The 58,453-nt window shown below is 35.9% G+C and overlaps 2 protein-coding genes, 1 long non-coding RNA gene and 2 other non-coding genes across 5 annotated transcripts; 3 read left to right on the top strand and 2 right to left on the bottom strand.

Annotated features, from left to right (window-relative positions):
* Positions 1-3,763: 3,763 nt before the first annotated feature.
* On the bottom strand, positions 3,764-30,093 carry LOC133283626 (uncharacterized). Its single transcript, XM_061480509.1, has 7 exons — positions 29,971-30,093; positions 17,460-17,776; positions 16,607-17,372; positions 15,525-16,309; positions 8,951-9,250; positions 8,263-8,560; positions 3,764-3,937 (listed from the first exon to the last, which is right to left on the bottom strand). The coding sequence occupies exons 1-7, from the start codon at positions 30,091-30,093 to the stop codon at positions 3,764-3,766; spliced, it is 2,763 nt and encodes a 920-aa protein (XP_061336493.1).
* Positions 12,002-12,106, top strand: LOC133283629 (small nucleolar RNA R71). Its single transcript, XR_009747824.1, has one exon. It is a non-coding gene; the product is annotated as a small nucleolar RNA R71 (small nucleolar RNA).
* LOC133283628 (small nucleolar RNA R71) lies at positions 20,328-20,434 on the top strand. The gene has a single exon (XR_009747823.1). It is a non-coding gene; the product is annotated as a small nucleolar RNA R71 (small nucleolar RNA).
* A 1,608-nt stretch (positions 30,094-31,701) lies between the features above and the next one.
* On the top strand, positions 31,702-34,520 carry LOC133283627 (uncharacterized). The gene is made up of 3 exons (XR_009747822.1): positions 31,702-32,086; positions 33,503-33,597; positions 34,180-34,520. It is a non-coding gene; the product is annotated as an uncharacterized LOC133283627 (long non-coding RNA).
* A 17,866-nt stretch (positions 34,521-52,386) lies between these two features.
* Positions 52,387-53,508, bottom strand: LOC133283625 (uncharacterized). Its single transcript, XM_061480508.1, has 2 exons — positions 53,151-53,508; positions 52,387-53,021 (listed from the first exon to the last, which is right to left on the bottom strand). Exons 1-2 carry the CDS (start codon positions 53,506-53,508, stop codon positions 52,387-52,389), a joined length of 993 nt encoding a protein of 330 aa, XP_061336492.1.
* Between the last annotated feature and the right edge of the window lie 4,945 nt (positions 53,509-58,453).

The following is a 58,453-nucleotide window of genomic DNA, read 5'->3' as shown; positions in this document are numbered from 1 at the left end:
ATCCATGAAAATTTCTACTACTTCTCCTACCAAATCAGTAAACAAAGCAAACATGCATCTTTGAAAAGTTGCAGGGGCATTACATAGCCCAAAAGGCATTCTTCTGAATGCAAACGTCCCAAAGGGGCACGTAAAAGTGGTTGTATCCCGAATACCCATCTAAGAAACAAAAGAATTCTTTCCCAGCTAGATGATCCAGCATTTGGTCAATAAAAGGAAGGGGGAAATGATCCTTTCGGGTAGCATTATTTAATTTCCTGTAGTCTTGACAAATCCTCCACCCAGTTATTTTTTTGGTGGCTATTAACTCTTATTTGTCATTTTCAACTACAGTAATGCCACCCTTTTTTGGAACGCATTGCACAGGAGCAACCCATTTACTATATGAGATGGGATAGATTATACCTGCATCAAGCCATTTGATGATTTCTTTTCTTACCAGCTCCTTCGTATTGGGATTCAGCCTCCTTTGATGCTCCACAGATGAGCTGTCAGGGTCTTGGAGCAAAATCTTGTGCATGCTAATTGTTGGGCTAATTCCTTTTATGTCAGCATGGTCCAGCCGATTGCTCCTTTGTAATCTTTGAGCTTTTGTGTGAGTTGAAGTTCCTGTTCATGGGTTAGCAAAGAAGAAATAATCACAGGGAGAGTGTTGTCTTTACCCAAATAAGTGTATTTCAGGTGTTCAGGTAAGGGTTTTAACTCCAAGGTAGGTGGTTGCTCTACTGAAGGCAATTTCGGTCTTTGCTCCTGCTCTGATCGGTTTAAGGATTCAAAGACCCTTTCTTTCCTTCCCTGGGGTTGGTGGAAACTGATGGATGCAAGGTATTCTTCCAGCTCTTCAAAGTCCTTCATGCCTATCTCTGGCTGCAAATGCTCCTGCTGTTCTTCTCTTATGACCGAGTCAAGGATCAAAATGCTAGAGCATTCCTCAGTGTTATCTTCATCAAACTTTATTGCTTTCATGACATTAAACTTCACTTCTTCTCCGTTTACACTCTTATGATAGCATCACTGGTAGCCAGGAATGGTCTGCCCAGAATTATTGGAACTTCTTGATCTGCTTCAAAATCTAAGATGATGAAGTCAGCTGGTAGAATGAACTTGTCTACTTGGACAAAGACATTCTCAATTTTTCCTTCTGGCTTGGCTATAGATCGGTCTGCAAGTTGAAGAGTGACTGTGGTTGGTCTTGCTGCTCCTATGTCAAGCTGCTTGAAGATGGAAGCTGGCATTAGATTTACACTTGAGCCCAGATCACAAAGTGCCCGACCAAGATAGTTCTTCCCAACTGTACACGGGATGGTGAATATACCAGGATCCTTTAGTTTGGGAGGAATTTTAGTCAGGTACTTGCACGATTGTTGAGTGAGGGCTACGGTCTCAAACTCTTCGATCTTTCTTCTTTTTGACAAAATGTTCTTCATAAATTTTGCATACGAAGGCATTTGCTCCAGAGCTTCTACTAGAGTAATGTTTATGTGAAGTTGTTTCATCAAGTCAAGAAACTGGCTAAACTGCTTATCCTCGTGTTGCTTTTTCAACCTCTGTGGAAAAGGAGGCTCAATCGGTTCACTCCTTCTCTTGCATGGGGGAACATAAGTTGGAACTGAAACTGGTTCACTGACTTTTGTTGCTCCAAGGTCTGCTACAGTTCATTCCCAGATTTAAACGTTGATGTCCCCATCAATGTACAAGACTCAATCCAGGAAACAATCAATTATTCCAACACAATATCACACAGACAATCAAGAGATCACTATGCTAAGCATGACTGAATCAATGCAAGGAACTCCTAACAATGCCTTATATTCTCATGAACATGTCAGAATCTAGCTTGGACACCCCTCACCAAGATAATCATATAACGCTCAACACTCAAGTGTTTAAGGGAGTAACAATCACTCAATCCATCACAACAATAACATTACCATAAGCTTGATCATATTCTCAAGTTCCTAAAGATGAGGAACATTAACACATGCATAATTGATCAAAAGGACTTCACAGGTTGTAACTTGGCCGAGTTTAATGGGTAGGAATATATGGAAAGTAGCTCAAACAACACTGAGATTGAAAACTGATATTATTTAATTTTTAACACCTTCAACTCAATGATTTTTGCTCCACTAACATTCCCACAGAATTTCGGGAATTAATTCCTTTCAACCACCTTTTCTTTACATTCACCCTTTTTTTTTCTTTTTCAAAACTTTTTGTTTTAAGGGTACAGATGAAATTTTACCTCCCCTAATTATTTGACCTCTGTGGAGCTTACCTCAATTTATTTGTTTTCTTTTCAACATTTCAGTAATTCAATCTCAATCAAGGTAAGTCATATGGATATAGGCTAAGCCATCAATCAGGCCATAGGTCATTTAACAACAAATAAGTTCAGGCTCAAGGGGCTAACAATGGAAAAATTCATACAGGTGGGTTATTTTTGGCCAATAGCTAACAAGAACAAAATGCCTTTATCATATCAATCAATACATGCATAACAGAGAAACAGAGCAAGTTCTAGAATGCTATCACAGTGAGGTCTCGCAGAATAAAATAAGTGTTTAAGCAAAAAACCTCACCAGCTATGATGTTAAGCTAGACCTCTAAAAGAACATCAGGCATCATTAATCATTCAAGCACAAAATTCAGACAAACGAGCAATCATGAAATCTACTCATGCCAATACAATATTATGCCAGAAGTACATACCAAACATGATTCCTAGGATGAATCAGGAAAATTAACTAGGAAAAGCATATCTAAACCTGGGACTTGCTCAGAAAATAATATTTTTTTTAAACATATATAGCACACAAAATACTATAAAAATAACTAAGAAAATTAAAAGAGTTAGAATATCTCCCCTGATAGAAGCATTGCAGCAGTTCTAAGGTGCAAGCCTACCATTCCCAGATTTAGAGAATTGTTGTCCTCAGCAATAATTAAACCACAAGAAGAAGAAAAACCAGCACAATAGAACAAACAGTGGCATATAGAAGAAACTATAATGCGCACATTAAAACATCAGAGAAAGATATACTAACACAAAGTAACTAAAAAGAAAAATGATAAACAGAAAAATAAACTAATATACAAGATCTCCATCAGCAAGGAGATAAACTCAACCCTCCATGTCATCCCCCTCAGCAGCGTGGGATGACTCAGCAAATGGAAGGTCCGGTGGTACTGGTTGCCTTGGTGTATGAGACCACCATTCCCAGATTTGCTCCAAACCATGGAGCCATGTTAAGAACTCTTTGAAATTTTGATTTTTCCGAGAGATAGAGTCTCGGTGTCTGTAACACCCTTAATGAGGCCATCAAAGGTGTAACATTGCTTGACATTCAATGCGCGGAATCCATGTACTTAAGCGTGGTTAACTTAAAATTTACTAATGGGAATTAATTTCGTTCATTCCCCTAACTTATCTATTCCTCTAGTCATGAGTTTCTCTTTTTCTTTGTCTACGGTCTACTTACAAATTAATCTCTACTTGGTTACCCTACTTATACTTATGCGCGATTTTAGGAGCTCACTTACATGATCATAATTTTAGTGTTGACTACTACCCAGTGGGTAGTTACTTAAGTGTCTTATGCGGATAGTGGCTTATGTTACTTAATCTTTCCTACTAAATTCATAAGTCCATAAAAACATAAACATCCCAAAATATCGTACTTCAAAGGCATATAAGATGTTCAAAATAATCTAAGTGGCATAGTCTATTACAGTCATCCCAAATTAGAACTTAGGTACACCCTTAGGAAGGTGCCTCTTCAAGCCACATGGGCCCAGCTAGAGCAGATATAAGATAGTCTGCCTCCAAGAGCTTTGCTTCGGCTAGTAAGTTCCTAAATATCTCCGTTAGTTTGGAGTCATTATCAACTGCACGTGGTTGCGCAGGTTCCTCTTCAACTCGTACCAGCCTCTTTCCCTGTCTTACCCATTTAGTCATTTTTTTCCTGAAAGTGGGTTTCCCCAAAGAGGGGTGAGATTGGGGGTCTCAGTAAGGACTCACAGTTGGAGCAACCTCCAAACCATGATGCTTACTCCTGCAATAGTCACATAATAACATGTACAATAATAGAATGGCAAAACATTGGAAACATAGTTTGGAAAATAATCATGCTTTTATATCATCATACCAATCCTGCCATGGCAATTACTCTCCATGGTCTTATGGACGAATACCCAGGGTCCTCGTCAGGTTGCCTCTGTGGTATTAGTGCACATGCCATCTTACAAAACTTGCATGAATAAACATTAGTTCCAAACAACCAAACATATCATGTAATGCATCATATAACATATTGCAGTCAAACCTCACTTTAACATAAAGGGGGTGGCAACCATAGGGTAGCCGCTTCAACAACCATAAATCACTTACCCTTTTTCGCTTTGTAAATTCTTCCCAGAGGTGATGGATTCGGCCAAATGAAGGCCCTAGTATCTTGGATCTCTTTTCAAGCTTTGGTTTGTCCTAGTCACATATTCAACCTTAGTACATGGTTCTAAAATTAAAAGATCTAAACTTTAATATTCTTCATGTCATAGGTCCGGCTCTCTAAAAATGCCTAGGAGATAATTTTTACTAATTGTTTTCATGCATAAGTCATATTCTATGGCATACATTTCGGCCACACATCATGGTATTAAGAAAACCTTCACATATTTCCCTTTTAGGCTTATTAGGGTTCGGCCACTTAGAGGGTGCATGCCTAGAGATAATTTTGACAACATGTTCATGGGTCTAATACTCATCAAGTTCGGCCATTTAGGGTTAATGTCATTTAGGTGGTGATTCTTCAAGTAATGCTTTTCTACATGTTGTTTAAAACCTCTACTTCAACACTTTTCATATTACCTTAAAGAACATATTCAATATCTAGTCGGGTACATATAGATTCGGCCATTTAGGGTTAGGTTGCTTAGTAAATATTGTGAATATTTAGAGGGTGCATGCATACCATTGAGGTTCGGCCACTTAGAGATGATATACCTAAGAGGTGATTTTAAAGATGAAAGATGCATGCATGGCTTTATTCGTCCAAGATCTAGTCATATAAACTAGTTAGAGTTTATTCTACTTACTTGAAGGGATGAAGGGCTCATGAAATCTTACCTCAAAGATGATGTCTAAAGTATAACTCCAACTTGATCTTCAAGTAGTCTTCTAGGATTGAGAGTTGCTTCCAACCACTTCTTAATCTCTCTTTACGTAAGTCTAAGAGGAGAGGAGAGGTGTTGGTTCACTTGTTTCTTGTTTATGAGTGGGTGGCCGACGCTAGAAGTGAGGGAGTGTGTCCTTGCTTTGGTTCTTTAGGTAGTGTACGGCTAGGAAGGGGAGAGATCTTTGTTTGTACACCTTTTTATTCAAGTCTCCCTAATCATCATGCCTAGGATAGGATAGGCTAGGTCCTGGTTGAATGTGGGGTAAGCAAGTCTCCTCACATTGTTCAAGGTTGTCATAAGCATGGGGGGGGTAATGAGAGTGTGTAGAGTGTAGGACACTCAAGGTGTCATATAAGTCACTTATTCTCCTTGGTCCTTTAGGGAGGTGTGCGCATGGGGAGGAGAGGTAGTCATGCATGAGTGTTCTATACTCTATCTCCTTTTCATGAAGTCTTTCACGTGGATCTAGGGGAGGAAGGGATTTTGAGTGTTTCCTTCTTGCATCTCACGCCTAGGGTAGAGAAAGCAAGGTTCAACTTTGATTCACCAATAAGATCATTGGTTAGCGTGTGTCATGGTTGTGTAGGGTACTCAATGTGTGGTGTGTAAAACAAGCAAGCTCCATGTCATGCACCAAGTGATGAGGGGTTCACATAAAGAGGGAGGGTGGGAGCTTAAGGTGTCATGGTGTTCTTCCCAATGCAGGGAGGTTGAATAAGGTAGCTTTGAGTGTGCAACACTCAATATAGAGTGTGTAAGACAAGTCATGCTCTTGACTCCTTTCATGATGACAATTTCGCCTAGGGGGAGGGGAAAAGTGGATCTACTTTTTAATCATGAATAAGGAAAGTATTGGGTTCATGAGTCTTTGATTTGTCATGCATGGCTTGGAGTGTGGGAGAAGAAAGTTTCCCTTTTCCTTGTCATGAGTGCGCCCTCCAAGGTGTGTAAGGAGAAAAGGTGAGTTGCTTTTTGGAGAAGATCATCACATGCATGGTTAAGGCTTGGAGTGTGGAAGAAGCAATCTTCCTTTCTCCATCATTTTGCGTCATCCAAGGTGGGTATGGAAAGTAGAGTTGCTTTTGGAGGAAGGAAATCACATGCATGGTTAAGGCTTGGAGTGTGTCTTACTCAAGCTCTTACTTGTCCATTCTTTCCTTAAGTTGCGCCTAGGGAGTGTGGAAATCAACACCACTCCCTTTTCTTCTTGTCATGGCCGAGTTTGCTATTCCAAGGGAGGTGGAGCTCATTCAAATTCCTCCAATCATTTGATGACACCTCATCTAGGGTTGTTCCTTTGAATTGGGTTGGGCTTGGTGAGTGTCTAGGCCCATTAGGTTAATAAGTGTTGGACCCTTTGTAATTGGGTCAAGGCTAGGTGGTGTGGGCTTGGATCTTGGTCTAGATGCTAATTGGGCCATTTCTTATAAAATGGGCTTGCATTGCTTTGGGCTTGAATCCTTTAACTTAGTTATATTCTTAAGTAGGTTGGGCTTTAACTTTATTTGGGCTTTAAACCACATTGGGCTAAGTTATTAATTATCTTATTTAAAGTGGGTTCTAACTTAGGACTAATGCTGCTTATTCAAAGCTACTAGTTCACTGAATATGGACTTGATCCCTTTTCATTTCATTTCATTAGGCTAATTTCGAGTACAAGATTTTTGGGTTATTACAGTGTCTCTTGTCAAAATTCAGCTCTTGATGTCTCTTCCAACTTGTATCAAAGAGTTTCACCACCTTATTTCTTAATACCTTCTTCATTATAGGATGACGCCTCCGTTTGGATTTCCTCCCATGTTTGTCATCATCCTCATTGGGGATTTTGCTGGTATGGGAAGAGGGATCTTTATTTTTCAATTCAGTTTCCTCTTCCTTCAATGCTTCAATCACCGCCTCCTTATTAATCAAGAAGACATTTTTCTGAGGTTGAGGAAGCTCCTCCAATTCCACCTTTATGACACCATCTTCCTTGGCATCATCCGCTGCACTTTGTTTTTCTTTTACTTCAAGGCTAAAACAATCATCTTTGTGAGAAGACTGTTTTAGAGAATCAAAGACATTGATGGTAACGGTTTCATCATTCATTCTTAGCTCAAGCTTCCTCTTTTCAACATCAATTAATGCCCGAGCAGTGGCCAAGAAAGGTCTACCCAACAAAAGAGGCATGTCAACTACCCCTTCCATATCCAACACTACAAAATCAGCAGGAAAGATGAACTTGTCCACCTTCACAAGAACATCTTCAATAATACCACTAGGCTTCCTCAAAGACTTATCAGCAAGTTCAAGAGATGCTAAAGTAGGCTTCAACTCGGTGATCCCCAAGGAATTACAAATAGAAAGGGGCATCAAATTAATGCTAGCCCCTAGATCACATAATGCTCTGCCAATTTTTGTGTTACCAATTTCAACAGAAATATTGAAGCTCCCTAGATCATGACGCTTAGGCGGGAACTTCTTTGTAATAATAGCACTACACTCCTCAGTGAGTGTCACCGTTTGGCATTCTTGGAACTTGTGCTTTCTTGACAACAAATCCTTCATGAACTTGGCATAATTTGGCATGCTAGCCAAGGCTTCAGCAAAAGGGATATTGATATGCAATTTCTTGAATATATCAAGAAACCTTCCATAATGTTGCTTCTGATCCTCCTTCTTGAATCTGTCAGGATAAGGTGCCATGGCTCTCACATATTCAGGACTCAATTCAAACTTCTTCTTTTCAATTGGCTTCTCCACTTCAGCAGGTTTTTTAATTTCTTTTTCTGGCTCCTTAACCTCTTTTAGCTTCTTTTCAGCTTCCATATTTATTCTCGGCTTTCCTGGAGCTGCTACCACTTTTCCACTTCTAGTTGTGATAAACATACAATCCTCCTTGGGATTTGTAACTGTGTTACTAGGAAAAGTACCTGGAATTCTTTCTGAAACTTGCTTTGCCAATTGGCCTATCTGATTCTCCAGGTTTTTTATGGAAGCATTTGTATTTTTGTAGTTGGCTCTAGTCTCCTCTATAAAGGTATTAGTGGTCTGAGCCATCTCATTAGAAGTCTTGGCCATTTGTGCAAAGGCTTTTTCCCACTCAACAGGTTCTCGTTGTTGACTCTGTGAAGGCTGAGTATAATTATTAGAATTGAAATCCATGCCAACTCCCTGAGCTCTCCGCTGAAAATTGTTACCACCACCACCAGAAAAATTCTGATTTCTCTGAAGATTTGGCTGTTGAGGGCGTTGGTCATACCATATACCATTCACCTGCATTTGTTGAGGTGAATCAGAAGAAGCAAGAGATGGACATTCATTAGGAGCATGACTGTCCGTACAATAGTCACAGACAAAGGTAACAGATTGAGCTTGAACTCCCGCGATCTGCATCTTGTCAAGCCTGGAAGTCAAACTAGCCATTTATTGAGCTAGCAATTTATTTTCAGCCAGAACTGACTCATTACCTTCTAGATGAAGGCTACCTTTCTTAGACTTTGAAGATACCCCTTGATTTTCATTCCTGGCCATCCTCTCTATCAGCTCCAGAGTTTCATTCGCCCTCATGGTTTTAATAGTACCACCAGCTGCACCATTCAAAACCATTCTATCTTCAGGTGTGATGCCATTGAAAAATATTCTGACTTGATTACCAGCAGTCAAATTATAATGAGGGCACCTCCTCATCAAGTCCTTGAACCTGTTCCAGGCTGCACACAATGTTTCACCCTCAGTTTGAGTGAAGTTGGTGATATCATTCACCATTTGATTGTATCTCTCCATGGAAAAGAACTCTGCAAAGAACTTTGTAGACAAATCCTCCCATGTAGCAATGCTTCGTGCAGGCTGCCTTTCCAGCCAGCTAAGTGCTTCTCCCTTTACAGCAAAAAGGAATAATCTCAACCGGATAGCATCATCAGACACCCGAGGGTGCTTGGTTGAGTCACATATCATTAAGAACCGGTCTATGAACCTGTGAGGATCCTCATGCTCATCTCCTCGAAATTGAACTCTCTCCACCAACTGAATTATGGAAGACTTCAACTCCCAATTATTGTCAGCAATATTCGGTTGGACAATACTTGAATTAGGCCTGTTGAAGGATGGAGTGAGGATGGTATCCATAAGTGGATTTTCAGCTTCATTATTCGCTGCCATGGTTGGGATTTCAGGTGCTTCTTCAGATTGAGCACTTGGCACTTTTGATTTCTTCTGAGCAAGTCTTCTGTTTCTCCTTTCAAACCTTGTAATTTCAGGATCAAATAACAATTTTGTAGGATCAACCTTGCCTCGCATAAAACTTCAAGAGAAGATTAGTAGCAATGTTCAAAACAAATTAAAACAAGAATAGAAGAAAATAAAATAAAATAATCACAAAAAGAAAGAAAAATCTGGAAATTCAAGATTATAAGATATAAGAAATCACAATCCCCGGCAACGGCGCCAATTGCTTGATACAGTCCGGCAAGTGTACCGATCGTTCAAGTAATAAAGTGATAAGTAAGTTATCGTCTCCACAGGGATTGTGAGCGAATATCTTATAAACGTCCTTTCAAGATATAAAACCCAAGTGATTTGAAGAACAATAGAAATTAAAGACAAAGACGTATTTTTGGATTTTAAAAAATAAGAGAATGATGCAAAATGATTTGGATAAAAATATGAGAGATATTGCAGGTAAGTACACTCGCCCTATGATCCCCTCTTTTCACTACGGATTGATTCACATTGCTCAATTAAAATAAACAAATAAACAATTTATCATCCAAACAATTATTAGCTAAACCCCAATTCCTTGCAAATTTAGCCCTTTAATCACAATTAAAACCCCAATTCCTTGCAATGTTTCAATTGAGATCAAGCATTACACAGATAAATTAAACGTTTGTAATCAAGAATGCGTCTATTCCTAGCACGCATGTTAATTATTATCCTACCCCCTTTCTGGACCAAAACCCCAATATTCCTATCTAGGGTTCTAACCCTCAGATTATCATTCACTACTAAACTGATCAGATTTAATATAAACAATAAGCAATACGCACAGAGTAGGCATAAATCAATTAAATTAAAGAGCGAAAAGTAAACCAATCCATAACTAAACAAAAGGTTCACATAGGGTTTGTGACCTTACCCACAATAAAAGAAAACTAGCCAAACATAATCATGGCTAAAACTAATCCAATATTCAAAAGCATAAAATTACAGAGAAAAGAGAAGAAGAAGAACTATAGAAGAATCCTCCTGAGCTCTTCCGTCGGTCTCCTTCTGAAGAAATAGGTCTGAATCCCTAATTCTGTCAAAAGGATCCTATTTATAGGACTCTTTTCCTTCTTCCAAAAATACCCTCATAGCATCACGGTACAATTTCCCGCAACCCGACGCCAGTAGGCGCCGGTGTGGCGCTACTTTGCGCGGAGTTGCTGCCTCGAATACCAAAAGTCGGACCTGATTGCGTGGACCGGCGCCAGTCCTTCACATTGGGGCGCCAATTGGCGCCATCCTCCCTTGACTTTGGGCGCCTAGTGGCACCAAGAATCCTTCTTGTTGGGCGCCTAGTGGCGCCATGTAATAGTAATGCATGTTGCGCCAATTGGCGCCACTTTGGTGACATGATGCGCCGCTGGAAATTCTCCGCTGTAGTTTCCGTGATCTGACGCGGGTCTGCGCCATTTTGGTGCCAACTTGCACCAAGTTTCTGTCTTTTGTACTGTGTAACCTTTCCAATCCGGCGCTGGTTTGTGTCAACAGGCTTTTATAATTTTTACTTCTTTTACCTGTAAAAACACAACCAAAAGGTAAATATTATTGATATAGAAAGAATCAATATAATTAGCAAATATGCATTTAAATTGCTCTCTTATGACCCAATTCTTATCAATTTTAACATGGAAAAACCACGCTTGCGAGAGGCACATCAACAGGTGTTGCGTCATCCAGTTTGATTTCAGCAGACTCATTGTTCTGGACCTTCTCTTTTGGTCCTGTCTGAGCTTCAAGGTGTGAAGGGTCAGTGGCTTCTTCAACTTCCTTTCCTATGGGCTGTTTTGCTGGTTCGCGCTTTCGAGGTCGTGCCACTAAATCTGGCGGTGGTAAAGTCTTTCCATCTCGTAGGCTTATAGCATTACAATGCTCCTAGTTATCCTAAGACGGCTTTTCTGTGTCACTAGGGAGTGTCCCTGGTTGCCTCTGTTTGAGTGCTCCAGCCAGCTGACCAATTTGGGTTTCTAGGTTTCGCATGGCTGCGCTGTTCTGATTCATGTACTCCTTGACAGAAGTCTCAAAGGATTGGGACTTCCCTTCACCCTTATCCCAGTTTTGTTGGTTCTGCTTGGGATACGGGGGTCGGTTCTGGTAGTTTCCTCCACTACCTCCAGCATTATTCTGATTCCTCTAGCCTCGGTTATTGTTCCCTTGATAGTTGTCATTGCTCCTGTTGTTGTTGTCATACCCTCCTGCATAGCATACAACAGCTAGATTTTTACAGTCCTCGTATTCATGAGGACCTCCACAAGTGGGGCAAGTCTGACTTGATTGAGTCAAGAGAAGTTGCTCAGTTGGTTTTTTCTGTTCCATAGGCTTCCAGTTTTTTATAGTGTTCTGGAGCGAAGCCATTTGTGCTGAAAGAGCATCAGCTGAGCTTAGCTCAAGAACTCCTGCTTTCTTAGGAGCACTGTGTCGTGTGGAAGGCCATGAAATATGTTTTTTTGAAAGTTTTTCCAACAACTGGTAGGTTTCTGGATAAGTAAAATCCAAAAGATCTCCCCCTGCAGCTGCATCAACAGTTGCTTTCAATGGTGGGGTTAAGCCATGATAAAACGTGTGAATGATGCCCCAATCAGAAACTCCATGATTCGGGCAAATTCGTATCAACTCTTTAAAGCGTTCCCACGCTTCATACAGACTTTCTCCATCATACATTTGAAAGGAAGCTATATCAGCCCTCACTTGGGCTTGTTTTGCTTGGGAGAAAAATCGGGTAACAAACTGTTCCGCCAATTGCTCCCAACTGGTGATGGAGTTTGGGGGCAATGTTCTCCTCCATTCTTTGGCTTTTCCAGCTAAGGAAAATGGAAAAAGCCGCATCCGCATGTTTTCTTCCGAAATACCATGAACTTTGAAATTATCAACTATCTCAGTGAAATTGTCCAAATGACTGTGAGGGTCTTCCATGGGTAGTCCATGGAACTGACCAGCGTTCATAATCATTTGGAACATTGCAGGTTTCATTTCAAAGTTCGGGATATTCAAAGGAGGGGGAACATAGCCTCGTTCTGGACCATTTCTGAAGGGAGCAGCCATATCATTCAATGATGGCCCTCTTCCTTCATTCGGTCCTTGTTCAGGCTCATGATTATGATTTCCATTGTTATCATTGTTTACAACCTCCGCCATTGTAATGTTTCTCAACCTTTGAACTCTTCTTCTATTTCTGAAGGTTCTCTCGGGTTCTGGATCAAAAAGTACTATTTCCAGTCCAAGTTCTGTAGGTTCTGTGCTCATACAAATGGAGGAGGTCTATCAAAACAAAAAGACTGCAATTAAACAACAAAAATGTTTCCTTAAAAACGCCCTTTCTTGCCAAATGATCCCCGGCAACGGCGCCAATTGCTTGGTCGAACCGAGAGCTGCTCGGGAATATCTTTTCAGAGAGCAAGAGTGCAGAGTAATAATCAGGATTGCCAACAGGAGCAATCTACTCTGACTAAGAGCAACCCTCTTCAACTATACGCAAGCGTACGTGTCAAGCAATATAGGGTATTGTAGCCCCAGAATTATCGTCCTCAGGGAGCAGTTGTGAAGTAAGAAGCGCTAAAGGAAACTTAATTTGTAAAATGGAGCAATAAAAGAAAGTACTATTCTCAGCTAAGCTTCACAAAGAGCAATCTCTGGGCAGCTAGTTAAACAATGTTAACCATTCTGAACCAGATGAGAGCAGTGAATGACTTAGCACGGTCATCGAATAAAAAGGCATCAATTTAAGTAACTTCAAGAGCAGTCAACGAAATGAAAGTAAGAGCATCAGCTGGTAAAACACAGTTCAGTTATCGTGAGGAAAAGGTTGTGATAGAAGTTTGAGTTAAGATTAATTTCAGAAAAAGTCAAGTAGGTGTTACGGGTTCCATGTTTTCATCCCTTTGGTTAACCCTGCTTGGTAGCATATTTTACAAGTGGATTTTGCTCCTTCCCTTGTTTTGCTATAGGTAAGCAGAGGGTAAGGCCTTACTCTCCACGTTACTCCATAGTACTTGGAGTTATATGCAAGGAAACCATGCTGCCTTCTCAAAAGAGCATGGATTCACATGGCAGTGCTCCCCATTCCAGGTGTTTCTCCCTCCTTTCTTCAGGCTAAACTACCCCAGGATCTTGAGAATGCTCCACACGCCCTTGTCAGTGTTTCATCAACCGAGTGGTCCCGGGATGAGGTTGCCAGCCCAAAGGGTTTCACAAAATCAATAAATTAAACCAAAGAGCAACTCAAAATTCATTTATAAAATATGTGTTCCTTACAAAGTTATCCTGAGACAAAAGGGATTACTTCTATGGAACCCTCACCTACTTAGAGGAAGTTAGCTCCTAGTGAGCATTTTTACAAAAAGAAAACAAAGAGATGACGAGTCCTAGGATGGGCGCTGATGATCTTCTTTATGAGGATTGCTTGTTCCTTTTATAGGGTTCTTCATTTGATCTTCATTGTTCCTTTCATCAAGGGTCGTGCTTTGTTTAAATCCTCTCCAATGGTAGCTTTGCTTCTTGCCAGCTCAGCTCCGAATAGAAATCCTCTCCAATGGTAGCCTTGCTTTTTGCCAGCTTGGCCTTAAATGGAAGTGGTCCCCCTTGCTTTTGGCTCCCTTTGTGAGTGGGAGTATCGGATTCAGGGAGGCACCTCCACTCCTTCTGCTGCAGCTGACGTGGCGGCTTTTGATTGCTCAGCTTCTTTGCTTTCGTACTGTAGCAGAGGTAGCACCTCCACCTTCTCTGTTGTGGCTGACGTGGCGGCTTCCCATTGCTTCCTTTGACTGCTGTTGTACTACAGCAGGCTTTTTTTTTTTTTTTTTTGCGCAACACTCCTTCTTCTCTCTTCATTTTGTGGTTCCTTCTGATGGGCCTTAGGTGTCCTGAACAAAGCAAACTAACCCAATAGTCATATGTGAAAAAGATAATGTTAAATTTGCTCCAGGTCTACCTTAACTCCCACTTTCGGTATTGCTCTGGTCCACTATTCAAAACAGTTGCTCTATATGGAAAGAAGAAGGTTGAAGGGAGTGATTTATAACCAAAACATGGGTTTTGTGGAACAATTTACACTTAATGGGCCTCAACTCTTGAGGACCATCAGTCACACTGAGCGTTTTAGCGTCCTGGCCTTAAACGTGTGTAAAAACTGGACGGGCGCTAAAACGTTGAAACCAAACGTTTTAGCGCCAGGCCAATTTTTGGGTCAGTCATTTCCACGAACACCTTGTGTGTGTGTGCGCTGGGTATGTTGTGTAAAACAATTTGGAGAACTCTCTCATCCCCAAAATATCAGACAAAGGCAATAGAACCAGTAGAATAATACAAATAAAACTAATATCAACATGCAATCCTAAGAATGATGCAGGAAATCAACATGTGAAATACCCTAGAAAATGCCCCAATAAGTTCTATGATTCAGATATGATATATGATGGAGAGAAAAGAGATGAGAGACATACCGTGATGTTGATGAGAGGATGTGGAGGAAACTATGAAGAATGATGATACCAATGTGAGAGCATAAACCAGTTGTGGAAAATAGAGGGAAGGAAGAATGTAAAAGAAAAAGAGAGGAGAAACCGTGTTATGTCGAATTAGTGACAGGGCGCTAAAACGTTGGCTGACCAGCGCTTTAGCGTCCTTGTCCAGAGAAAAATGCACACTTTGTGCAGCACAGCGCTAAAACGGTCAGAATTAGCGCTTTAGCGCGGTTGGCCAGAGTGCCTGTATTGGTGTTGTTGGTGAACGCTAAAACGCTCATAGTGAACGTCTTAGCGCGCACAACCAGAGAGTTTCATAATGATGCAACTCTAGGGACGCTAAAACGGTCAGGATTAACGTTTTAGCGCCCAGCACGTAGCAAAAAAAATTTCTTTGATTTTTTTCAAAATTTTTCCCCCTTTACTTCTTCATCTTATGGATATGGTATGAACATGGAATTACATACCTAGTACAGTGGGTTGCCTCCCACTCAGCGCGTGTTTAACGTCGCGAGCCTGACGGGTATGATCTATTTTACCTCTAATAGAGCAACTGTCAGTAGTTGCCTATCCACAGCACTTCCAACATATAACTTCAATCGTTGACCATTGACTGTAAAACTTCTGTCCGAATCCAAAGAACTGATTTCTACAGCCCCATATGGTTTCATGTCTTTTACCACAAACGGTCCAGACCATCTAGACTTTAACTTCCCTGGAAACAGCTTCAACCTGGAATTGAACAGAAGTACTTGATCCCCCACCTTGAAGTCTCTAGGTGTGATCTTCCTATCATGCCATAGCTTTGTCTTTTCCTTATACAAACTGGCACTTTCATAAGCAGACAAACGAAACTCATCCAATTCATCCAGCTGTAATAATCTTTTCTGTCCCGCTGCTTTGGAATCAAAATTCAGATACCTCACAGCCCACAAAGCCTTGTGCTCCAATCCAACTGGCAAATGGCATGCTTTTCCAAACAGCAACTGAAATGGAGACATCCCAATAGGAGTTTTGAAAGCGGTCCTATACGCCCATAAAGTGTCATCAAGTTTCTTGGACCACTGGGTCCTAGCATTCCCAACAGTCTTCTCCAATATTCTCTTCAATTCCCTGTTGGAAATCTCAACCTGACCACAAGTCTGTGGGTGGTATGGAGTGCTTATTTTGTGCCTCACCCCATACTTAGCCAAGGCATACTCCACCATCCTATTATCAAAATGAGTGCCCCCATCACTAATGATAGCTCTAGGGACTCCAAATCTTGAAAATATATGCTTCCTCAGAAAAGCAATCACAACTCTGGAATCATTGGTTGTTGTAGCTATGGCCTCAACCCATTTGGAAACATAGTCAACTGCCACCAATATGTACTTGTTAGAGTAGGAAGAAGGGAAAGGTCCCATAAAATCCATACCCCAAACATCAAAGATCTCCACTTCCTGGATATTGTTCAACGGCATCTCATGTCGCCTAGAAATATTCCCAGTTCTCTGACAGTTGTCACATGCCTCCACAAACTTCTTTGCATCCTTGTATAAGGTGGGCCAGTAGAAGCCACTCAACAATACTTTTGCTGCAGTTCTCTCACCTGCAAAATGTCCACCATATGCAGAACCATGACAATGCCACAACACATCCTTATGTTCTTCCTCTGGAATACACCGTCTGATCACACTATCTGAACATCTATAGAAAAGATATGGCTCATCCCAAATGTATCTCTTAACATCATGCAGAAATTTCTTCCTCTGTTGCCATGTGAAATCCTTAGGCATCAATCCAACAGCTTTATAGTTGGCGAAATCAGCAAACCATGGTGGGGTACTGATAGATAAGACTTTATCCCTAACCATCTCTGTGACAGCACATATTGCCAAAACATGTTCATCAGGAAACTCTTCTCTGATCACTACTTCTGGTCCTTCTTGAAGCTCTTTTTCTGTAATCCTGGATAAGTGATCAGCCACCAAGTTTTCAACTCCCTTTTTGTCCTTGATCTCTACCTCAAACTCTTGCAACAGTAACATCCAGCGGAGCAACCTGGGTTTAGCATCCTGCTTGCTTAACAAATACTTTAAAGCTGCATGGTCAGTGTAAACAATAACTTTTGATCCTAACAGATATGGCCTGAATTTGTCAAATGCATACACAATTGCCAGTAATTCTTTTTCTGTAGTAGCATAATTCTTTTGTGCATCATTTAAGATCTTACTGGCATAGTAAATGACATGCAACAATTTATTCACTCTTTGGCCTAGTACCACTCCTACAGCATAGTCACTGGCATCACACATTAATTCAAATGGTAATGAGAAATCAGGTGCCATCATGATAGGTGCAGTGGTCAACTTTTCTTTCAAAACATGAAATGCATGCAGACATTCATCATCAAACAGGAACTCTTGGTCCTTGACCAATAACTTGCATAAGGGCTTGGCAATTTTTGAAAAATCTTTTATGAACCGCCTATAAAATCCTGCATGACCAAGAAAACTCCTCACACCCTTAACATTAACAGGTGGAGGGAGTTTCTCAATCACAGAAATTTTTGCCCTATCCACTTCTATTCCTGTTCTAGACACCTTGTGTCCAAGAACGATACCTTCTGTCACCATGAAGTGACATTTCTCCCAGTTCAAAACCAAATTACAGTCCCGGCATCTTTTTAAGACAGAATCTAAGTTTTTCAGACATACATTAAAATCAGACCCAAATACAGAAAAATCATCCATAAATATTTCTATACATTCCTCTACCATATCAGAGAAAATGGAAAGCATGCACCTTTGGAAAGTGGCAGGAGCATTGCATAGACCAAAAGGCATCCTCCGATATGCGAAAATTCCATATGGACATGTAAATGCGGTCTTCTCCTGGTCCTCTGGTGCCACAGCTATCTGATTGTACCCTGAATAACCATCCAAGAAACAATAGAAAGCATGTCCTGCCAACCTCTCTAGCATCTGATCCAAGAAAGGAAGTGGAAAATGATCCTTCCTGGTTGCCTTGTTCAACCTCCGATAGTCAATACACATTCTCCAACCAGTGATTGTCCTTGTGGGAATCAGTTCATTATTCTCATTTTTCACCACAGTCATCCCCCCTTTCTTGGGCACTGTCTGCACAGGACTCACCCAAGCACTGTCTGAAATAGGGTAAATCATCCCAGCATCAAGCAACTTCACAACCTCCTTCCTCACTACCTCCTTCATAGTGGGGTTGAGTCTCCTCTGTGGTTGCCTTACTGGTTTGACCTCTTCTTCCATCAATATTTTATGGGTGCAGAAGGAAGGATTGATACCCTTGAGATCAGAAAATTGCCAACCAATTGCCAGCTTATTCTTCTTAAGTACTTCAATCAACTTTCCTTCTTCCTCATCAGACAACATTGCATTAATGATTGCTGGATATGTTTGATCATCCCCAAGGAACACATACTTCAAATGTGAAGGTAATTCTTTAAGTTCTACCTTAGGTTCTCCTTTTGGAATGTCATCAATCTTCTTCTCAAGCTCTTCCACTTCTGGCTCTTCTTGGTAATCTTCTGTACCTGTCTCTTCTTCTGATCTTTCTTCCTCAACTGGGAATTCTTCTTCTTTATTCACTTCTTCCACAACCTCCTGTATCACATCCAATCTAAAACAATCCCCCACATCAACAGGGTGCTTGATAGTTTCAAATACATCAATTGTGATTGTTTCCTCATCCACCCTTAGCAACAACTTTCCTTGTTCAACATCTATCAAAGATCTTGCAGTTGCTAAAAAGGGTCTTCCTAACAATAGAGGACTTTCTGTATCCTCTTCCTCCATGTCAAGAATCACAAAATCCACTGGAAAGATAAACTTGTCTACCTTGACCAAGACATCTTCAACCACACCTTCAGGCCTCTTGATAGATCTATCTGCAAGATGCAGAATAAGATTGGTCTCCTTCAAAGTGTTGATTCCCAAAGCTCTACATACTGTCAATGGCATCAAGTTTATACTGGCTCCCAAATCGCACAATGCCTTTCCCACCTCCACATCTCCTATAGCAATAGAGATACTGAAGCTTCCAGGATCTTTCATTTTTGTTGGAAGCTTCTTCTGGATTAGGGCACTACACTCTGCTGTTAGGGCCACTGTCTCACCATCAGTTAATTTCCTCTTCTTAGTAAGAAGATCCTTCATGAACTTTGCATAGTGAGGCATATTTTCCAGTGCTTCAGAAAATGGTATGTTAATTTGTAAATTTTTGAAGATATCCAGAAATCTTGCATAGTGCTGTTTCTGAATCTCTTGCTTCAACCTTTGAGGGTAGGGAACTCTAGCATAGGGAGATAAAATAACTGGCTGTTCTTTCTTGTCAGCCATCTTCTTCTTTTCCCACTTCATCATCTTTTGTGGGGAAGCATTTTTACCAACTTCTACCTCTCCTTCATTCTTATTGTCCTTCCCTTCCTCTTCTTTCTCAATTCCAACTATAACATCTCTAACAACTACTTCCTTCTCACTTTTCTCATTTCTCATCTTCTCTACTTCATCATCAGAGACTACATCTTCAACCACAACCTCTTCTTCATTCTTTTTATTTTCCACATTCTTTTTCACTGGTTGAAGTACCAACCCACTTCTTGTCATAATTGCTTTACAGTGCTCCTTAAGATTCACTAATGTATCACCTGGAAATTTCCCTTGTGGTCTCTCTGATATCTGTCTTGATAATTGACCAATCTGGGTCTCCAAATTTCTGATTGATGCTTCCTGATTTCTGAAAGAAGTTCTGGTCTCCTGCATGAATGCAGTTGTCTCTTCCCTGAATGAATTAGACCCCTGGATATAATCCTGAGTTGTCTTAGATAACTGAGCAAAAGCTTTCTCCCATGCAGCAGGATCACTTGACTGCTCCTTCATATGTGGTGGTGTAGGATGTTTTGGTGGGTTCAATTGATGGTTGGAACTATAGCTGAATCCTGGGTGTTGATTCTTGTTCTTCCATGGTGGCACATAAACATTCCTTCCCTGATTGTTGTAGTTCCTTTGATTATTCTGATCATACCACACTCCATTCACCTCTGCTTGTTCTGGTGATCCCCCATAATCACACTCCTCTGTCACGTGGCCTTTGCCACAGATAGCACATACACTCTTGGTTTCCACATAAGCTACCTTTTGTGAAGAAAGTTGCTTAATAAGGGTATCCAACTGCTGCTGCTGTTGTCCCTGTGTCTGCATCAGTTGATCATTTCTTGCCAACAGAGCATCATACCCATCCAACCTGATGATTCCTGTCCTTCTGTCAGCCACAGGGGCATTATCAAATTCCTGAGATGCCAATGACTCAAAGATATCCAAGGCTTCTTAAGGAGTCTTGGTAGTCAATGATCCACCAGCAGTGGCATGCACCAAGGTTCTAGTGTTAGTGGTCATTCCTTGCAGGAAGATTGCTACTTGTTGCCATGCCTCAATTCCATGCTGTGGACATTTCCTCAACAAAGTCTTGAATCTCTCCCAAGCCTCATAAATGGATTCTGACTCTTTCTGCTTAAAGCTTGTAATCTCATCCTTCAATTTGGCCCTCTTGGATGCTGAGAAAAACCTCTGCAAGAACTTGGTTTGCAGATCATCCCAAGTTGTTATACTTCCTTGTGGCAATGATTGCAGCCATCTCCTTGCATCATCCGTCAGTGAATGAGTGAATAGTCTCAACAAAATTGCATCTCTTGTGACACCATTTATCTTCACAGTATCACTCAACAACAGAAAGTTCTCTATGTGCAAGGGTCCTCTGCACTGGTTCCAGCAAACTGATCCTTCTGCACCAAATGTATCAAAGCAGGCTTCAATTCAAAGTTGTTGGGCTCCACTGTTGGGCGCACAACACTCCCAATTGGAGGAATCACTGCAGGAGTCATGTACTCTCCCAGTGTCCTCTGTGGTGGTGGTGGTCTGTGATTCTCTGCCATTATCTCTTCCTGATTAACCGTACTGGATTCACCAATTTCTTGCAACTATCTCCTTTGCCTGGCTGCCCTTTTGTGCTTCCTCAATGTCCTTTCTAATTCTGGATCATACAACAACAAATTTGGATCAAGTGTACCTCGCATATACCAGAATCAAAATTGACCAAAAACTTAACATAAACTAAAATACTGAAAATAAAAGGATTCAATCTCAGAATTCTATGGTATCAGTTAGCGTTGAAAAACAAATTCCCCGGCAACGTGTGTGACCCATTAGGTCCAACTTAGCCACTGACATAAATGGGCTTGGGCTCAATAAGCCCACAACCCATCTAATGACAACACAGAGCACTAGCAATGCTTTGTTGCCCTAGAACTAGTTAGATTAATGATTTGATCATCCTATTAAACATATTTGGTTGCCGTATGTTTGTCCCTTCGTCTCAGTTACCTTCCCATAAAACCTAGGGTAAGGAAACGCATCAACCCTTGCGGTTTAGGGTTAGCTTTATATGAAATAAGGAGTCTTCAATTTACTGACTCTAAAGGCGGATCATCTTATGATCTCTTTTACTATGCATAGATTCCCGAGTCACTGTAAATGTCATCCTGATTTCTCCGATTTAAGGATAACCTAATCTCTCACAGAGATTTGACGAATTCCTTCAGCTTATCACCCTAGCCCTCTGCCCTATCAGGACAAGCCCAAGAGCATACCTAGGAGTCTCCATGTTTCAGGCAGACGAGGTATACAGTCAAAGCATGCCTTCTAGAACACAGTCTAAGTGATAACTTTTGGTCTAAGGAAAGACATACCCAAATATGAAGAGACTACTCTAATGATACTATCTGTGAGATTTCCTCATAGAGTCTCTTTGTGGGTCCGTTCAGTGCGAGCTATACCCTTATAGGTCCACCCACGACTTTAGCTAAGACATCTCCATATCTGTAGCACATGAGGTCTATACCTTGTATCCATATACAAGTAGATAAGTCGTGCTAGTCTTACCCGAGATTACTGACCCCATTCTCAGTATCTCTAGACTAGGAACATAAAATTAGGAATAAACATCCGGTATTCTTGAATCCTCATGATTGTGATCTCATCACAGATACTCAAGAGATACCTATTTTATTCCACGGGGTTTATCAAGTTATTCATAATATATTAACATTAATATCGAGACAGAATTATGAGACAAGATAAAGAGTGCTTTTATTTATTTGCAACAATATTAAAAAGGTCTACATCTCTGTCCTTATTTAATCATAAGATTGTCTCTAGGACACTGAAGATACCCCTTGATTTTCATTCCTGACCATCCTCTCTATCAGCTCCAGAGTTTCATTCGCCCTCATGGTTTTAATAGTACCACCAGCTGCACCATTCAAAACCATTCTATCTTCAGGTGTGATGCCATTGAAAAATATTCTGACTTGATTACCAGCAGTCAAATTATAATGAGGGCACCTCCTCATCAAGTCCTTGAACCTGTTCCAGGCTGCACACAATGTTTCACCCTCAGTTTGAGTGAAGTTGGTGATATCATTCACCATTTGATTGTATCTCTCCATGGAAAAGAACTCTGCAAAGAACTTTGTAGACAAATCCTCCCATGTAGAAATGCTCCGTGCAGGCTGCCTCTCCAGCCAGCTAAGTGCTTCTCCCTTTACAGCAAAAGGGAATAATCTCAACCGGATAGCATCATCAGACACCCGAGGGTGCTTGGTTGAGTCACATATCATTAAGAACCGGTCTATGAACCTGTGAGGATCCTCATGCTCATCTCCTCCAAATTGAACTCTCTCCACCAACTGAATTATGGAAGACTTCAACTCCCAATTATCGTCAGCAATATTCGGTTGGACATTAGGCCTATTGAAGGCTGGAGTGAGGATGGTATCCATAAGTGGATTTTCAGCTTCATTATTCGCTGCCATGGTTGGGATTTCAGGTGCTTCTTCAGATTGAGCACTTGGCACTTTTGATTTCTTCTGAGCAAGTCTCCTGTTTCTCCTTTCAAACCTTGTAATTTCAGGATCAAATAACAATTCTATAGGATCAACCTTGCTTCGCATAAAACTTCAAGAGAAGATTAGTAGCAATGTTCAAAACAATTTTAAACAAGAACAGAAGAAAATGAAATAATCACAGAAAGAAAAATCTTGAAATTCAAGATTATAAGATATAAGAAATCACAATCCCCGGCAACGGCGCCAAAAACTTGATACGGTCCGGCAAGTGTACCGATCGTTCAAGTAATAAAGTGATAAGTAAGTTATCGTCTCCACAGGGATTGTGAGCGAATATATTATAAACGTCCTTTCAAGATATAAAACCCAAGTGATTTGAAGAACAATAGAAATTAAAGACAAAGACGTATTTTTGGATTTTAAAAATAAGAGAATGATGCAAAATGATTTGGATAAAAATATGAGAGATATTGCAGGTAAGTACACTCGCCCTATGATCCCCTCTTTTCACTACGGATTGATTCACATTGCTCAATTAAAATAAACAATCAAACAATTTATCATCCAAACAATTATTAGCTAAACCCCAATTCCTTGCAAATTTAGCCCTTTAATCACAATTAAAACCCCAATTCCTTGCAATGTTTCAATTGAGATCAAGCATTACACAGATAAATTAAACGTTTGTAATCAAGAATGCGTCTATTCCTAGCACGCATGTTAATTATTATCCTACCCCCTTTCTGGACCAAAACCCCAATATTCCTATCTAGGGTTCTAACCCTCAGATTATCATTCACTACTAAACTGATCAGATTTAATATAAACGATAAGCAATACGCACAGAGTAGGCATAAATCAATTAAATTAAAGAGCGAAAAGTAAACCAATCCATAACTAAACAAAAGGTTCACATAGGGTTTGTGACCTTACCCACAATGAAGGAAAACTAGCCAAACATAATCATGGCTAAAACTAATCCAATATTCAAAAGCATAAAATTACAGAGAAAAGAGAAGAAGAAGAACTGTAGAAGAATCCTCCTGAGCTCTGCCGTCGGTCTCCTTCTGAAGAAATAGGTCGGAATCACTAATTCTGTCAAAAGGATCCTATTTATAGGACTCTTTTCCTTCTTCCAAAAATACCCTCATAGCATCACGGTACAATTTCCCGCAACCCGGCGCCAGCTGGCGCCGGTGTGGCGCTACTTCGCGCGGAGTTGCTGCCTCAAATACCAAAAGTCGGACCTGATTGCGTGGACCGGCGCCAACTGGCGCCACCCTTTGTATTGCTGGGCGCCAATTGGCGCCATTTACTTGCTTTTGGGCGCCTAGTGGCGCCATAATGTAGGTGCTTAATATGTGTGGCGCTAGTTTGCGCCAATCTGGCGCCAACTAGCGCCAATTCTCTGGTATTTGGCCTGCGCAGCACCCGGTGAAATTTCCTATGTGTGGAGTCGCGTCAACAGGCTTTCTGTAATTTGTAATTTTCACTCCTCTTTTTCCTGTAAAAACACAACCAAAAGGTAAATATTATTGATATAGAAAGAATCAATATAAATAGCAAATATGCATTTAAATTGCTCTCTTATGACCCAATTCTTATCAATTTTAACATGGAAAAACCACACTTGTCAGAGGCACATCAGACACCCAAATACTAACAAGCTCCCACTTGGCCTAGAGCCAATCAGACCTAAGTCGTATACCCAAAGCCTCATAATGACTATCATGTTTTCTCTGAGAAACAGCCTTTGTCAGAGAATCGGCCAGGTTATCATTTGTGGGAACATAATCCATCTTTACATCCATTCTATCAATGATTTCTCTAATCAGGTGATATCTGCGGAGCACGTGCTTAGATCTTTGATGAGACCTAGGTTCCTTTGACTGCGCAATGGCCCCAGTGTTGTCGCACAGCAACTGTATGGGCTCATCCACGCTTGGAACCACCCTAAGTTCAGATATGAACTTCTTGATCCACACGGCCTCCTTAGCCGCTTCTGAAGCAGCTAAATATTCAGCTTCTGTCGTTGAATCTGTTGTTGTCTCCTGCTTGGAACTCTTCCAAGATACTGCCCCACCATTTAAGGTGAATACGAACCCTGACTGTGACTTGCAGTCATCTTTGTCACTCTGAAAGCTGGCATCAGTGAACCCTTTCACTGTAAGCTCATTAACCCCACCATAGACCAAAAACGCATCCTTAGTTCTTCTCAAGTATTTAAGGATGGTCTTGACTGCCGTCCAGTGACCCTCTCCAGGGTCAGACTGGTATCTGCTCGTAATGCTTAAAGCATATGAGACATCTGGGCTCGTACATATCATGGCATACATGATGGACCCAATAGCCGAAGCGTATAGAATTCCACTCATGCGATCCTTCTCAGGCTGCGACTTTGGACACATAGCCTTTGAAAGATGTATCCAATGACTGACAGGTAGAAAACCCCTTTTCGACCCTTCCATGCTAAACCTTTTTAGCATCTTGTCAATATACGTGGATTGAGATAAACCCAACAGCCTGTTTGATCTGTCTCTATAGATCTTTATACCAAGTATAAAGGTCGTCTCTCCCAAATCCTTCATGGTGAAGCTTTCTGAAAGCCATTCTTTCGTTGTTTGTAATGTGGGGATGTCATTTCCTATAAGCAATATGTCATCTACATAAAGCACTAGGAAGACAACATTACTCCCACTAACCTTCCTATAAACACAAGGTTCATCCTCGTTCTTGATGAAATCGTTACTCCTAACGACCTCATCAAAACGAATATTCCAACTCCTTGATGCTTGCTTTAGCCCATATATCGACCTTTGAAGTTTGCATACCATATGCTCCTGATCTTTGATTACAAAGCCTTCAGGTTGTGTCATGTACACTTCCTCCTTCAAGAACCCATTCAAGAAGGCGGTCTTGACATCCATTTGCCAAATTTCATAGTCGTGATATGTTGCTATCGCAAGCATGATCCTTATAGATTTGATCGTGGCAACTGGTGAGAAAGCTTCATCATAGTCAACTCCTTGTCTTTGACGATATCCTTTCGCCACCAAACTAGCTTTGTAGGTTTGAACGTTGCCATTTCCATCAGTCTTTCTTTTAAAGACCCATTTGTTACCGAGAGGAACTATTCCTTGCGGTTTAGGAACCAAGGTCCATACCTTGTTCTGATACATCGAATCCATTTCAGATTCCATGGCTTCAAGCCAACTGGAAGAGTCAACATCCTTGACTGCCTCCTCGTAGTTACTCGGTTCATTATCCTCAACGGTTTGTTGATTCTCAATCACAAATCCATACCTCTCAGGTGGATGGATGACCCTCGTAGACCTACGGAGTTGTGTGTTTACTTCTCCATCGGTGAACGTCGCCTGCTAAGCAGACTTGGGTTCCTCAATCTGTTCATGTGGTTCTTGAACTTCTTCAAGATCAATCTTACTCACACTGGCTCCTTGAGAGATCAAATCCTTCTCAAGGAACTCAGCATTCTTGGATACAAACACTTTGTGTTCATCCATAGAGTAAAAGTAGTATCCTTTAGTACCTTTAGGATACCCCACAAAAAGACATTTAGTACTCTTAGCACTAAGCTTGTCTGATGCCAATGTCTTGACATAAGCTGGCGATCCCCAAACCCTGAGATAACTCAGGTTGGGTCTCTTACCATTCCATATCTCATATGGTGTGGTCTGAACATATTTAGACGGTACCCTATTTAGAAGGTATGCCGTTGTGTCTAAGGCATATCCTCAAAATGATTTTGGAAGTTGAGTCTCACTCATCATAGACCTTACCATGTCTAACAAGGTCATGTTCTCCTTTCGGAGACACCATTTTGGTGTGGTGTGTAAGGAGCAGTAAACTGCGAGAGAATTCCATTCTCTCTCAGATAATCCTGAAATTCATGGCTCAAATATTCACCACCACGATCTGATCGTAATGTCTTAATTATCTTGCCACGCTGTTTCTCTACTTCACTCCTAAACTCTTTGAACTTTTCAAAAGCTTCGGATTTATATCTCATCAGGTACACATACCCAAATCTTGATTTGTCATCCGTAAAGGTAATGAAATAGGAGTATCCTCCTCTAGCCTCAATAGACATTGGGCCACATACATCAGAGTGAATGAGTTCTAATAACTCACTAGCCTTATGACTCTCAAGCCCTTTGGGTGTGTGACGAGTCATTTTCCCAGCTAGACAAGATTCACATTGTCCATAGGATTCCAAATCCAAGGAATCTAGGTATCCATTTGCATGCATCCTAGACAATCTTGTTTCATTTATGTGCCCTAGTCTACAGTGCCAAAGATATGATTGATTATCCATCCTAGGTCGTTTCACATCTATTTTGAGCACTTCAGTTCCCATTTCCAGAACATACAATCCATTTATTAAGGTAGCAGTACCATAAACAATATCATTCATAATGATAGAAAATGTACCATTCTTAATACTAAAAATAAAACCATCTTGTTCCAAACAAGAAATTGAAATAATGTTTCTAGAAATACTTGGAACATAAAGACATTTATTCAAATGCAAAATAAGGCCCGTAGGCAAAATGAGGTCGGTTTCTCCAATAGAATGAGCAGCAACTCTTGCTCCATTTCCAACGTGGAGGTCCACCTCGTTCCTCTCCAATCTCCTGGAGCTCCTAAGAAGGAAGCTAAGAAGTGAAGTAAATGAGGGTATGATGTTAAAATATATTAGTATTGCAATGCTAATGCTGGTTTTCTGAGTGGGAGAGAACTGGAGAAAGTGACAATCCCATGAGCACTTCTAAAGGAGTTAGATTTAGCTAATAGTTCAAGCAATTCTAAAGCAAAAATAATGGTGTACAGGTTGAAATTGAACTTGTAACAAAACTGAAATATATATACAACAATCATGTCAACCCGAAAAGAGATAATGGACATCTCAAAAACCCTTCCTAGCAAGGTTAATGGTGGGTGTATGTGAGAGAGAGACAGAGAAGAGTTAAGTTTCACTTTATACAAAAAAAAAAAGAAAAAAACTACTCCCCGTTAAACCCGACTAAACTTAAAAAAAAAAAAAAATCATTGACAGCATTCACGTGTTCTTTGCTTTTTTTCTTTTTTTCGTTTTTGCTTTTCTGGGTTCCCACCATTTTTTTAAGACCAATATCTTCTTCTCTATGATTGTTTCAGACCTAGAACATTGAAAGGGTAAACAAAAAAAAATAAGAAACAGGAAAATTTTCAAAGCAAAGAACACGACACAGCTGTTCATGGAAAAGTTAACATCGCTTATCAACGAATGGTGGCAGGTGGCAGCTTGCAGCTCAATTCCGATCACTAATGTCCATATTGCAGCTCGAATAGATACTGACCATTGACTATGGTCAATGAGTTAGAGAATTAGGAATCTGTATAGGTACGAGACTGTACAGCTTATAAATATATGAGAAACATAATTGGCATGACACTATATAAGGAAAAGAAAAGGAAAAAGTTAGTTCATATAATTACATAGAGTAATAGTGACACTATCAGAGTAATGCTTCCGTAAATTATAATAGATTATGTTGCGCTTAATACCACAAGGTGTTATAACTGACTATGCTTCCTTTCATATGGGCTTTTGGTGTTTACTATGGGCCGATTAATCTTTTGTTCCTCTTGTTGTTTGCATATGATCGCTGAGCTGTTGTTCCCCATTTCTCAACAATGCGCAAAGTTTTCAATATTTAAACTTTTACAGATGCTCAGCAATACTTACAGCTCATCTCTTGAATAGAACAGAGAGTGAAGTGTTACAATAATTACATCCACTAAATTGACAAGAAAACTAATTTTCTCACACCATAAACCAAGCTTTATGAAAGCAGGCAAATTAATCTGTAAACAATGTTATGGTTGCCACGAATAGAATCTAGACCTACGTTAACAATAAGTATACTTGCAACTTCCAACTGAATACAGATTTTTATGAGTCCAGAACAAAAATGTAATTAAATTTGTCATTAAATCAAATCCGAAGCATTCAACTCTTGAGTCCAAATAGTTATATAGCTCTAGCATTCCACTCATCAAAGCAGTAACAGCTCTTACCTTGATGAATTTTTTTGAGTATTTGGAAGGCCACTCATCTCATCCTCATCATTTACAGCAGACCTACATGCACATTTATATCATTACAATAACCAGAGAAGGTACTTATATGAGTGTAATCATTGCAACGAAGTATAATTCAAAGCTGAAGCAGTTCTACACATTGAGACATGGATAATTAGCACAACATCAAATAAACTATTTTGTAAATAGAAGGATAAAATAAGAAATTAACCATTTTGAGGGCACTTCAATTGCATTCTGAAATTAATTCCTGCCAGCAACTTATAACAGAACTTGGATCAAATCATTTTGTTACACTTGTATGCTTCTAACATTAAAATAACTTTTGCATATTAAAATTTACATTTTCATATTATTTCGTGAACTTTTAAAATACCAACAATTAGCTGGGGTCCTCTAACTACAGCCACCTATCTTGCAGATTTCAAAATGAAGGTAACATCAAGTGTATAAGGTCCAGCAAATATAAAACTTAAATGAACATTAGGTCTATAAACTGGGGTTCAGCTCAGCATATGAAATGTGTACCTGTCAAAAACATATAACAGCCCTATTAGCCTTACAATTTTTTATACCATGAATTTCATGCATATATTTCCTATAGTGGTAGAAATGGCAAAACTCAGTCTAAAGCTCAAACCAAGAAAAGCTTGATAATCTATACGCACAAAATCATTTCACACCAATTAATATGAATTAGAGTCTTTTAACACAAAAACCTATCAAAGTATCCTATAACAAGGGAACTATGGTATTTATAGCATTAGGGTCTTTTTAATATACAAATATAAATAATTAAAAAAAAAACTTATATTGTCATCCTGACAGCAGCATGATAATCAGAGATTGCATGTTATCAAATCTTTGGAAACTTCAGTATAACTTATCAGAATGTATGCAGTAAAGATAACTAAACCATGCCACAGTGGCCTCACCTTTTATACTTTGTTACAGTCCATGTACCTCAAAAATATCTTTCAACTCAAAAAAAAAAAAAAAAAATCCCCACAAGCTTAGTCGTTTTACTATATATAGATACTCAATCCACATTCCAATGTAACATAGTCTCACCTTAAGAACCATGAAAATCCCACTTTCAACCCTGCAAGTGTTCCATATCTTCAGCCCATGTGCCCCATTCAGGCCATCAAAGCCAATGTCATGGGAAGAGAGTGTTCCATATCTTGCGGACATTGTCATCCTGGAACGCTGTGATGGAGCAAAGTAAACTTCTGCAGCATGCTACAACCATATATCTGATACGTCATACAATAGGTGATTTTGCTAAGGCACTTGCATCAAAAATGCCTGGAAACCTCAAGGTTAGTTTTCTATTCATTAGTTGTTTCTAGATTCTTACTTCAATTCTATGTATAGGGAACTTTATTGTAAAATATTATGATGACTGTAAGATTTCATAATGTCTCTCCTTCTTGAAATGTCATGTTTCTAGCACTAAGCCCTGATATAGTTTAACATTACCATGCCTCCAAAACAGTGACAGTGTCTCCATGTCATTATTTTTTCTTTTTCTTTTTATATTATTGTAATTGAATAAGTAATGGTTCAATGCAGACTAAAACAGAATATAATTCTCCTACTTCAAATCATGAGTGAGGGCTATATTGCAAGCAAAACAACATTAATTTGAAAAAAAAGGAGTAGACATAAACAAAAGAATATACGTCTTCTTCACAGCAGCTTTGTCACATGTATTTTAAAAGATATTTTTCTTACACCTTAAACCACAAGAAATGAACAGCGAAATTTTTTCTCACCTTACATGGTGATCCGGAGGTGGACGACGATGGTAGCACCTATCATTTGGTGAGCTTGATGGCTTTGTGCCATGCCTGAAAATGTGAAGGTGAACACTTAAGAACAATTACAAATTTCAAAAATTGAGATTAGGGTTCACAAATTGACTTGCATGCAAAAAGAGAAAGATGGAGAAGCGATTCAAGAACAAAACACAAAAGAAAATAATCTAAATAGGATAATAAGGGAATCAACGACGAAAATGTCACAATAACTCTGAACCGCGAAGATTAGCTGTGCTCATTGCGTTTTTATGTCCCACATCGACAAGCTTTGAAAACTTTTAGTGTTTATATACTCTGACAACGCCTTCAGATTGCTAAGCTTGGTAGCGCTGGCTTGTAACCCGAGCGGGGGTATTATGGAAAAGTATTGATCGTGATTATGCGTTTAGCAGCTATAACAACCCTCATTAGTAAATTAAGAGAAAAGAAATTAATTAGGTGTTTAATTAGATTAAACACTTATGCAAGGAAATTATGTGAGATAAATTATTAGATTAAAATAAAGTGGGTGACATGATAATTAATGGGAATATACAGTGTATGTTAAACAAGTCTAATATGACCTAGATATAATTAGAATATGAATATAGAATGAGATGATTTAATTAATTTATCTAGTAAATTTAGTGGGATAAATGTGAATTTAATTTGATCCAATAATGTGTAGAGAGATTTATTTAATTAAGTTGGAATTGATTTAATATCAACTAATAGGAAATTTTAAATAGGTCAAATTACTTGTGTGAATTAACAAGTTATGAGATAGCCTTAAACTTAGTGGATTGGTTATTAAATTATTGGTGTTCACATGAATTTTTGGTGAAGCCCATTGTGCTATAAAATTAGAATGGCCCATGTAGTTTATTTTTTTGGTGAGACTAACAGGTACCTATTTAAGTTCAAAGTTTGAAGATTTGAATCATAGTATCCAAATTAATTGGCAAGTTGGCTCCTCACTTGCCATAGTCAGACGTTGCCCATTATTGAGGGTTGACACATCATAAGTGATTGAAATAAAATAAGCCTTCTTATAACCCATCTATTAGCAAGTTCACAGCCTTGGAGTTTAGCTTCCCACGCTCATTTTGTTCTTTCCTCTCTATGTGCAGCGAAATATTAGGAGAAGAAAGGGCAAGTTTTAGTCACTTGAAATACTTAGAATGAGGACAAATGATCTGCATGAAAGATGTAGAGTTATGTCTTGAGAGTAAATTCCAAGTGGAAGTTCCTTGAAAGAAGCCTTAGTTTGTGAGAAAACCCTTCCCCATTGCTGCGACCTAATGTTGTTAAAAAGAGAGTACAAGGACTGTTTGTGTTATCTAATGGTTGGACTATGACTCTAGCTCCTTGGAAGGTGTTTTAAGGTATGTAATCTCTTTTTTTAAGGGCTGCACATAAGCGGAAATCAGTTCATGTATGAGTCTTATGATTTTTATGTAGGTTAAATGATGTATATGTTGGGATTTATGTTGTTCATGAATTATTGTTGTTGGACAACAAATTCTTCTAGTTAATTGATTGAAAAATCTGCACTTGGGGTAGTTTGAGGAACCAACAAGGGACAGCCCATATGTATTTTTAAGGTGCACTCTAAGTGTTTGACATAATTCCTAAGTGAGTCAATGAATTTTAATTATGTAATGATTATGGACTAATGAAGAATTATGGTTAAGAAATAGTGAAATACTACCATATGTGATGTTAAAATCAAAAAAAAATTGAAAGAGCTTTGGAGCCCTGTGTAGTTCGACCTATATGTGTAAAAGATGCACAACATGTGTTGAATTTATGTCTAAGTGAAAAACATGAAGTTGAGATTGTTTTATGATGAAATAAGTGTTTGGAAATGTTATCAAGTTATGAAGAGATGATGAATTAAGTAAAGGCAATTCAGCCCTATGATCCGTGAGGTACATGGAAGTGGTTTAGTAAGGTTACAAAGATATTTTAACAAGCTAAGTAAGTATTGGAAACAATTATATAAAAGCTTTATGATAAGAAGTTGTAAGAAATGCACGTTTCCTATTTTAAATAAGTCTTGGCCTTGTAGTTAATTGAAGTAGTTAAATATTGTTTTAGGGAATTGTTTTAAGATTTAAATTATGTTAGATTATATATATAAAAAAAAAAGAAAAGAAAAGAAGAGGAATCAATTAAGAAACATTGGAAAGTGTTAAATTCATAGAACCTATATATATAGTTTTCGGCCTACATCATTAAATTGATATAGATTAATACAAAATTTAATGAAAATTGGAGAACAAATATATACATGATCATTGAAAGATGTTTTACGATCATGTAAGGTTTAAAATATGTGGTGTTGATAAGGTCGAGTTAATAGAAATTCTATGTCAGGAATAGTTGCATGTGAATTAAGCTAATTGGTTAAACATGACAGCAAAAGAATTGTGTATTATGTTTATATATAGGCTTCGACCATAAAGAAATAATGGGCATAGATTATGTGGTTTCAATTAAAGTGAATGTTTAATAGCATTTGCCTAGAATAATCAAGTATGATTCAAGTGGGTTATGATATGTGAAGCTATGTTAAAGTGTATGAAATTCCACTATAAAAGGGTAAGTTAATTAACTAGTTGAGGGTTTAATTTATGAAGTATAAATTAAGTGGTAGATTTGTGGTATGGCATGAGTTGTCAAGGGAAATAAAATTGTCAAGTTGGTTATGAAATTAACATATGAAATATAATTATTTGGATTTCAAGTAATGTATGTTTCATTGGAACTTAATGGTACTTTTATATATACGGTAACAGAGTGTAATCAAACGAAGTAGGTGGACGAACAACTTGGAGACAACCAAGTGTACGGCGTATTAAATAACAAGTTAGCAGCAGGAAAGAGGTGATAGGTAAGCTTTCGGTTTAGGAGTTTTCTCAGCCTTTTTGTTCCGCCATGATCAGTGGCGATTATGGTTTCCGTATGGATATAATTGTTGTTAATATTGATACTTTGCGTAGTTGCATTCATATAGTGCATGCATATGATATTATTTATGTTATGATAAGTTAATATGATATGATCTCCAATGAAATAAAGCCTTAGAAGTGTAAGTTGTGGTTTCTGAAAAGAGGAAACATTTATGGATATGATCACGGTGTACATAAGGTATAGCCGAGGAAACTTTAGTTCTCTAATCATTATGAGTATGCTATTGAATATGATACGACATTACGAATATAAGATGGAAGCCTTATTGATACATAAGACATGAACATACTTAAGATTAATAAGAAAGTACGTTATAAGAATAAATGAGAATTATTAGAAAAGATATATGATACAGAAATTCTAATATGGATTATATGGTGTTATCTATGTCTTGGTACTTGATATTTTATTGCAGGAAGTGGACTCTTGGGTGGAGACTGCTCCATAAACCCCAAGTTTATTGAGATTCATTCTCACCCCGCGTTATGGGGATATATTTCAGGTATCGCAGCAGTTGACGATCGTTCTCGGGGCAAGAGGCCCGTGGTTGATGAGTAGATCTGAGCATAGATGTTGCCTGCTTATTTTGGGAGTCTGTTGTATATATTGTGACACTGTGATGTAGTATGTTTATGTAGGTTGATGTAGGATGTTGTAGTTATGACACATAGCCACCTTTTAATGTGATATATATAGAGTTATGGATCATGCATGTATATTACTGTATATGATATGGAATTGTTGTATATTGTGGGTTGTAAGAGCCCCAAGGAATTGTTGGTCCTTGTGTGTGCCACCCACTGATTATTAGGTACTATTTGAGGTCATAGACCACTTGTACAAATTTGGAAAATGTTGGAAAAACAAAGGAAATTCTGACGAATTTTCTGAAAATTGGTAGTTTTTAGGCGAACTTTGGGAGAACATATCTCCCTCCACAGAGGTCCGTTAGAGATGTGTCATACGCCATTTTGAAGCTTGTAGTTCCCTCTACACTGTGGTAAAATATGAGATTGTTCTGAGTGGGCGCTGGCCTTGGGAGGGCTGTGAACACAGCTGCCCTGTTTGCCCTGCACTTGGGGGCTGTACTGGACCAGTTTTGGAAAATTAATTCCCGCTTCGTTTCTCAGTCAAATTAAGTGTATGATATATCAAATTGAAGGTTGAAGTGTCTAGTTTGTAGCATAAAAATTTGAGAGCAATTAGAAGAGTGAATTTGCTGCAGTAATTCGTGGAGTGAGAGAGGTTTTGAGTTGTTTTGGGGTTGGTTGGTTGTTTTGCTTATCCAACTTCAAACGGCGATAGCCGGAGCAAACGAGCTCCGATTGAAGCGTGTGATAGCTTATTAGAAAGGGAATTAAGTAAGAAAAAAATATAAACTGAGAAGAAGGTCTGGTTGTGAGCGATGTGTTCGCAGAAAATTAATTAGTGAACCATGTTCAAAGAAGTAAAAACGTAAAATTGAGTAATTGGCTAAGTGGGTTTATGGGGACCCCTTAGTAACTTATAATAAGTAAAGTAAGAAGTAAAAGTAGTTAAAATACCGCAAAAATTTTCAGTTACAGTCCACAGCTTTTTAATTATTACCTTTTATTGTTTTAAATGCTTATAATAAGTGAAGTAAGATGTAAAAGTAGTTAAAATAAGTATGTGTGTTGCCGCAAACCGCCGTCTTTACAGTTACAGCGTCACAGCTTTGGTTTGTGAATAAATCATTAATTTTTTCCAAATTTTATGTTTTTGTCTGGTGAATTATTACGCTTTTATTGTCGTGTATTGTAATGTGTCATGCTCTGATTGAGCGTAACCACTCACGCCTAACCTAAATTAGGCATGACTCGTCTGATGTTGACATGTGATACTAAAAATTTATAATTTAACTATAAAATTTTTACTTTTGTATAATCAATACTGATTTAATATTGTTAGTTAACTAAATTGGTTCATAATTGGATACTTAAATTACTGATTTAGTATTGTTAGTTAACTAAATTGGTTCATAATTGGATACTTAAATTTCAATAGACTTAGATAGAATTAGGAAAGGATTAAAGAGACTTACTTTTATATATATATATATATATATATATATATATATATATATATATATATATATATATATATATATCCTATGTCAAATTTGATATATATATATCAACGACTCTGATTTGTAAACATGTGATACCATTGATCTTTTTTAATCTAACGGCTTTTAGATGAGGTGTCAACTTTCAAATTTGACATCGGTGTCAAAGGATCCTACCTCTATATATATATATATATATATATATATATATATATATATATATATATATATATATATATATAACTTATCGTTTATCAAGTTACTTGAGATTATTTTATCTCCGGCTTCAAAGCACACATTGCTTTTTAGAAGTTGAAACAACCCAAAATGTGTGACATTTTTCCCAAAAATAAATAAATTGCATAGCTCTTGAAGTGAAACTCAAATGAAAAAAGAAACAATCCTACGTTAAATTTGTTGAAGGATTGCATATTAAATAATACAGTATTTAAGACATTTTATTGTAAAAATTGTTCAAAAATTTAGGCACAAAAATTAATTAATTGCAATTTAAACAAATAATTATGAATTTATTACTGTTTTGAAATTATTTACTCGTGTATTGCAATGTGTCATGCTCTGATTGAGCGTGACCACTCATGCCTAAGTTGAGCGTGATCCACGAGACACTCACACTTAAATTAGGCATGACTCGTCTGATGTTGACATGTGATACTAAAAATTTATAATTTAACTATAAAATTTTTACTTTTGTATAATCAATACTGATTTAATATTGTTAGTTAACTAAATTGGTTCATAATTGGATACTTAAATTACTGATTTAGTATTGTTAGTTAACTAAATTGGTTCATAATTGGATACTTAAATTTCAATAGACTTAGATAGAATTAGGACAGGATTAAAGAGACTTACTTATATATATATATATATATATATATATATATATATATATATATATATATATATATGGGTTAGGATCATCTTACACTAGTGTAAGTTACACTCTTAATTTTGTCCGTTAATCCCACTTATATCTAAGGGCTCAAATTTTTTAGTAATGTGAGCCATTGGATATGAGTGGATCAACGGTCAAGATTGCGTGTAAGACTTCTAACTCTTACATCGGTGTAACATAACTTGGGTGTCACAATATCCTATCCCTATATATATATATATATATATATATATATATATATGGAGAGATCTTTTGACTCTAGAGTAAGATTTACAACTATTACTCTTCATCTCAACCGTTGATTTTTGTCCATCTAACTGTAATTATTTATTTGAAATAAATAAATAATTAATTGTTATAGATAACCGTTATATGGACGAAAATCAACGGTTGAGATGAGGAGTAAGAGTTGTAAGTCTTACTCTAGAGTCAAAAGATCCCTATATATATATATATATATATATATATATATATATATATATATATATATATATATATATGGACTTGTCTCAAGTTGCTTGAGATAACTTTATCTCCTGTTACTAAATCATAATCGTACAAAGATGGATCAATGATGATAAAGGAAAAGAGAGAAAAGGAGAATCATAAACATTCAAAGGTGAATCAATTAATATAAGGAAATAAATAAACAAAACGACGTAGTTATGGAATGGTCGGAGATAAACTTATCTCGAGTTGCCGGAGAAGTATATATATATATATATATATATATATATATATATATATATATATATATATATATATATATATATATATATAAAAAACTTCTTCCCTATAAGTTTCTTTAGAATCACTTACCCCCTCCCCAAAATTTTTAATCATTTACACCCCTATTTAAAACTTTTTTATCACTTACCCCCTTAACTTGATTTTCCATCCAAAGTTAAAGTTAACAGAGTTAGTCTTTTTATTAAATACCAAAACTACCCTTAAAACAAAAAAAATTAAACTTGACACCTTATTGTTGACATCACTTCATCCTCTTTGTCGCCTTCTTCAAGCAGGTTTGCCGAAGATGACCTGAAATCGCCTATGACAGGGAGACTAAGGGCATTGAAGAGGCTTTTAAGCAGGGACAAGAGGTTAAATCCATGGAGTCCCAATTCTATAGATATGGAACAAGCTTGGGGGAGGACAGAGTTAGGAATTTGCCAATGCTGTTCATTTATTTATTTTTAAGTACATATGCCCACATTGAGGCAGCAACTTGTGATTGAGAATTGTAGAAAGAATTCAAAGTATCTATGTTTGAAAGAGCACCATTGAGGTGTCTCTCGAGGGGTCAGAGTTCCTCTTGCATATATGGTTTTGCTATTTCCATTCCAATACTTGTCCAGATAATGGCTAAGGAGAATAATTGTTTGAAGTGTCTATATTGTATAAATTATAGGTTTTGTTGTAGTAATAAACTAGAATAACCAACTTTCTTTTATTGAAGATGAATTTTATTATATTGTTTTAATTTTGATCTTTATTTGCAATTAGCCTGACCCGATAATATTAGTTAATGGTGAAGTGAAAAGAATACAATATGTGATCGAATATTCTCACCACTGTATGCCATCACTAATCTGCAGAGAGTTTTATTGTAACCAGAAAAGAAAATGTGTTATCTCTTGCTAGCAATAAGGTATCAAGTTTAATTTTTTTATTTTTTTTTAGGGTAGTATTGGTAATTTTTTAAAAAGATTAACTCTATTAACTTTAACTTTGGATGGAAAATCAAGTTAGGGGGGTAAGTGATAAAAAAGTTTTAAGTAGGGGTGTAAATGATTAAAATTTTTGGGAAGGAGGTAAGTGATTCTAAAGAAACTTATAGGGATTTTTTTGAAGTTTTCCCTATATATATATATATATATATATATATATATATATATATATATATATATATATATATATATATATATGGGAATAACATCTGTCATTTTAAAGGATATAAGTTTATATCCTTTTAGATCATAATCGTTGATTTCCGTCCATCAACGGTTATAATTTATTGGATCAAAATTATTAATTAATTAATAATAATTTTGGCCCATTAAGTTTGACTCAATAGATTATAACCGTTGATGGACGGAAATCAACGGTTAGGATCTAAAAGAATATAAGCTTATATCCTTTAAAATGATATATGTTTTTCCATATATATATATATATATATATATATATATATATATATATATATATATATATATATATATATATATATATATATATATATATGGGGGCTTATCGTTTCTCAAGCTGCTTGAATATCTTATGAATGAGCAATATGCTCATGTTAGATCCTAAATCATGTTGATTGATCTATTACCTAATGTAACCGATGTTTTCGATGTTAATTCAATAAGAACGTGAGTTTCAGAGTAACATTCAACCTAAATGTGTTTCAAAACCAAATTTAGTGACCGACTTTGATAAATATTCATGCATCCTTAAACCTTGCGGCATCTAGATAGCCTATCTTTTATATGTAAATTCCAACTTCATTGTAAATTTAGAATCTACATTCTGAAAAAAAAATTCGTTATCATCTAAGATCTAATTCTTGTACTACTAAATAAAGCTATTTTTTATTTTTATTGATTCTATTATGCCAAAAGGAAAAAAAATTCTCATATTATCCTCAAAAAAATTTAGTTTTCCTTTATTAGTTCATAAGATTGAAAGACAATACTAAAGATTCCACCACTTGATACACATTATGATACATTTGGAATGGTTATGAATATTATGTATCTTATGCTTCAAGTGTTTGTTATATGCATTTTATTCTAGTCATATATTTCATTTGAGATTTTAGGACCAAAGCACATTATTTGTGATACTTCTAATTCCTTACTTTTTTTTATATCTTTTGGTCATGAATTTAATTGTAGCTGATTCATGCATTTTTTATTGCTCAATGTTATATTAGGCTTTTGATATTATTACCTGTCAATCATTTCGAATACAGTCATACTTGTATAACATAAATTATTCACCTATTTATACTTTGTCTAGAGATTTGGGAAACCTATGGACTATATAGCTTAATATAATTTATATGTTATAGGTTTTGTGACTATGTACCACATAATTTTAAGTTATACTGTTAAGATAATTTTATATCACTTATGTTCATAAATATTAGTCTTGATCTCATTTATTCTTACCATATAAACCCAGAAAAAGAACAAGAAGAAAAATGAAGAAGCTTTCGGGTTTCTTTATTACTCATCAAAAAGATTCAGAGAGAAAACAATGTTTAAGTATAAAAGTCAAGACTAAAAACTAAAAGCTAAAGTCCATAAAAGTAAACTTACAATCAGTCCATAAAATTAACTATGGTTACACTAACTATGGTTACAATAACACAAACTAGAGTAAACTAAAAATAAAAGTTATTTTTATACTTATTACTCCCCCTCAAGATGAGTTGTGGATGTCCAACACTGCCATCTTGGACAGTAGAGTGAACAAGGCAGAAGCTAACAAAGCCTTTTTCAAAGATATGCAAGCTGGTCATGTGATTTTATAGGCATCAAACGATTCAGCCCATAAGACACTTTATCTCTAACAAAGTGGCAAATGGCAATCAATCTCTATGTGTTTAGTCCTCTCATGGAAGGTGGGATTTGAGGCAATATGAATAGCATCCTGATTGTCACAAAAAATAGAGCACAAGAGAAATCAACAAAGCCAAGATCAGTTAATAATTGAGATATTCAACTTAATTTAGTAGCAGTGGTTGTCATTGCCTTGTACTCGTCTTCAACGAAGCTTCTAGAGACTATTGTTTGCTTTTTAACCTTCCACGATATTAAGGAATCTCTAAGAAAAATGAAAAAAGCAGTGACTGATCTTCTGGTGTCAAGATATCCTCCTCAATATACATCACTGAATGCTTTAAAGTGGAAAGGAGAAGAAGCAGGAAACAACAAACCTTGACCTGGATGACTTTTAAGGTATCTAAGGAAGTTATGAACAACATTAAGGTAAGGAGTTCTAGGCTATGAAACAAATTGACTTAACATGTAATGTCAGGTCTAGTTAATGTCAAATAAAGAAGTCTTCCAACTAAAATCCTATACTGACTAGAGTTTTAGAGAGGTTGTCCATCTACATTGTTAAGAGAAAGCTTCGGGTCCATTGGGACAGCATTGAGTTTTGAAGCTAAAAAACCAGTATCATCAAGTAATTGCAAGATATAATGCCTTTGAGATAATATTATACCTTTCTTAGCATGAGAAACTTCCAATCCTGTAAAATTTCATAGCCATTGGATAAGTGGTTTGGTCGTAGTGTTGGTTTGAAGTAGAGACTTGATTGCTGGAAATTCAGTTTGCAACAGTCACTTTGCGAAAAATATAACCGGGGTTATACAACTCCGATTGAGACATAGAATATATCGTTGGAAACCTTAAGATGTCTAGTTTAACATAGTAAAATATTAGAATATTTCATAAAAGAGATGAAATTGCAGTCTTGAAAATGATTAAGTAATCAAGTATGGTTATTGATGATATTCCTGTTATAAACAGACTGTGATTGTGCTGTTTGGTGACCTTGGGCCAATGTGGACTCTTGGTTTGGACGGATAGCTTGAGAGGTAAGCTTTCGTGTCCTCGGTTTAGCCATTGTTGGTTCCACCATATCCCATGGGGGGATGGTTATATGCATGATGTTGTTTTCATGTATTATTTTGATAAATGCTATTGAGCTATTATACGTGAGTGCCTTTATGATATGCATGTGGTGTTCCACCTATACGGCAAGCCTGAGTATGTGGCGCATACAAGATGGTGAGGCTTTGTACGAGGTGCAAGCGTTGTTCCTTGTACTTATTGTGGGGTTGTAAACGTGTGTCCTGCATTTCTCTGGCCAGTAGAATAGTTATAACACACATGGCATGAGTATCTGTTGCACTGCATAGTTTTGGAACTTATATTGAATTACTGCTTTTAGAACTTATATTGCACATGTAAGTGAGCTTGGGGTAGAAGATCCTTGAGGACCCCTTGTCTTACTGAGATTTCTGTTTAGAGATCTCACCCCACGTTTGGGTCACCATTTCAGGTTCAGGTAATGCTGGGGTTGAGACCTCAGGCGGCAAGAGGCCAGAGCTGAGTTAGATATGGCTGATTATATGCTGATATGTTGGATGCTGGATATGCTTGTTGCTATTATGTTTTTAGCTTCATTTATGATTATGGATTATCTTGTTGAGACGCTGTTGTTATTTGGTGAGCATGGGGATTGTCCATGCCACGTTTACTTGACTTTGTCTTAGTTTGGATTGGAGTTGTAATAATGTATCGTGATATTGTCCGGACTACGTGTTGTAGATCCGTGATTTTAGATACTCACTGTTATTACATATTATGAGGTATTTCAGTTAATTGTCTTTGCAATCACATACAGGCAATGTTTTGAAAAAGAATTGAGTATTCAACTTGGCTAAGTATAATGACGTCATAATTGAAAAGAAAAATATATTCCGCAATTTTTATTAAGCGCAGCTTAATACGATGATATGATAACATTACCAGATATATACAGGGTGTTACAAGTTTCTTCGTAAAGAAGTATGGAAAGTTTTTTAAAAAGAATTTTTCAAAGAGACTCGCATTTCCTCCTAGAAGAAGATCTAAAGATGAAGGATCCTCCCAATTCACCATCACTTGCTATGAATGTGGAAAAACCGGTCACTACAAATCGGATTGTCCAAATGCTCAAAAGAAAGACAAATATGAAAAGAAGCAAAGCAAGGATAGAAAGAACGTCAAGAAGGCTTATCTTGCTTGGGATGATGAATCTAGTTCTTTCGATGATGGCTCCAAAGAAGAAGCAAACCTGTGCTTCATGCAAGATGGGAGACCACTGGAGAATTCAAGCAAAGAAACTCAACATATATGTCTAATGGCAAATGAGGACAAAAATGAATCTGAAACTGAGGTAAACTCATCTTGCTCTACTATTTCCCCTTCATATGATGAGTTGTCTGACATGTTTGAAGAAATGCATAATGAAACACTAGAACATGTTAAGACTGTTGGCGCATTAAGAAAAACTATTATTTCTTTGGAAAAACAAATTGCATCTTTAGAAAAAGAAGTAAAAGATTTGAAAGATGAAAATGAAACTCTCAAATTACTTTATGCTAGCACTAGTTGTATCAAATGCCTATCTTCAAATGAGCCTGCATCTTCATCATCATGTACATCAAGTAAAGATCTAAACAATGAAATTGATGATTTAAATGAAATTCTAAGCAAATTCACATGTGGAATAGATAACTTAAATGTGTTCCTTGCTAAACAAAGATGCATGTTCAACAAATCCGGTTTAGGCTTTGACATTAGCACACAAGAAAAATCATATAAAAACTTTTCCATTTCTCCATCCTACATGACAAATAGCCATTCATTAAATGTTTTCATTGTGGTGGAAAAGGTCATAGTGCTTCCACATGTAAAGTTAGAAAGAATGGTATTATTGGGCAAAAGAAAGTGTGGGTTCCTAAGGGAACTAAGCCCAAGACCACACAAGGACCCAACAAAGTATGGGTACCAAAGATTAAATCTTGACTTTGTGATGTAGGTTTGCTTGAAGGCTAAAAGTTCCAAGTGGTACTTGGATAGTGGTTGCTCAAGTCACATGACGGGAAATGTAACTAAATTCCAATCATTCACAAAGAAAGAGCATATACATGTTTTCTATGGAGATAACAACAAAGGAAAGATACTTGGTGAGGGTCTTAGACATAACTTGCTGAGGGCCTTAGACATAACTTGCTTAGCATTAGTCAATTATGTGATAAAAATTATGAGTTATTTTTGACTCGACCTCTTGTAAAATCGAAAGTCTAATTGATGGGCAAGTTAAGTTTCTTGGTCATAGAATAGATAACATTTATATGATAGACTTAGATGGTATGCCTTCAAATGACGATAAATGTCAATTTATATTTCTTAGTGAATAACATTTAATTTCTTTCTTAAATATTAAATTTAAATTTAAATTTTTATAATGATTAAACTTTTATTATTTGTTTTTTTACATAATGATTAATGTCAATTTTTTTTAAATTTTTTTTACATAATGATTAATGTCAATTTCTTATAAATTTAAAATATAAAATTTAAATTTTTTTTCTTTAATTATACATATTTTTTAAGAAGTTACTTTTTCTCTTTTTATTTGAAATTTTTATATTTTTTAAACTGTTTATACATATATATATTTAAAACGTTTATGTTAATATTTATTTAAAAAAATACGTGTACAAATTTTTTTTCTCTTTTCGTATTCTTGTTTTAAGTTCAATGTTTAATTTATTTTCTTTTAAAGTATACATATCTCATTTCTTATTTTTTCAATGAAATTTTAAATTTAAATTACTATTTTTATCAACTATACATATATTTTTACAATTTTAAATATTTTTTATTTTAATCTATAATTTTATATTAAATATAAATTTATTAAATATTTTTTTCCAGCTATATAACCAATCCTAATAGGTAGAATAATTAAGCCCACTGTCACATAATAATAAATATTATTAATATGCCTAACAATTTTCCATACAGAAAATAGTGGTAAATATTAAATGCTGAACACTTTTTTCACCTATCAAGTACAAAATTCAAATTTAAAAAATTTAAAATTTAAAATTTAAAATATTAAATATTTTTACACCCAATAAACATAATAATAAATATTATTAATAGGTTTAACAATTTTTCAATATAGAAAAAAGTGGGAAACATGCATAGAAGACAACGCAAATTCATTAAGTGATAGCTTCTAGTTATTTATTCACTACATCAAAAATTGTGTTAATTACACTCTTTCGTCAAAAGAATGAAAGTTTAATTTATTTTTGAGAAATACTACTCTCATTTTACATGAGATAGTTATCTCATTTTCTCTCACTTCGAAAAGTGTACCCCCTCTTTTTTCATTTTTCTTTTTTGCTTTTAAATGGAGGGCCCTACTTGGATTCTCTCTGTCACATGAGAGAACTACTCTCATGTAACATGAGAGTAATATTCCCCTTTACTTTTCTATATTAAATTAAAATTTAAATTCTTATAATTTGGTTTTTATAGAATGATAGATGCCATTTTTAATTGTTTTATTTAAATTTAAATATTATTGCATTAATTATACATATTTTTTAAAAGAATTATTTTTTTCTCTTTCAATTTATAATTTTTATATATTTTTTAAAATTGTTTATACATATATATTTTAAATATTTATGTTAAATATTTACTGAAGAAAATACCTGTACAATTTTTTTTCGTTTTTGGGATTTTTTTAAATTATTTTTTATTTATATTTAAAGTATAAATATGTCATTTTTTATTTTTTCAATGAAATTTCAAATTTAATTTTTTTTTATCATCTCTACAGCTATTTTTATAAATCTAAATATTTTTTCATTTAATCTATATTTTTATGTTAAATGTGAATTTGTTGTATGTATCTTTTATTCAGTTTTATAATTAATCCTAATAAGTACATCAAATAAGCCTAATAGATATAATAGTAAATATTATTAATATGCTTAACAATTTTTCAGGCATAAAACAGTTGGAAACATTAAATGCTAATTTTTTATTCTCTATCAAGTTTAAAATTCAAATTTAAAAAGTTTCAATTTTAAATATTAAATATTTTCTCACCAAATAGACATAATAATAAATATTATTAATAGACTTCGTTATTTTCCATTCATTAAATAGTGGGAAACATACATAGAAGACTGCACAATTTCTACAAGTAATTCTAGTTATTCATTCACGACATTGAAAACGATTAAATTTGAAATTCTAGTTATACATAGTTTTTTAAGAATTTACTTTTTTCTCTTTTTATTTGAAATTTATATTTTTTAAATTGGTTATACATATATATTTAAAACGATTATGTTAATATTTATTTAAAAAAATACGCGTACAAATTTCTTTTCTCTTTTCATATTCTTTTTTTAAGTTCAATGTTTGATTTATTTTCTTTTAAAGTATACATATGTCATTTTTTATTTTTTCAACGAAATTTAAAATTTAAATTATTATTTTTATCTATAATTTTATATTAAATATAAATTTATTATATATATATATATATCTTTTTTTCTAGCTATATAATCAATCCTAATAGGTAGAATAATTAAGCCCACTGCCACATAATATTAAATATTATTAATATGCCTAACAATTTTTCATGCAGAAAACTGTGAGAAATATTAAATGCTGAACACTTTTCCCACCTATCAAGTACAAAATTCAAATTTAAAAAGTTTAAAATTAAAATATTAAATATTTTTGCACCCAATAGACATAATAATAAATATTATTAATAGGTTTAACAATTTTCCAATACAGAAAAATGTGGGAAACATGCATAGAAGACAACGCAAATTCATTAAGTAATAGCTTCTAGTTATTTATTCACGACCTCAAAAATTGTGTTAATTACACTCTTTCATCAAAAAAATGAAGGTTTAATTTATTTTTGGGAAAAATATTTTTGCAGATAAGTTATCTGCATTTACTTTCAAAATGACGTCGTTTTGGGATTGAAAAATTAAAAAATTATAATTATAAACACTATAATAACCTTAAAATAAATTAAAATTACAAAAACACCATGATTTTCGCCCCAAAACAACGTCATATTGGGCTTACTGCAGATAACTTATCTTCAGTAACTGCAGAAAAAGCAAACCCTTTATTTTTATATGTTAAATTAAAATTTACATTCTTATAGTGATTAAAATTTTATAATTTGTTCTTTTTTTAGTTGAAATTATAATTTATTTTTTACAGAATGATAGATGCCATTTTTAATTGTTTTATTTCAATTTAAATATTTTTTCACTAATTATACATATTTTTAAAAAGAATAATTTTTTCTCTTTTAATTCTAATTTTTATATTTTTTAAAATTGTTTATACATATATATTTAAAATATTTATTGAAGAAAATCAATATCAACAACACCTTTATCCCAAATTAATTGGGGTTGGTGGTAGTTGAACCCAAATAAAAGATACAAAAAGGTTGAAAAAGAAACATAAAAGTAAAAATAAAAATAAATAAATAGAATAGTAATAATATATATATATATATATATATATATATATATATAAGTAAAAAAGAAAGGGAAAAGAAGAAGAGGGGGAAATGAAGGGGAAAAGAACTAAAAAGGAACCATCTGGAACATAGGAATAACAACGGGTCTAACCCTCCACCATGCTTATAGCCACACATCCTCGTATAACCACACATCTTCGAATATCTTCATTTCTTATCTTATCCATCCTCGTATAACCACACATCCACCTTAACATCATCATCTCTGCTATTCCCATTTTATGCTAATGTTGCCTATGTGCTGGCCAGCATTCAGCTCCATATAGCATTGCAGGTCTTACTGCTGTTCTATAGAATTTTCCTTTTAACTTAAGGGGGATTTTGCGGTCACACAAAAACCCAGATGCACTACATCATTTCATCCACCCTGCTCTGATTATATGATTTACATCCTCATCAATCTCTCCACCATTTTGCAAAATGGAGCCCAGGTATTTAAAAGCATCTTTCTTAGGTACCTCTTGACCGCTTAGATGCACGAGATCTTGGTCTACATCTCTTACCAGAGAAAACTCACACTTCAGATACTCAGTCTTGCTCTGACTTAATGTGAATCCTTTAGACTCCAATGTGCTTCTCCACAATTCAAGTTTTCTATTAACACCATCTTTGCTCTCATCAATAAGCATAATATCGTCTGCAAAAAGCATACACCATGGAATTTCCTCTTGAATATCTTTTGTTAATTCATCCATAACGAAGGCAAAGAGATAAGGACTTGAGCCGACCCTTGGTGTACACCTACTGTGATAGGAAAATAACTTGATGTTCCGTTACAAGCTTTCACACATGTAGTAGCCCCATCATACATATCCTTGATTGCCTTTACATACTTTGATGGTACCTTTTTCTTCTCCAGAACCCACAATAAAACTTTCCTTGTAACCCTATTGTATACTTTCTCACGATCTATGAACACCATATGTAAGTCCTTCTTCTTTTCTCGATATCTTTCCATTAGTTGTCGCATCAAGAAATCTTAGTATCTTTCCTTAAGCGATGCTCAATAACCCTCTCCCACAACTTCATAGTATGACTCATTAGCTTAATGCCTCTATAGTTAGAACAATTATGTATATCTCCTGATAAACCTTTGGTTTACCATGTTTTTAGGCTAAATTATATGAGAAATATGTAGTAGATTGCATGGAATTCAAGATTTTACAACATATAAATAGTAAGATAGGAATTGGAGCTAATGTTTTGATTTTCTTTGCATTTTGAAAGTAAAATCACACTTATTGGTGCTAAGAAGTGATGAAGAAATCATGACAAAGAGTTGCAGCTCAATATGAACCAAAGGGCCAGAAGAGCACACTCGAGCTCACAGAATGGGCGCTCGAGCACATCTAGGCAGGGGAACCAGCTAAATTGAGCAATCCAGGACGCTCAAGCGCCCATTAGCACGCTCAAGCGCCCAAGACTACAAGAGTTCACCTTCGAGGAGCACGCTCGAGCGCCCAGTTGGCCGCTCGAGCGCGTGTGGGCAGACAGAATTTCTAAATTTATGCACAGGAGCGCGCTTGAGCGCCCAAATACGAACCCATCAACCCAAGATGATTTGATTTGCTATATGATACAGATTTGTAATATTTTGAATGAAAGCGAAAACAAATCAATCTTGATTTATTAATTGATAGAGATTCATGGGAGATTGGATGGATAATTAAAAAAGATATGGCTTCAATGGTTATAAATAGGGAGCTGAGGGTCAAGGAAAGACACCAATTCATCAACCCAAAGAATTACACAGAGACGAAATCCTGTTGCGGAGCGTGGGAGCACTGAGGAACCAAGTCAACGTCACACCAATGGAGGCTTGGAGTTCTCTTTTCTTTATTATCGTTTTTTAATTCAGTATGTTAGGCTAGATTTTTATGGCTATGATACATTCCTCAGGATTGACCTACAGTAATGTAGTTGTGACCTAGTGACTAGTTATGTTTTCAAAGTGGAATAGTGGGGATGTTGAATTCTGGTTTAAACATGTGAACGTAATGGGTTAACTGTCGAAAAAGCAACGGCCCATCCTTATTTTTTGTTGCTATTTGATTTCTTAGATTGGGTTTATAACACTGTAATTCTTACCCATTTGCTTGTTTAGATATTGATTCTTTTTTTGGGGAGGTTTTGGGGGTAGAAAGATGTAAATAGGGTTTAGCCATAAACTTCTGGTTTAGGACTGATTCCCCCTTGAGCCTTGAGTTGGCCTTGGCAACAAGGTGCTTCTAGAAGAAAAATGGAGTCCAAATACAACAAAAAAGCCAGTCCCTCACTCTGTAAATTGGAAATGGAAATAGTTATGGCCTTATGGGAATAGCACCTAAAGCAGCCAAAAACGAAATCATATCCCATGCATAACAAGTTTAAGAGTAAAGGGGAAAAAGGGAAACTTGAAAATGTAAGTGTTCTCCTCTATTGAATTTCAATATAGAACTGTATGCTGCCACAAGATTTCAACTTTCTTGTTTTCATCAAAACATTCATAACGAAACTTTAAAACTGCCTCAAAGTAGAGGGTCACACACAGTGGCTCACCAACCAAGAGCTGCTAAATGAGTATTCCATAGGGAAGTATTTACCTTACAAAAAGTTTTTGGTGATACACAAATAGTAATAAACCTAAAAGCCTTAGTTGTTCGGTGAAGGTCTAAGAATGGGTTTGGTTAATAGAGATGAGACAAACCCAAAGAGTTTGAGCATTAAAATGCCCTGACCGATCTGTCAAGGCTGTTCTAGTTTTATCAAAGAGTAGATAAATTCTACAAGTTCATATTTATATAGCTCTAATACAAGTATAAAAGAATAAGTAATCTAACTGAACTACAAAATTAACTAGAACACACAAATATGTAACAGTATTTATTTACTTAACATGTATTTTTGCCAACTCTTGTGATTTCCTATACTTTAGTTATATGCAGAGAAAATGCTACAAAGTTCATTGTAGCAATTTTTAAAGAAAGAGAAAGAAAGAGCAGTGAGATCGATATATAACGGCTAGTAACCCACTAGCATTTAGCTTTTTCCTATGTTATATGTGTGTTGTGTCCCATGATTTTTTTAATCAAAAAGAAGTTTTCTTACTTTCCCCAGTATAATGTTCGTTTTGTAGGTATTCAAATGACTAGTTGTACAGCTGTGTATAGTCATGATCTTTTTTGTTGTAATTCTCTTTATCTAGATTCATATAGATAGTTATATTTCATTTGTTTCCTTTTGGGTTATTTTGCAGTCCAAGCAGTGGGGCTTTAAGGGATCTTAGCTTATTTTGTTGCGATGACAGGTTTCTTTCACTCCTGGAGGCATACCTCAGTCAGCTGCAGAAATATGAGGGTAATCAAAGAAGAAACTTCTGTAAATTGAATATTTAATATGCTTTATCCCAGTTATATTAGGCTAACATCTCTTTATACTTTGCTTAGGAGTTAGGTTGGTATGTGAGGATATCACTGGAGGTCAGGAACATGCACCAATTCCTGCTACGAATTTGGTTGATGACCCTCTTTCCACCCACAGGCAAGTTGAATCGGGGGTTTGCAATTTGAATCCCCTATTTTATTGTTGAGAGTAAATTCTAGCCATTTCTAGCCGTGGGCTCTCATAAGGAGGGAGGAGCTTAAGTTCTGGCCTCTTGCTTCCCACAACTCACATAGCTTGTAGATATAAAGGAACCTTAGGAAAGAAGTTTGGTGGAATTAAACTACTTTAAAAATAAACTCTATTATACTTGACTAAATAACAAGGACTAGGAGACTTTACTGATTTTTACCTCTTTCGGTTAGGCTAGTCAAATGAGAGTTTGAAAAGCTCACTAATATTTTACTTGTGTACTCTATTTTGGTGGTAGTTGATCAACCATAGTCACTAGTGCAAAAGATAAACAACATAGCCAAAGTTCATATGGGTGGCTCTATCTAGAACCATCTATCCCTGCTGATAGCTTCCAGAAGATAGGAACACATCATTCAACCTTCAAAAAAATTACTGGATGATGCTAGAATGTTGTCTGATATTCAGAAGTTCTACAACGTGAATGTACAGGAGCTTCCACCAAATGTTGCTGATTTTCTCTGATGAATTAATTTTGTGTTCTATGTCAACAAGTCATTAGGCCTTTTTGTGTCAATTAGTATCTTATGATCTTTTTTTTTTTTTACCACATTGGAGATTAAATGATGTCTAATATGATGCCATTTGTAATGGATTCTATATATTTTGTTTGATTAATTAATTAGCATGTTGTTGTTCAAGCCTGCTTTTATTTTCTTGTCTTTGTCTGTATGTCCATTTTGAAGGGTACTGTCGAAGAGTACACTGTGTATTTTTGCAAGCTTCGTACCAATGCTGAAATTCTATAAATTAACAATGTTGTCCTTGGTGAATAAATATGACATGTCTGCTTAAAGATATGAGCACAAGTGATTATTGTATTTGACATATATGAGACAAACTAAACAACCGAAACATTGTGTAATGAGATTTTAAGGCCTATACATTATCATGTTCCGTTGTTATCAACTATTTGACTTCTCATTAGTTGAATAACTGTTTTTCCCTTTTATCCCGGCCAATATTTTTAGTTGATGCCACATGATGCCTTAACCCTTTTAAAAAGGCTAAGTTCTAATCATATTTCGTTTCTCACCCATTCATTATAATCTAAAATATTTACATTTGAACCTTGCTTCTTGAATCTGTCAAGATGTTACTGAAATTTTCTGCAAAGAAGTATGCCTCTGATTTCTATCTTTCATTTCCTTTTGAAAAATAATGGATAAATTGTTGGCCAAGTTTCGACAGATGAAATCTACAAGAGCTGACCTGCCATGTATAAGGTCATTCAAACAAAGATGATATGTATACATTGGCTTATTATTTATATAAAGTTGGGAGGACACGTTCTCTGGTTGAGAGGTTTGAAAGAAGCGAAAGAATTCAAATCAATGAAGATCAAACTAACGCATCCCTCCCCCACAATAAATAACGAGGAGGGAAAAAATTGATACTGAAGATCAAATTAACGCATCTCCCACCATGGTATTTGAGAGGGGGGAAAGAATTCCCCTCAATGAAAGATCAAAACAATATGCCCTCCATTCCCAACACACTATCTAAAAATGATAAATCTTCCAACATACTGGTAAAATTATAGCTCAGCTTTACAAAATTTTGTATAATGGCATTCCCAATACACCTAGAGCTGGAGGCTTACTAAGCATTAACATTTTATGCTTAAGCTCAACAAAATAAAATACAATGTACTATGTTCCTTTTACAAACAAGTTTAAATACTGTGTGTTGTCGGTATCTACTTGGAGCACCAGGTCCACAACCATATGAAGTTGTTAACAAATGAAAAGGCAAAGGCAATTTTTGACTCTGGCTCTGCATCTCCTTTGCTGCCAATTTAAGGGAACCTGAAGTGCTTTAACAAGCAGTTCAAAATTCTGCACTTTTCACCTTTGAAATGCTCTCAAGGACTGCCACAAGAGAAATGTGCCCCATCATTGTCACCCTTTTAGCCTCTGCATCTATATTGAAGGATGTAAAATTGAAGATAAATTTTGAAGTTTTGGATGTTTTGGGATGTCCTTTTGGAAATGCTTCAATTGACAATTCAAAATAATTCTCTCTTGCTCGGAAAAATCAAGAGGATAGTCTTTCTCTGCAAGGCTACAAATATCATCAACATTGAATGCTTTGTAACCATTCTTCGGATCTAATGAAGAGCTAAGTGATAAAAGTTCCATTGTTTGCTCGTTAAACCTTCTATTTAACTCTTGTAACTGAAAGTCAATGGTTGAATTAAAAATATCAAAATGATAGTGATGCTCAATAGTTATTTGTTCATGTTGTCGACGGCCACGACCTTCAATATATTGAGCATCAAAATCTGGAACATCTATCTCATGAAGCTTGGAGAAATTGACAACACTTTCAAGTATTCTTTTCCAACCACCATCTCGTAATTCTTGAATAAGTTCCTTTGTACTTGAAACTAAATGTATAGCATTCAAAATATCTTGAGCTTTTTGTTGTAAGGCTTGACAAAGAATTTCAGTGATGCCCATGATCTCCTTCATCAAAAGTAAATTAAATATAAACTCAAAAGAAGTGATCATCTTATAAGCTGTTGTAGCATCCCCTCTTTGAGAGTAATTTGAGCCTTCATTGCAAATTTTTTCAAGTACTGAACATGATTCATTATACCCTCGTTGAAGACTGCATATAGATTAAAAATGAGAACCCCATCTTGTATCACTAGCCCTCTTTAGTGTGCCTACTTGGTTAGAACCTGTACCAGTTTCAAGCTCGCCAATAGCTTGCAAATGTTCAAATTCAAAAATTTGGGCAGCTTGGAATTGATCATGACGTTTAGAAGAAGCAGTGACAATATTAATGATGAAATTCAAATTCTGGAAGAATTGATAAATAGAAGAAACTTCCTTAGAGGCAGCAATCAAGGCTAATTGTAATCGATGGGCAAAACAATGCACATAATAAGCACAAGGACATTCATTAAGAAATAATGCTTGCAATCCATTCCATTCACTACGCATGTTACTAGCACCATCATATCCTTGGCCACGAATATTTTGGATATCAAGGCAATGATGTGAGAGTATGTCACTAATAGCATTTTTAAGTGTCATAGAATATGTATAGTGATAAAGATCAAAAAATCTCTTTTATAAAACCATCTTTGTCAACAAATCTCTAGACAAGAGCCATTTGTTCCCTTTTCGATTCATCACGTGATTCATCCACAATAATACAAAACTTAGAGTCCCCAATATCCAGCAGAATTTGTTTACGCACTTTGTTTGCTAGAACATGTAAAATCTCCCTTTGTATTTGAGGTGAGGTATACTTGGCTGTCAATGGAGCATTCATTAGAACAACATCTGCAACTTTTTCATTGTAAGATGCCAAAAGTTTGATCATTTCAATAAAATTACAACTATTTCTTGAATTAATAGTCTCATCATGTCCTCTAAAAGCACACCCCTGAAAAGCAAGCCAACGAGCAACATCAATTGAAGTTTTAACACGCATCCTATTTTTTCAATTTGTTGGGAGCTTTGAGCATGCATAACTTTATCAATATGACAAGACTGATTCATTAAGTCCGCACATGAGATAATTGCATTAGTATGTTGTGAACAAGGATCATCTCCCATGTGATTTAGAAAAGCACAATACTTGCCACTATGAACTCTATTCCAACCATTAAAACCTTTGATTGTGAACGCATCCCAACCATGTCGCTCGCCGACCTTTGTAGTGAAAAGATAACATGGTAAACAGAATGCAGCATCTATACAAGGTGAATACTCAAGCCACGAAGAAAATTCTTTGAACCAAGAAGGTTGAAAACGTCGATGATGTTTTTCTTTTGAAAATGGATAGGAGCATTTAGGTTGATATGGCCCAGCTATTAAATAATCTCTTCGTATCTCATCAACTTCTTTAGCTAAATATTCCCAAATTGGCTTACGTTTTCCTGGAACTCGTTCAAAAAATTTATTTTTGACCATAATAACATCATCAGTATGTTCAATTCTACGACACTTTGAAGGAGATTGCTCATGAGAAGGTGCACCAATTTCAGAAATTATGTTCGTAGGAGCATCACTTGATTCACTTTCAGATACTACTTTCTTTTAAAAAACACATCTATACTTTTCTGTTTATCCTTGCCCATATTTTTTCAACCTACATGTCAATTTGTAGGTAGACATTTATATTAAAGTAGCTAAACAAATATCATATTTATGTCAAATGGATGAGGGAGCAAAAAGATTTAGACAAATAACAAAAAATCAAATAAAAGAGAAAAATATAAGACAATAGTTGATTATATTATGAGAGCAATACTATGCTATTCTAACTACATAGTGAGAAAATGGGGACATGATGAGTAATTGAGTACATAAAGGGACAACATAAAAAAATAAATTGAAGCATTTCCTAATTTTACAACAAATTACTAAGAAAGCGCAAAGCAAGTGAGATTCTTATGTTTGGAATGCTTATCAGAAAAGTTAGTGTCGTTTTATATGTTTGTTTTGATATATGATTATTAACAATTGTTCATTTCAATTTTCAATACTATGTGGCATTATTTAGTAAATAACTTAGATAAGTATGCTAGAATTCATAGTAAATTTTTTCCTAATAAATTTGTGTATTTACGATAAATATTTTGATAATTTAATATGCCAAAATTTTTGGCATGGGCTAAACTAAAATTCTGGCTCCGCCACTGGTCCCCACCCACTGTTATCCCACAAAAAGATAACAAATAAAAGTTGTTTATTTGGTGTTTTGTTCAACATTTCATTATTTTATTAAAGGAAGTGAAAGAACCTGACAAGGAACAATTGCAACTGAACAAGAATTGACACTCTGCAACACAACAGATGCTCACATGCCACACGGGCTGGCTGACGCTAACGCGAAGAGACAAAACAGTGGCAACTGGCAAAGAAGAACACTAAGACCAGCAAGATAAATCTGGGTGTAGCCGTGCAAGGTGCTTGAAAGCCACGAAGAAATTTTGCTTGAAAGCTCAAAATGAAAGAGTCACTAAGAAGGAAAAATCTTCAACAAAAAATATATTTGGATTCTACAGTAATGTCAAACAAGCACCTCGTTATGTTTTTATTTTCTTTTATTGGATAAATAAGTGATTGGTAATTTATTATGAATTTTATTTAATATTTAATATACATCATCACATCAATGGTGCAGGTTTTTCTTTTGATAAGACTAAAGTGCCAATTCCAAAGTTACACTTACACGACAGGTCCGACAATTTGGAGTAGGGGGGAGGAACTTTGGCTATTGATTTGAAAAGAAGAAGAAAAATAGAAAAAGGGGGAAGAAAATTGTGTGAAAGAAAATGTGGGTATAGAATTGAAGATAAAAATATTATAACTTTATTATATTTATTTAGATAGTGCCAAATTATAATTTTAGCCATGGCCAAATTATAATTAATTATATACTTATATATATATAATTATATATAATAAGTAAATTTTTAAAAAAATTAGCCAATGCCAAGGCACCCACTGGTTATAACAACGCTACGCCACTGGCTCCAGACAATTTGGCATACCATTATTAAGAAGCTTGTTTTAGGCCATAAAAAGCCTTATGGAGCTTACATACAAGCTTGGAATTAGTAGAAGAACCCTCTTTTTTACTGTGATAGCCTATGGGAAATTCCATATATACATCTTCAAACAATTCCCTATTTAAGAATGCATTATTAACATCCAATTGAAACAAATGCCATTTTTGGGATGAAGCAATAGCCAAGAAAGTCGTAATTGTAACCGACTTAGAAACCACATAAAATGTCTCAATGAAATTAATATCCTCTTGTTGGTTATAACCTTTGGCTACAAGTATAGCCTTGTTCCTTTTCACAGTACCCTCAGCATTGAATTTTATTTTACATATCCACCTACATCCAATAGAGTGTCTGCCTTAAGGTTAGGGGTGTAAATGGGCCAGGCTGGCCCAGCCCAGCCTACATTAAGCCCAGCCTAGGCCCAGCCTTTCAGAAAAGTAGAGTAGGCTTAGGCTTATAAAAAGGCTTTTTTAATAAATAGGCCATAGGCCAATTTTGTCAAGCCCGGCCTACGGCCTTGTAGGCTGGCCTATTTAATTTATTAAAATAAAATAATAAAATAATATTTATTTTATGTGACAAAGACACAAAGTACCAAATACCAATATCTCTTACTTTTTGTGCTATTTTATTTTACGAAAGGAAAACTTGTCTAATGTCTCCAAATTTTACATGCTGTTGCAGCTTAATACCATGGAGCAATGGGTACCTTGCTGGATTATGATGTTACTGATATAGATCTTTCAATAATGCTCTTCTTTCCCTTGTCTTGATGGTGGTTTAAAGATTTTTAGATGAATGACATTCTCTTGTAGACTTTGTTTAACATCCAGTAATTGTATTTTTTTTATTTTTCCCATTTCTTTGATTTTTCTATGATATACATTCTAGAGCAGGTATTATGTTGACTCTTTCTTGTTTGTCATTTTTTTCTTATGAGAAGTACTAGTGCATGCATGAATGGAACTTTCTTTGCTCTATACAATTATTTTTTTTTGCTTAGTATATATAGTGGGAGGCCTACAAGGCCTGTAGGCCATGTCAGGCTTTCTTATTTTTGAAAATGGGCCGGGCTTGGCCTACAAATAAAGCCTTTAATAGGCCAGTAGGCCAGATTGAATTTTTTTTACATATCCACCAGATCCAAAGCCCAGAGTGTTTACACCCCTACTTAAGGTAATGGAAATATGGACCAGGTATGGTTGCTCTCAAAGCTAGAATTTCAGCTTGCATAGCAGCACACCAATGAGGATATTTGACAACTTGATGATAATATTGAGGCTCATGGTGTGCAGAAACATTGAGAACGAACTTCTTCTGAGTTGTTGACAATCTGTCACATGCAATAACTGGTGTTGGTTAACATATTACAGTGATAATCTCTTATGTAATAAGGAGGTTTGGTTGCTCTGATATCATCTTACCATATAAACCTAGAAAGAGAACAAGAAGAAAAATAAAGAAGCTTGTGGGTTTCTTTAGTACTGATTGAAAAGTTTCAGAGAGAAAATAATGTCTAAATACAAAAGTCAAGACTAAAAACTAAAAGCTAAAATTCAAAGTAAACTTACAATCAGTCCAGAAAAGTAACTATGGGTCTGTTTGATTGTGTTTTGGTTTTTTTGTTCTTAAAACTGTTTTGTAAAATAATTATGGAAACAGTTGTTTTCTATGTTTTTTTTTTATTTTGAAAGTTAAAAACCAAAACAGAAAACAAAAACAACTCAGACATGTTCTCTAAATTTGATTCTAAAAACAAAAAAAACAGTTACAGTTTTTAAAACTTTTTTAACAAAACAGTCCTTACCAAACGAGTTTTTTTGTTTTTTTGTTCTAAAAACTAAAAAACTGTTTTTGAAAACATTATTCAAACAGAGCCATGATTTCACTAACTATGGTTACGGTAACACAAACTACAGTAAGCTAAAAATAAAAGTTATTTTTATATTTATTATTTATTTCAAAACACTATATATATATATATATATTTGTAATCAAAACGCTATAATTTATTAGTGAGCTCGTGGATAACTAACTAATAATATGTGTAAAACTTTTTATTCTTACAATTAATTTTTATATACACCCTAATTATTGTCACCAGTGGCGGACCTATGTAAGTTTTAGTGTGTGCAAGTGCACACACAAATTTTTTGGAAATATATATATATATATATATTGGGTCATGAACAAAAATCACAGGTTTCAGTTTAATCTCTTAAAAAAAAAGTTGACTCGTGATCCCTTTAAAATCCAAAATAGACCCATGTTAGTCCTTTTGAGGAATTAATGTGGATCTTTTTGAATTTCAGAGGACTATGATTTTGATTATCTGGGTCTATTTTTGAATTCTGAGGAATCACGAATAGACTTTTTTTTTCCCTAAATTGATTATTTTTTTTATATTAAGTTAAAGTTTTTTTATATATATTCTTTTGTATTTTAAAATATTTAAA

Source organism: Gastrolobium bilobum, unplaced genomic scaffold (assembly GCF_033153095.1).
Source record: "Gastrolobium bilobum isolate Gb01-03AN ecotype WA unplaced genomic scaffold, APGP_CSIRO_Gbil_v1 utg77161, whole genome shotgun sequence".
Lineage (NCBI taxonomy): Eukaryota > Viridiplantae > Streptophyta > Magnoliopsida > Fabales > Fabaceae > Gastrolobium > Gastrolobium bilobum.
This window is presented reverse-complemented; position numbering and strand designations above follow the sequence as displayed.

What these genes read in the sequence shown, in the direction of transcription:
- LOC133283626 (XM_061480509.1), bottom strand. Translation starts at nt 30,093, where the DNA reads ATGTCCGCAAGATATGGAACACTCTCTTCCCATGACATTGGCTTTGAT. An exon ending in GGAAGAAATTTCTGCATGAT is followed by an intron (nt 16,310 to 16,606) that starts GTTAAGAGATAC and finishes CAGGAAGTGGAG; the next exon opens with ATCTTTGATGTTTGGGGTAT. An exon ending in AGAGTCAACAACGAGAACCT is followed by an intron (nt 3,938 to 8,262) that starts GTTGAGTGGGAA and finishes TGGGTAAGACAG; the next exon opens with GGAAAGAGGCTGGTACGAGT.
- LOC133283625 (XM_061480508.1), bottom strand. Translation starts at nt 53,508, where the DNA reads ATGACACTTAAAAATGCTATTAGTGACATACTCTCACATCATTGCCTT. An exon ending in CGAGCTTGAAACTGGTACAG is followed by an intron (nt 53,022 to 53,150) that starts GTTCTAACCAAG and finishes TTTGCAATGAAG; the next exon opens with GCTCAAATTACTCTCAAAGA.